This window comes from Vitis vinifera, chromosome 17 (assembly GCF_030704535.1).
Source record: "Vitis vinifera cultivar Pinot Noir 40024 chromosome 17, ASM3070453v1".
NCBI classification, from domain to species: Eukaryota; Viridiplantae; Streptophyta; class Magnoliopsida; order Vitales; family Vitaceae; genus Vitis; species Vitis vinifera.
In genome coordinates, this window is record NC_081821.1 from 19639093 (window position 1) to 19711181 (window position 72089).

Consider the following 72089-nt stretch of genomic DNA (forward strand, 5'->3'; position numbering starts at 1 on the left):
AAAGAATTTCAAAGTGATAGAGTTGAACATAATAAGTGGAAAAGATCATAACATGGGAGAGCAGGTTTTTTCTTTTAGAAGGTTATGGAGATACTATCCATCACATTTTGGACCTTTTTATACAAATTTTCCATAATTGAGGTAATTTCGTTGAATGGAAATAATAATTTAAGGATTTTTTTTCTATAGTTATTAATAAAACTTAATATCTTTGGCATCAAATGTGGGGATTAGGTGTCATTAGCATGGTAGTCACTAGACCTCTTGTGCTTTGCCCCAATAATCACATCAAAGTAATCCACAATCCTTACATCTTGTCCATCCAGCTTTTGAACAAAGTTGAATAGCTTCGGGAACTTGTAAATATATAAATATTATCAAAAGTTGAGAGTCTAGAAAGTTGGGTTGAGATAATCCTTCTTACTCCACTCCATCTCCATCAATGTTGAGAATGGTAATTGTGGGGACCTTCTTCCACGTGTTAGTTCACATGTTAATCCCCTCGATACTATTCGGATAACTTTCGAAGTGCACAGATCATTCTGCCTGGATCACACGAGCACCCTTCAAGCAGCACCGGACTCCCGAAGCGCACGACGACTTCCAACCGACCTTGAAGTCCTCCTTTCTACGTGAAATGATTTCCATCTGAAATGGGAATGACTTATGGGACCTTCTCCCATCCTCGCGTTTACATTAGTGGATTGTTACACACTATCCCATACCCTCAGTAGGTTGAAAAGACGAGCAACTACATCATGATGCACCATCTGACTGCACTCCCAGCCACCCTAAATTGTAATGATTGCCCTACCATCTATAGAACAACCATCATTGCAGTAAAATTCAAAGTGCCAGCTCAGCACTACAGTGCCTCTCCCCTTGAGCACTATAAAAAGCCCTCCTGAAGCATAACCTAGGTAGGCACTTTTAAGCTGGTTACCTCACTCTCCTCTAAATAGGGTTTTAACCCATCTGTGTCTAACTTAAGCTTTGGAGGGGCTTGCCCGAACATCCTTTGTGCAGGGAAGAGGTTCACTTAGTTTGTTGTTGCTAGGTCGAGGTTCTGAGTGGCACAACATAAGGTGGATTTGACTCTAGTTGACCTCGCATCAACATTGGCGCCGTTTGTTGGAAGAAGTTAAGGATGTCAACACCCTCGAGAAGCCGATCGTCAACTATGGGTAGCGAAGGATACTACGACTAGAATAAAAACATGGAAAGACGCCAGCAAGAGAGTGAACGACAAGTGCAGGCCCTGCTTCACAAGACAAGGAGACTTTGAGAAGAGAATGACATGTTGCGTATCCAGGTATCTTCATCAGGCCCCTCTCATAGTCGACAGCCTAAAAGCCAGCAAATGAACTTTAAACAAAACAAAGAGGTGTCCTTTCCCGTAAATGAAAAGTTCTCCCCTGATAGTCAAGAGGTGCGGCCTGAAGAGAAGTTTCCACCAACTAGTCCAACACTGCTAGATGAAAGCTCTGACTCCACCTGCATCTCAATGTAAAGGAGACATGACAAGAGGTCGCAACTATCTGACGCAATGCGCACATGGTTAGGGCCTCAAACACTTGACATGAAGGGAAGACAACGTGTAGCAATGGGCCAGGAGGTTTGCCCTAGTCCCTCAGTTGCAGTGGTCATGCCAGACTGGCTTCCCTAGCCACCAACACAACCATATACAAGGCCTTTGACAGAGCGAGGTCCACCTGGCTCTATTAGTAGACGGCTGGATGACATGCTCTCCACACCCTTTCAGCCCTTACATCATCGACTATGAGCCCCCGAGAGGGTTCATGGTGCCAAAATTCATGACATACAACGAAACAAGTGATCTGTTTGATCACATCATGCATTACAAGCAGATCATGACCCTTGATATAGGGAATGACACACTATTATGTAAAGTCTTTCCAGCTAACCTGCCGACCAGGCTCTATCATGGTTCCACCACCTCCCAAAGAACTTTGTGAGTAATTTCCAGGATCTATCAGAAGCCTTTGTGGGACATTAGCTATGTTCAACATGACACAAGCAGAACATAAGTACCCTGCAAAACATAAAGATGTATGAAAATGAATCCCTAAGAGAGTTTGTGAAATGGTTCAAACAAGTCGTGCTCTAAGTAGAATTGTGCAACATGGATGCCATCCTGCCAATCTTTAAAAGAAGCATCTGTCCTAGTACACCTTTATTTGAATCTCCTGTTAAAAAAACACCTGTAATGATGGACGACCTGTTCAAACTAGCAAACAAATACTCAATGCTCGAAGATGACGTTCGTGCGACCACACAACGGTGTTGGTTACCAGTTGACCTACTAGAAATGACCATGCCGAAAGCTCTAAGCCCTTAAACCAACTGAGGCCAGCTGGCAAAGGGAGGGACAGACAACAGAAACCAAGCCAAGATAGCTTAACCCCCCTTAACATTTCATATGAAAAACTCTTCCCCATGATCCTTGAGCTGTTTGATTTTAGATGGCCAGAGCCAATTAAGATGGATCCAACCAAATAGGACTAGAACTGAAAGTGTACCTATCACAAAGATCATGGCCACACTACTGAATAATGTAGAAGTCTCCACTACTTAGTGGAAAGATTAGTCAGGGTTGGGCACTTAAAGTAGTACATCCGCTTAGATGGAGGACGAAGGGAAACAACTCGGGATTTAACCATCCAAGCACCCACGACTGCAACAGCTCTTAGAGCTATCATCAACTACATCCATGGGGGCCCCGTTGATGAGAAATACAATTCCAAATGGAAAAGACAAAGATTACTCTGAGCAGCCTCCGTAAGAGAACAAGTCAGTTCCATCCAACACGACCTGCCAAGTGAGGATACACGCCCAGTGGATGGGATAATTACCTTCCCTCCAATAGACCCCAACCGAGTACTTCAACCACATGAAGATGCCCTGATCCTAACACTAAGGATAAGCGATTTTGATGTAAGAAGAATTTTAATCGATCTGGGCAACTCAGTTGACCTTTTGCAGATGTCGACATATAGGAAAATGGGGCTACCACCATCTACCCTGGAGAATCTCGGGCGGATATTGTCCGGATTCAACGGAGCATCGATAACTTTCCTAGGGGACATTGTGTTACTTGTCCAGACTGGCCCAATCACCCAAAATGTGCAGTTCTCATTAGTGAAGGATTTGTCCCCTTTCAACGCCATCATGGGATGCACATGGCTCCATAGCATGAAGGTCATCCCCTTCATGTATTATTAGATGTTAAGCTATCTCACCAAGAATGGATAGATCAATCTTTTTGGCAGTTAGCTGGCCATGCGCCAGTGCTATCAAGTGGCACTCGGGTCCGGATCCCCAAACAGCAGCAAGCAATGCACGGAACCAATGAATGCAGAGAAGCAATAGAAATTACATAATCTGGTGGACAAAGATCTATCAGTAGTTGATCCACTCCAACCCTTATGTCTCTCAAGTAGTAGTGATCATGTCACCTACACCAGTTCCCTCTTATCACCGGAAGAGTTAAAAATACTAGAAGGAGTGCTTTAGTAGAACAAGGATGTCTTCGCATGGACTCACTCTAATATGCCCGAAATCCATCCATCTGTAGCCTCACATTGGCTTAATGTTATACCTTCTTCATGACCCATCCGCCAAAAGGTCCGATGCATCCACCCGGATAGGCAAAAGATCATCCAGTCCGAGGTAGACAAGTTGCTAGTAGCCAGATTTATCAGGAAAGTGGAGTATCAGGATTGGTTGGCGAATATTGTGGTTGTTCCAAAAAATGGAGGAAAGTGGCGAGTCTGTGTTGATTACACCAACTAGAACAACGTTTTCCCAAAGCATAACTTCACATTGCCTCGAATAGATCAGATAGTTGACTCCACTGTCGGACATGGGATGCTCTCTTTCATAGACGCATTCTCCGGATACCATCAAATCCCTATGTTTTAGCCGGATGAGGAGAATACCGCTTTCGTAACACTGCACGGGTTATACTGCTACAAAGTCATATCGTTTGGGCTTAAGAATGCTGGAGCCACCTACCAAAGGTTAATGACAAAAAATTTTAAACCTCTAATAAGCCAGATCGTGGAAGTCTACATTGACGATATTGTGGTAAAAAGCAAAACTAAGAGCGAACATGCCCTACACTTAGAAGAAACATTTCGGCTAATGAGATCGTATAGCATGAAGCTCTACCTATCCAAATGTGCCTTTTGTATCAGCATGGGCAAATTTATGGGGTTTATGGTAACACAAATAGGAATAGAAGTCAATCCAGATCAAATAAGAGTTGTCATGGAGATGTCTGCCCTAAGTAATAAGGAGTTACAACGCCTCATGGGCCGCTTAGTTGCTCTAGGGCGTTTCATAGCCCGATTTATAGATAAGTTGTGGCCCTTCTTCCTTGCACTAAAGGGGGAAAACACAACCAGATGGACAAATGATTGCAAACAAGCTCTAGAAAAAATCAAACGCTACCTCACCCAGCCACCCATCCTGAGCTGCCTTGAACCCGGTGAACAACTCTACATGTATTTAGCAACGTCTGACTGTGTAGTCAGTGTTGTTCTAATTCGCCACATGAAGGATAAAGAACAAAGGTCTATCTATTACGTAAGCAAGGCAATGGTTGGCGTTGAAACCCGATACTTTAAGATGGAGCAAACAACCTTGGCCTTGAAAAGCGCCACTCAAAAGCTTCGCTCATACTTCCAAGCCCATCAAGTGACCATGCTCACAAACCAACCACTCAGAAGCATTTTGCATAGACTAGACCTATCCAAAAGAATGTTAAAGTGAGCCATAGAATTAAGTGAGTACGAAATCAAATATTAACCTAGACTGGCACTGAAGAGACATGTCATGGCTGACTTTATAACTGAGGTCCCCTAAAGACCATTCCACCACATAGATTCCCCCGAAGAAAAATGGTGGATACTTCATGTGAATGGAGCATCCAAGGCCTCAGGCTCTGAGATAGGCCTTGTTTTGCAATCATTAACTAGGGAGCAGCTAGAACAGGCTATCCAACTTGGTTTTCCTGCCTCCAACAATGAAGTTGAATATGAAGCAACCTTGGTCGGGTTGGATCTCGCCCTTACTTTAGCAGCAACTAAATTGAGGATATATAACGATTCCCAACTGGTCATTGGGCAAATCCAGGGAGAATACGAAGCCAAGGACAAGTGTATGGTTCGCTACCTTGTACAGGTACAAGCTAACTTAGCAAAACTAAGCGAGTGGGCCGTTGAGAGAGTGACCTGAACAAAAAATAAAAAGGCTGACACCTTGGCCAGGATAGCTACTACTCTCCTTATAAAGGAGGCAGTGTTACTTCCCATCTACCTCCAAACCACATCCTCAATCACAACGACATTAGTGTGTAGCACCAGTGAGGAAAACACCAACTAGATGCGCGAAATTGAGACATACCTTAAGACGGGAGAGCTACCTGAAGAAGAAAAGTAGGCCCATAAGATCCTGGTACAGGCTACCTGCTTCACTCTAATCGGGGACAACCTCTATAGGTGTCGGAGGACCATACCTCAAGTGTTTGAACAATTCGAAAGCATAGTATGTCCTTGTTGAGCTCCATGAAGGTGTGTGCAACAATCATGTAGGCGGACATACCTTAGCACATTGTGCTCACTCACAGAGGTAATATTGGCCCACCATGAGACAAGACACTGAAGAATATGTCAAAAGGTGTGATCGGTGCCAGAGGTGCGCTCCCATTCCTCGAATGCCATTCGAGGTTCTCAATCTGGTCATGAGCCCTTGGTCGTTTATGCTAAGGGGAATGGACATAGTTGGCCCATTACTCGTCGCAGCTGCATAGAAAGAGTTTCTACTCGTAGCTACCGATTACTTCAGCAAATGGGTAGAGGCTGAGGCCTATGCCAACATCAAAGACAGAGATGTCTTCAAGTTTGTCTGGAAAAACATCGTCTACCGGTTCAGGATCCCATAAGCGATTGTAGTAGACAACGGGCTATAGTTTGATAACATTCTCTTCAGAACCTTTTTTTCGAGTTTAAAGATCAAAAACCTATATTCCATGTCTCGCTATACTCAAAGCAATGGGCAAACAGAAGCCACAAATAAAACCCTACTCACTACACTGAAGAAAAGGTTGGAGGAGGCCAAAGGAAAGTGGGTGGATGAGTTGCCTAGGGTCCTATGGGCTTACCGGATGACCCCTGGATGACCTATTGGAACCACCCCTTTTGCTCTTACCTATGGAATTGAGGCAATCATCCCAACCAAGATAGGCATGCCTATAGCTAAGACAGTCGTCCAAGGTCAAAGAGATGAAAATCAAGAGCTTGAAAGACATTTGGATTAGACAAACGAAGAAAAAGGAAATACAGCAATCCAAATGGCATCCTATCAACAAAGGGCCATCACCCACTACAATAAAAAGGCACGACCACAAACGTTCAAAGCTGGGACCTTAGTCCTCAGAAGAGTCTTTGAAAACACGACTGAAAAAGGAGTTAGGAAACTCCAAGAGAATTGGAAAGGACCCTATGTTGTGGCTAAGGCTGGAGACTCAGGGGCATACCACCTGCAAACACCGAATGGAGTGCCCCTACTCCGCCCCTGAAATGTGTCTAACTTGAAGCAATACTATCAGTAAATTTGGGTTGAGGAAGGAAAAGTGTGCACAAAAACAAAGGAAGAAAGAAACAAGTATTCATTAAAAGTAAAATTGTTCCTTACAAAGCTAAATCTAGTTAGAATGATTGAAGAAAAGAAAAATACAAGCATAAGTCATTGCCCATCATAGGGGTCAGTTGTAGAAGGAACTCCATCTCCTTGGTTAGGGTCGTTGGGTGCTACGAACTCGTCATTAGAAGGATAACTGGGGGTATCTTGGGTGATGTCGTTCTTCTTTATACAACATTGGTAGTTGAAGAAGAACATGTCATCGACTTGCTTTTGGTATTCACCCTCCAATTCCTTCTTCTAAGCAACGAACCCTGCTCAGAGATCCTCCAGATCTTTCCTTAACCATTCATTCTCTTGTTCGACTTTTCTACACTTGGCCTCTACAGTCTCCCCCTCCTCTTTCAACCGACGTGCCTCAGCTTTGGTTGCCTCCCTTTCCTCTTCCGCCTTCCTCAGCCACTCGGCTCAGTCTGTAGTAGCCTTTTGAGCAGTAGAGAGATTGCCCTATGTCCGTGCCATCTTAGAGTGCAGTTCTTTACTACCACCCATCTACTGGTTAATGAACGTTCTCATAACTTCAACGACCTCCAGTCGTTTAAAAAGTGAGGCATGTTGCCTCATTAGATTGCGGACGTCGACCACTATCCGTAAGCGACATTAAAACAAGTGTAAAAAATCAAAGACTAAGGAAACTCAAACTATGGAGGAGTAGAACTTACCATTTCCGTCGTCTCGTGAGCTTAATAATCCTACATTGGTTGGACGCGAGAGACGATAGATTTTGAAGTATTGTATGGAAGTCGAACAATGATAATGATGGAGGGATTGTCATCCAAGTCCACTAAAACCCACTTGGTGAGAGGAAAAAAATTCACCATGTTGGTCGAAAGAGGCTCAGCCTCAGTAAAGCAGGGAACCTGCTTCAGTAATGTTGCCATCTCCTCCAGCTTAGGAGCGCGAGGAGGCACTGGGGCACCTTTTTCATCAAGGTCGTCGTAGGCAAGGGCCGGACCAATAAAAGCCTCATCTCGTTCTAGGCAAACATCTTTCCCTGTAGAGGGCCTTGGATCTGGCACGCTACTAAGCCCCGCAACATCAGCATGGGGCATAGGCGCTAGGAGAGCATCTGAAATAGGCTCCATACAGGGTTCCTCCACACAGGACCTCTTGGCAAGAGGGAGAGCGACTGCAATGGATTCAAAGAGGCACTTACGCTGCCTTTCTTTGAATCCATCTCAAAGGTTTGTCGCCATGTCTTCCTCCTTTTCCTCCGCCTCACAGATGATATAAGGCACTATGGACTCGACCTTAGTTTCTGAATTAGCCCCTGCATAATGCAAGTCAGCCTCTAAGTCCTGCTCAGTACTAGCCGCAGATGAAGGGGCAGAAGTAGAAGTAGACGGAGAAGCGGGAGTTGGATCTAGTGCCTTCTTAGCATCCTGAGCGGCATGTTTCTTCTTCTTGATCGGGGGGCGGATAGTGGAACTTGTGGCCGTACGATTTCTACCCAGGGCTTGTCTTAGCATCACCTTCTGACGCTTCTTCTTCCTTTGAACAAGCCGGTCTTGGTGGGCCTTTGCGTCAACCATACGTGCAACCTTGTAGAAGGGAAGATCCTTTAGAATGTGGTGTTCACCAAGCATCAGGACCTTTGGAATTGATCAAAGGATGATGGGAAGGATGTACGACAGAGGATCCCGAACAACTGCCAACATATTCCGATTCGTCAAAAGGGTTTGGTAATTTATTTCACTTATAGAAATTATGAATAACTTATTGAGGTGATCGAAGGAAGCCTTCTCCACCCACTCCACTAGCCAACCTCTTTTTTCCATGCCTGTATCACATAAAACAAAAATGTTAGTACCAGAACTACAACTAGTAAACTACAAAGGGCATGCAAAAGAAGATGAAGCCAATTCTACCCAAAATACTTAATGTGCGGCGTGGGTAAAAGCCCTAATCTGGATGCTCAAGTAAACCAGCCCACGGGCTCTAAACAAGGACGTGCCCCCTAGTCCCGCCCTTGTTGAAGTCTAGAAGCCCAGTCACCAATTGGAGAGAAGGGATCTGAGCGGACAGGTTGAATATACCCTTTTGGCTCATCTTGATTCTGTAAATGAAGAGGACCTCTAGCAGGGAAAGGTCCGGATGAAAAAGCATGTCTAGGATGCTGTATCCCATCAACACCCTGATAGTATTCAAATGAATGAAAGTTGGAGGAATTTTGCTATAATGGAAGAACTGTTTGAAGAGCGAAGGAAAGGAAAGGCAAAGCCTTGCATTGAATTGCTCCTTGCTAAAGAAGATGACGTTGGGAAACTCCTTCTCAGTAGACGTAGGAGCATCATCCACTAAATCTACGAAGATGTCGTTCGGAATATGGAAACACTCCCAAAACTCCCGTTCAATAAGGAGTTCAATAGGTTTTTATGAACAGGCACTACAAGAAATTTGACCTTCAGCCACAAATTTTTTGGCCATGAATATAATTTCATCTCTAAAGATGATATTAGGAGACGAAATTTGAGTTTGTTACGAAAATTTGTGTCTAAAGTTTTAATTGAATGTAAAATGAGGCCAAATTATTTGTGACGACATCATAATTTTTAACAACAAAATATTTCATGGCGCAAAATATATTGGGAGACAAAAAGCTAGTGTCGTCCCAAAAGGTAAATAATGGGTAACAAAATTATGTTGTTGTAAAATAATTTTGGAGAGAAAAATCCTAATAATGGGAGACAAAAATATTGTCCTAATACCACTAGATGAATGAACAAAGAGAATTATTGGAGAAGAAATTGTTTTATTGTAAAAACTCAATATTGGAGACAAAACTATTTCATCCCCATTAAAATGCATTTTCCATTTTCAAAATAAATTTATCACTTTTAAATTTATTTATACTATTGAATACTTAACATGATTTATTTGTTTTTTGAGAAAGTTTCATGGTACTTTAATATTCATGAAACAACACAATTATTATTAAAGAAAGTAAATATTATTTAGAAATAATGTGATAATGTTATTATTAATATATATATATTAGAATCAAGAATGAAATTATCGGTAATTACAGATATATCGGTACTTCCATTTCACGGATATATTGGAAATATCAGAGAAATATTGGTGGAGCAAAAATTATTTAAAATTCATAGGAATGCTTGGAAAAACTCCAAAAAATTATCAAATTAATAAGCAAGAATACACATTTTAGAGTTATTTTGTAAGTGTAATTGACATAGATATGATCAAGAAGAAAAACATTGGTAGATTGAGATATATCGATAGATTCAATATTTGAATTTTAAGAATAATAAATATGAATTTTGGAAGTGTATAAAGTTAGAATTGAATTAAGAAATATTTGATTTATTGAATAAAAACAATTTATACATAAATATAATACATATGACATTGTAATAATCTTTGATATGAAAAATGAAAATTAATGTGGTTTTATTATATTTTTAGATGAAAGGAACCCATTTTGTTGAAGACAATATTTATTTTAAAATTTTTAAAATACTTTTATTAAAATATGTTTTATTACATTTTAAATGAAAAATTAAATTAATTTATATAAAGTATTTTATTTGAGATTTAATTTCTAAAATTTAAAAAAAAATATATAGTAACAACTTTTTCCATTAACATTAATTAATTTAAATAATTAAAATATTTAATAATTTATCTTATTGAATTAATTTTAATTTATAAAATATTTTCTAAAAAAACCGAAATTTGAATGGTAGTTATTTAATCAAAATAAAGATGATAATTAATAATTATTTATATTTGTTCTCATGATTTGTCCTTTTTTTCTTTTTTTTTTTCTTTCTACTAAATTTAAAAATAAAAAAGGCCACCCAACCACTTTTTTCACTCGGGCATCAAGAACCCCTTTTTAGAAGTTGCCCTCCAGACCAACGAATCCCTAAAAAGGCCCTATTTTCCTCTTCCACGCTCAATCCTCGCAGGTACTAATCTTATTCCTTCTATTTTCTTTTTTTTGCAACCTCCGTTTGATTCCAAGAAAATCCATCCCTCATTCAATTTTCGGGAAAATTCATTCTCGTTTTTTTTTTTTTTTTTTGCTTCCTGTGTATTCTGGATCTGTTCTTTGATTCCAAGAAAATCCATCCCTCATTCAATTTTCGGGAAAATTCATTCTCGTTTTTTTTTTTTTTTTTTTGCTTCCTATGTATTCTGGATCTGTTCTAGGGATTGCTTTGATTTTGTACCATTGGATTTAAATTTCAGGACCTTTGCCTGCAAATCATGATCTGAAAAACACAACCTTATGTTTTACATCCACAATCTCGGAGCCCTTGAGTCCTGGGAGGTCGCTGATTTGGACGAGAGCATGAGCAGATTGATGCTCTCCTCTTCATCATCCAAGAAAGATTCCTCTTCCTCTTCCTTTCTCGATGCCTCGGTACCAGCTTCAAATTTTTCTTCTGCTCCGGCTTTGTCGTCTTTGTTGGTTCTGGTTGGTTCCGGGATGATTTCTGAGGACTCTATCAACCAAATGGATCAGTTTCTTCGGGAGGCTCTGCAGAATCCGCGTGAGCGGCTGTCAAGTGAGTTGCCACGCTCCAGGTATTGTTTTTCTTGGGTTTAACTAAAAAAAATTGTGTTGAAGGCCTTTTTTTCTTGGTAATATGTCGTTTTTTTTTTTTTTTGGTAGTATGTTGCTTCTGGTGATAATTTAGGTTTTTGGTTTGGTTTTATTGTGTGTTTGTTGGGTATAATAGAGCAATTTGGTTTGCTATGTTCTCGTTGGTTATAAAAAAACTATCCTAAAATTTTTTACTTCAAAATTGGAAAATATTTAAAGAATTGGTAAGTAATATTGTAAAATATTAAATTGCCTATAAAAAAAATTGTAAAATATTAAATGGAAACAAAAATAAGAAAAAGAAATCAGAATAAAAAGCTTTCCTAAACTCTTCACAAAAATCCTCCATCCTGCTTCTCCTTAAATAACATCTCCATTATTTCAAACCCATCACCATATTCATTGTCCATCACCACGGACTGCCATCAACTACTTCTGTTGCTCACCATAGGCTGCTGCTGTTGCTGATCTTGGTGTTCTACAACATTGAAAAAAAAGAGCAAATCAGGTATGTTATCACTACTTTATATTTTTAGGTATGTTATTAGTTACATAAATAGTCTTTTTATTAATTAAATTTTCATCTCTTTTAATAGTTCTAATAAAATGTTATTAATCTGATTTTATTTACTATAGACATTCAATTAATCACTTAAATATCTATATTTGTATTATTGTTGTTATTAAGGTTAATATTGCTTTAATATTATATTTTATATGCTTTTACAATTTAAAAAATAATTGAATAAGATTAAATATCTATATTTGTATTATTGTTGTTATTAAGGCTAATATTGCTTTAATATTATATTTTATATGCTTTTACAATTTAAAAAATAATTGAATAAGATTAAATATCTATATTTGTATTATTGTTGTTATTAAGGTTAATATTGCTTTAATATTATATTTTATATGCTTTTACAATTTAAAAAATAATTGAATAAGAGTAAATATCTATATTTGTATTATTTTTGTTATTAAGGTTAATATTGCTTTAATATTATATTTTATATGCTTTTACAATTTAAAAAATAATTGAATAAGATTAAATATCTATATTTGTATTATTGTTGTTATTATGATTAATATTGCTTTAATATTATATTTTATATTCTTTTACAATTTAAAAATTAATTGAATAAGATTATATATCTATATTTGTATTATTGTTGTTATTAAGGTTAATATTGCTTTAATATTATATTTTATATGCTTTTACAATTTAAAAAATAATTGAATAAGATTAAATATCTATATTTGTATTATTGTTGTTATTAAGGTTAATATTGCTTTAATATTATATTTTATATGCTTTTACAATTTAAAAAATAATTGAATAAGATTAAATATCTATATTTGTATTATTGTTGTTATTAAGGTTAATATTGCTTTGATATTATATTTTATATGCTTTTACAATTTAAAAAATAATTGAATAAGAGTTGCATCATACAGGTTTGACTAATGGATAAAAGTTGGATGAATCTTTGCGATAGATTGTCAGATGAATATGCAACTGGTGTTAAAACATTTCTTCAAGTTGCAAAAAATCATGTGGATCAAAATGGAAAGACTCGTTGTCCATGTAAACATTGTCAGAATGCATTTTGGAAATCCATATATGACATTGAAACCCACTTATATAAATACGGAATAGCCACAACATATCAAAGATGGATTTTCCATGGAGAAAAAGTTAGTGTTGATTACAATGAAAGAAATGATATGAGTGGTCCTAATAGGTTAAATCATCATGAAACTTTTGATGTTAATGATGATGTTGACGACGATGATGAAATGATTGAACTTTTGAGTGATGTTTGTGGCCCAATACCAAATAGAGATGCTACATCTGAGACAACTAATGTAGAGACCAAACATTTTGATGAGTTGTTAGGTGAAGCTGGAAAAAAGTTGTTTACAGGGTCTAAATTTTCATCTTTGACTTTCATTGTTAAATTGATGCATCTAAAGGTTCTTAACCATTGGAGTAATAAATCATTTGATATGTTACTTGAATTGTTAAGTGAGATATTTCCTGAAGGTACAAATCTTCCATCATGTACGTATGATGCTAAGAAGATGTTACGGGATTTGGGTTTAGGGTATGAAAAAATTCATGCTTGCAAGTTTGATTGTGCATTGTTTTGGAAAGAAAATGAATTTTTAGATAAATGTCCTATATGTGATGAGGATCGATATAAGATTAATGATGGTAAGGGCAAGAAAATCCCACATAAAAGCTTGCGATTTTTTCCTCTTAAACCAAGATTACAAAGACTATTTATGTCAAGGCATACAGCAAGTGATATGAGGTGGCATAAAGAAAAGCGAGTAGATGATGGTGTGCTAAGGCATCCGGCTGATGCTGAAGCATGGAAGTCGTTTGATAGAATGTACCCCTCTTTTAGTAGTGAATCAAGAAATGTGAGGTTAGGTCTTTCATCAGATGGTTTTAATCCATTTGGTAACATGAGTCACTCATATAGTATGTGGCCTGTTATACTAGTGCCATATAACTTGCCTCCTTGGAAATGCATGAAAGAACCATTCTTAATGATGTCACTTTTGATTCCAGGTCCACATTCTCCTGGAAAAGAAATCGATGTTTACTTACGCCCATTAATTGATGAACTCAAAGAGTTATGGCATGATGGCATAGAGACTTATGATGTCTCTATTGGTCAATATTTTAAAATGAATGCAGCAATTTTATGGACAATAAATGATTTTCCTGCGTATGGCATGTTATCCGGTTGGAGTACCAAAGGTTACATGGCTTGCCCTGTTTGCAATGTTGACACATCATCTCAATCATTGAGAAGCAAAATATGTTATATGGGTCATCGTCGTTATATGCCGACTAATCATCCTTGGCGTAAAAGTAGATTGCATGATGGTAAGTTGGAAATGAATCCAGCACCCCAAAGTTTTTCTGGTGATGACATATTGAAGCAATTAGAAAATGTTGATCATGTTATTTTGGGTAAGAATCCAAACAAAAAAGATAAGAAAAGGAAGCGAATACCTAGTGAATTAAATTGGACCAAGAGAAGTATATTTTTTGAATTGGAATATTGGTCAAAATTAAGTATAAGACATATTCTTGATGTTATGCATATTGAGAAAAATGTATGTGACAATGTGATGGGGACACTATTGAATATTGAAGGGAAGACAAAGGACACATATAAAGCTCGATTAGATTTACAAGACATGAAAATAAGAAAGGAGTTGCATTTAGTGTTGCATGGTAACAAATACTTGAAGCCTCATGCATGCTACACATTAACATCAATGGAAAGAAGAGAATTTTGTGCTTTTTTGAAATCAATCAAGTTTCCTGATGGATATGCCGCAAATATTTCAAAGCGTGTGAACATAGAAGATGGAAAGATATTAGGTCTCAAAAGTCATGATTGCCACGTGTTGCTCCAACGACTTCTCCCAATTGGAATCCGTAAATTTCTAAGGAAGGATATTAGTACAACACTTACAGAACTCTCATGTTTTTTCCAAAAGTTATGTGCAAAATCATTGAGGATACAAGATTTGGAAATATTAGAACATGATATTGTGTTGATTCTTTGTAAGCTTGAGAGGATCTTTCCACCTGCTTTTTTTGATGTTATGGTACATTTACTTGTACATTTACCACATGAGGCAAAACTTGCTGGACCTGTTGGACTTAGATGGATGTATCCTATTGAAAGGTAATATTTATAAACTTTATATTCAATTTTAAAAATTAATTTCTTTAACAATTTGAATAATGTTTCAATGACCTTTGTTTTTATTCAGGATTTTATCGACTTATAAGAGTTATGTAAGAAATAAGGCTTACCCAGAAGGTTCAATAGCAGAGGCTTATATTGTGAATGAATCATTAACATTTTGTTCTCAATATCTTCTTGGAATTGAGACTAAATTTAATCGACCAGATCGAAATGTTGATGATTTGAATGATCAGTCAAATGGGTTTTCTGTTTTTTCTCAAAGAGCTCGCCCATTTGGAAGTTACCAGCAGCTTGAGTTCTCTCGTGCCGAAATAGAGAAAACTCACTGGTATATCTTGAACAACTGTAAAGAACTACAATCATATTTATGGTAAGACATAAAATTATTTTTGCAACCATTTATAATTATTTATGACTCAATAGCTAATTAATGCAGTGTACTAACAAAAATGTGTACAACTAGTGAACACATGGAGCAGTTGGAAAAGGAAACCGATGATAATTTATTTCAAAGGCAAAAACAGCTATTCCCAAAATGGTTTGCGAATCATGTATGTATATCTAAAGACATTTTTTCTCTTAAACAAATTTAATTAGAATGATATTCTTAATTACATATCTTCTCAATTATGCAGATGAAAATATTACGCCATCAAGGATCACCAGAAGCTACTGATGAGTTGTATTCATTAGCCTCTGGACCTGATCGTAGAGTATCTTTATATCATAGTTGTGTGGTAAATGGAATTCGATTTCACACTAAAGATCGAGATGATCGACACATAACTCAAAATAGTGGTGTTCTTGTATTGGGTGACCATTATGAGGATATGATTGATTTCTATGGTGTGTTGCTGAATGTTGTTGTGTTAGATTATATCTTCAACAACCAAGTTGTTCTATTCAAGTGTGAATGGTTTGATACTGATCCCAATAAAAAGAGATTGCTAGATGATGGTGTCCTTAGGTGCATTAATGTGGATAATAAGTGGTATGAAGAAGATCCTTATGTTCTTGCAAGCCAAGCACAACAAATCTTTTACGTAAATGATCCAAAGTTAGGATCAAGTTGGAAAGTGGTGCAAAAAGTACTTCATAGACACATATTTGATGTCCCAGAGCAAACTACAACAAATGATAGTGAAAATGATAATGAAGATCCAACAATAGAAGAAGCATATCAAGAAAATGATTCAACTGATATTGTTTGGTCAGTAAACCAAGATTGTAATGTTCTACAATATCAAAGGGCAGATGGTGATCCAAGCTATATTGATATTGAAAATGTGGTTGATCATGGGAGAAGATTTGAAAATGATGATTTAACTGCTTTCATAAATGACCAAGATGAAGAAGATGACACACTTGTAGACTATTGTAGTGAGGATAATGAAAATAGTGATGAAGAAGATCATGATAGTGATAGTGATAGTGATAGTTAGTTTTATTATTTTAATGTCAATTTCAGTTAGACTTTTCTTGTTTATCATCTTATTGTTTTTATGTCATTACAATTTGATAGAGTTGCATAAAATAATTCAATTATGATGTTCATATGAGTTTTGAATTTCATTTAGTTTAATAATATAGTATTATGTTTATATTTCATATCAAATTTACATTTTTTGTGCTATTTTGAGTTATTTATTTAATGCATATACATGATGTATCCCCTAAACTAATTTTTTTTTTAAAATCTCATTTATTACATCTTATGTGGAATTGAAGAACATAAATGAAAATATTTTATGTAACTATGTATTTGTCTAACTGAATTTAGTGCAGGAAGTATTATCATAGATGGAGCGTGGAAATCGACGTCGCCTTAAATATACTTCTAACACTAAGTCTCGAGCTCCCCCCAAGAATATGAATAATCATACTAAAACCACTATTAGGGTTGTCTCTCCTCCTCCTCCTCCTCCTCCACCACCACCACCACCACCACCTCTTCCTTCTCCTCCAATTTCTTCAACTCCTACTCCTACTAATAGTAATATGCCATCATCAATGCAGACAATAGTTAGGAATAGCACTGGTAAGAATACATTTTTTAAGTTTTTGTATTTATTTTTATCATTAACTATGCATTCTAACTTTGTTTTTAAATTGTAGATTCATATCCACCATTAAAGAAGGGTCGTGGACCTACAAGAGGTAAGGGCACAGATACTATTGTACAAATGTCAGGGAAAATCAAGTTAGATTTCAACACAGAGAGTGGAAGACCAAAAGATAGTGATAAATCTGCAAAGTTTTCTAATGAGTGTAGCTATCTCATTAGAAAATTTGCTCCACTACAATTCGAGAAATGGTCAGCTATTCCAGCTATGGATACACAACCATTAGTTGATCGCCTTTTAGTAAGAGTTCTTATTAGTTAAAAATGTTTTAATTAATTAGTTAATTTATAATTATACTAACACATTATAATGCTTTTTATTTTATTTTTATTTTAAATTTCAGTCAAAATTTGATCTAGATATGTCAAAAACATACATTACAAAGTATGTGCATGAGATTATGGGACAACGTTATCGAACATATAGATATGATCTTCACCAGCATTTCAAGCAGTTTGAGACAGTGGAGGAGGCACGTTTGCACCCACCAGATGATGTCACACAAGAAGATTGGGATTACTTGTGCAATCTTTTTTCTCTTGAAAAATTTAAGGTATTGTGCATATTTAACATAATTACATATGAAATAGTAAACATATTTGATGTTGTGTGGGTATACTAGAGCATCTTGATCATTGGTATTTGGTATATTTTGAAGTAAAAAAGTAGGAATTTGTCACTTGAAACAAGTTGAAAATTGAAATGTTGTGTTGGATTGTTGGTTCCTTATGAATAATTAAAATATTATATTAGAATGTTTGTTTACCATGAATTATTGAAATGTTATATGTATTAGAATGTTGGTTTATTACCAAAAATTAAAATTTTGTATATGAGAATATATATATATATATATAGTATAAATAATGGAGAAGATTTTACTAAAATCTTGGTAGAAAGACTACATTTTATTACATGTTTCATTGTTTGTAAGGTTTTTATTTAACATATTTTCTTAATTCTTAGGTTACTATAATTTGTTTCATTTTCTTTTACTTACTCTTTTAGTAATATTATTGTGTAGAAAAGGGCTACTATAAATAGTGAAAATCGTGAAAAGCTTCCATTCAATCATCGTGGTGGATCTAAACCATTTGCATTTCATCGTCAGCATAACTCAATGGTATGACATATTTTTCTAAATTATATCTTTAAAATAATAGTTTTATTTTATTCTATTTATTTAAAAGACATGTTCCACCTAGAAAGTTGAAAAAGGAGTTTATTATTTATCTTTAAAAATAACTAAATTATTTTTTTATGTGCATGTAAAAGAGTGTTGCCACTGGAGAGTTGCAAGGGGAAGTGGAGTTATTTCGTGCCACTCACTACAATGAAAGTAAGGGATGGATCAATGACACAGCTAAATCTCGATATGTAAGAGTCATGTTACTTGTAGTTGCAAAAATTAAAATTTTCTTTTCATTATATGTTATGTAACATGTTCACTAATTGAAAACTATATTTCTTAGGAAGAGATGCGTAAGCTTCAAGAGCAGAGTACCCAAGATGGAGATACTCCTATCTCTGACTTGGAGATAACTCAAAGAGTACTAGGGAAGCGATCAGGTTATATTCGAGGTTTGGGATATGGGTCACGACTTAAGCGTTCGACTACAACTGAATTTCCTGATGAAGAAACAGAGAGGTTACGACAACAAATCACAAAGTTAGAGGAGTTTAAAACAACAGCTACCACTCAATTAGAGGAGTTAAAGGCAATGATCCAGACTTTGATGCCATAACAAACCAACACTTCTAACCAACCACCACCTCATTCTAGCTCAACTTCCCAACCACCACCGTCACCATCGAGTTGATATTATTATGTGGTTTGCTATTATTTATTGGTCACTTTTATTTTAGACAATATTCGAATGGTACTTGGACAATGTTATTTGCACGTATGTTTTGCATTGATGAAACAAATGTTTTAATGTTTACTTATTTTCTATATATTATTCTATTTTTACATTATTAAATGTTTTATTTATATAATATCATTGTATATTTGAAATCGTTCAATATCATATAGGTTTATGTAGGTTTCAATAGGATTATTTAAAATTTTAAAAATTAACAATAATATTATATTTAGAGAGGAAATTATTTCATCCGAAAATAATACAAAGAGGAACTTCGTTTCATTATTTCATCTCCTATATGAATTCGAGATAAAATTATTTTATTGCCTAAACATTATTAGTTTTTTAAGATGAAATCATTTTGTCTCCAATTGTAATTGAAACATTTAGAGACAAAATTTGTTTGTTACTCAAACTATCTGTCAACATTTTGGGACAAAAATAGTTTCTCCCCAAATGTAAGTGGAAGTATATGGAGATAAAATTATTTCGTTGTAGAAACTATGGGTTAACATGATGGAGATGAAAAAATTGTCTCCTAATATATGAAGTAACATTTAGAGACAAAATTTGTTTGTTACCCAAACTAATTGTCAACAATTTGAGACGAAAATATTTCCTCCCCAAATGTAAGTCGAAATATATGGAGATAAAATTATTTCGTTGTAGAAACCATGTGTCAACATAATGGAGATGAAAATAGTTTGTCTCCTAATGTACAAGGTAACATGTAGTGACAAAATTTTTTTGTTGCCAAATGAAATATTTTGTTACCAAATAGTTTACTCGATATTTGAAAATCTAATTCCAAACGAAACATTTTATCTTAGGCCACAAAAAAAACTCGTTTCCAAATAGTGTCGGCCACAAAATTTTGTTTTGTCATAAATATATTTTCGTAACAAACGTTAATTATTCGTCTCCAAAAACATAGGGTGACACAAATATCGAGACAATGAACGAGACGAAACTTTTCGTTAGGAAAGCCTTTTGGCTACAAAAGGCATATTGTTGGAGACAAAACATTTCATCCATGATCATGTACTTTGTTGTAGTGAGGTACGACTGGCACCTACTCCTATCCAACCATCTTTTTGGCCCTTACCAATCGCGTGAGACCTGCATGACACAACGCTGAATGTTAGAAAACAGTCACCCGACCCTTCCGCCAACAGGCATTACCCCAAATATGCAGCAAGCAGCTATGACGGATCTTAAGTCCACACCTAGGCAAGATACCTAGTCATGTTTGCTAGGAAAGCCCCAACCGTGGACTTCCCCGCCATAACACTACAATGAACACAAACCATAAGGCCTGGAGATATCCCTAAAGGGACCGACAAATAGGAGACATGGAAAAAAACCCTAATTCTAACAAAGACTCCCAATCCTACCACTAACGGCGACTGCCCTCCCCAAAAAATACCAAAACCCCACACTATGGACTCCACAACATCCATTTCATACCCAGAAAGCCCTAAAATGTAGAAACAATCCCAAAATAACAAGCGGACCAACCAAGTAAACAAAAACGAAAAAAAAAGCTAATACAAAGGAAAAATGGGCTTATTAGAACCTAGAAAGGAGTCCGCTAGCAAAGGATGAGGCTCGCCTGAAGTAGGACAGGAAAGAACAATGGATTTGAAAAAAAAAATGAATTGCGACCGGAGTTTCAAGCAAGAGAGTACAAAAGGATAGAAGAAGAAAAAGGGCTCCAAAAGCGAAAAATGTTCAAAAGGTGACCCAAGGGGTCTAGAATCCCTTATTTATAGGGGACCAAAACCCTAGGGATCTTAAAAGACACATTACTTGAAAGCACATCTCGAGGTGATGTGCCTCCTGACAATGACCTCGGCAAAAACAACCCTCATTAAAACCTCCAAGCAAGATGTGTCCCACAAACATTGGGGGAATTTGAAGAGACATTTTAACTTGCCACCTCTGTCTGGACATAGGTGCACGTGTTAAAGGGGCATTGTGAGGACCTTCCTCCACGTGTTAGTCCACGTGTCAGTCCCCTCGATACTATCTAGATAACACGAGCACCTTTCAAGCAGCATCGGACTCCCTAAGCGCACAATGACTTCCAATCGACCTTCAAGTCCTCCTTGCTACGTGAAATGATTTCCATCTGAAATGGGAATGATTGATGAGAACTTCTCCCATCCTCACGTCTACATTAGTGGATTGTCACACACTATCCCATACCCTCAGTAGGTTGAAATGATGGGCAGCTACATCATGACGCACCATCTGACTACACTGCCAGCTGCTCTAAATTGCAATGATTGCCCTGCCACTTACATAACAACCATCATTGTAGTAAAATTCAAAGTGCCAGCTCAGCACTACAGTGCCTCCCCCCTTGAGCATTATAAAAAGCCCTCCTGAAGCATAACCTAGGTGGGCACTTTTAAGCTAGTTACCTCACTTTCCTCTAAAGAGGGTTTCAATCCACCTGTGTCTAACTTAAGCTTTGGAGGGGCTTGCCCAGAGACCCTGTCCGAATATCCTTTGTGCAGGGAAGAGGTTCACTCAGTCTACTGTTGTTGGGTAGAGGTTCTAAGTGGCACAACATAAGGAGGATCTGACTCTAGTTGACCTTGCATCATCAGTAATCATATAACGTAGGATTGTGTTTAGACTTGGGAATGGTAGGTAAGAGCACTTGGAAAGGAATTAGTTGGTTTGAATTGTTATTTGGTTTCTATATTAAAGAATTGAATTTGGAAAGGGATTTTTAAACATTCAAATGGAGAAAACATGACTCAAATTTTATTATTTCTTTTCATACTGATTTTTATATTATTTTAAAAATCCAATTAAAATCTTAAGGCTTTTTTTAAGACATAAAGTAGAATTTTGTTGAAAAAAAAACCAAATTTACAATATTGTTATATTTGATTAATTCCACAGATTTTTTAAGACATAAAGTAGATTTTTATTGAAAAAACATAAAATTTAAAATATTATTACATTTGATTAAAATTAATTAATCAAATTTCACAATTTTTTTTTTTTTATAGTTTTAAGACATAAAAAAAGAGTAAAGATTGTTTAAAAAAAATCTACTTTATGTCTAAAAAAGGCAAAATGCTACACTCACTCCCTAATATTTTTCATTGAATTTCAAAAAATAATAAAAAATATTATGAAAAGAAATAATGTAAATGAAAAAAATGGGAAACTTGTGTTTTAAAGCCCTTATTTATAAAATATATGGTATTCAGACCCCAAGTTTATGAAATATGAAAAGTAATCATTAATGGGCAAAATAATATGAGAAGTGTGCACTCTATGCTGAGTCAATTTTGTCTGCCCAAATTGCCCTAGATGTTTGCTACATCAGCAGCCAAATAGCCTCTACGTCATACTTAAATAAATAAAAAAAATGAAACTTGACAATTACAAAAAAAAAAAAAAAAAACCACCTAACTGGACTTTGGTTGTCCCCTTCTCTCTCTCTCATTTTAGCAAAAAAAAAAACCTTGAGTCGATCAACATTTAACTTTCTTCTCAGAAACTCCCGTAACCCTAAATCTGCATTTTAGTTTGTCAGCAACCAAATCGGAGATTTTCCCTAAGCTGGAATCTTAAAAACTTGCCATTTTAGAAGGTCATTTGAAATCTGAATCGGCTAAAACCTTCATGTCTAACAAACCAAACTGATACCCTTCTTCCCGGATTCTCAGACTTCTTTGTTTGTCTCTTAATATCCTAATTAGCCAAACCTGTTTTTCTCTTAACATCCTAAATAGCTGAAGTTGATGCCCATCTTCCAAATACCTTGAAATAAACCAAACAGAGGCATATCTTGTTGTTGCATCATCAAAGTTGGAATTTTGTTAAGGTTTCTCGAAATGGAACTGAAGCTTTCCCTTTTGTGCGTGTTTTTCGATTAATCAATCACATGTGAGTTTTCATTTATGGGTTTGTTTGAATGGTGCAAACATCTTAGGGTTTCAAGTGTTTTATTTTGGGTTTTCTTGTATTTAGCTTCATTTTCGGTAGAATGAAATATAAGATATTTTTTTTTGGTTAAAGATATGTTCTTATTTAGAGAAAAAAGTATTATTATTATTATTATTATTATTATTATTAATTTTTTATTATTATTAAAGATATGTTCGTATTTAGAGAAAAAAAAGTATTATTATTATTATTATTATTATAATTATTATTTTTATTTTTTATTTTTTATTTTTTTTGTTTTCCAGGAATTGTGGTATCATAAGATTTTTAGGGAAATTGGTTCGTCTATATTACTACTAGTCAATGGAAATTTTCTTTCAATTTTAATGGTATATATGAGAGTTACTACTAGCAACTAAACGAATTCTTTGCTTGGTCATTTGTCATTGTTATTGTTTTACTAATTTTGAATACCGGTTTCATTGTGTGTATGTTGTTATTGTTTTGCCCTTTGTCTTTACCTGATAGACTTGAATGTATGTTGTTATTGTTATTGTTATTGTTTTATGAATTTGATTTGAGACCTGATAAAATGATAGCAGTAAGCATCTAAAAGATGAATGTTGACTACAAATTTGGGATGAAAAATAAGTGACAACTTTGTGAAGTGCTGGTCACGCCTTAGTTTATTTTCAGAATTTATTTATTTTTGAATTATTTTTATTTATATTTAAATTGTTATTTAGATGATTATTTAATGCATTGTTGAGTTGAGAATTGGTATGCATTTTTTCTGAGTTATGTTTTTAGGACCATATTACATTTCTAAGTCTTTAAATTTGAGATGAGTATAGTTCTGTATTTGTCTTTTTATGAGTGGAAAATTGTATTGTATCAGTGACTTAAAAGAAACTCCATTAGTCATGTATGTAAAGAATTATGGTGATAGTGTTGTGAAAAGTTTGTGTAACAGAAAATTAAGTGTTGAAAATTGAAGGAGAGAATGAATAAAGTAGACAACACCCCATATGGTAGAAACACATGAAGAACATGATAATCCGTGGTATTGCAGCATATATTCGAAGACATCATAAATCAAATGGGTTAACTGCTTTGTAGGTCAATTTTTTTTTGTTTTTTTTTTGTTTTGTATTTTGGTGAGAAGAGAGAAGGAAAGAAAATAAACTCATAAGGGAAATTTTTTTAGAAAAAGAAAGGAATGCATAAGATGAATCAATTGAGAGTGATAATTAGAGATGAGATGTGATTGAAACTGAGAAGTAGAGAGTACCAGCCTAATATGAGACTCATAGAGACATAAGTGTGCATGACATACTAGTCTCATTGATGAACTGAGAAAGAGTTCTAATATTGCAATGATGGATGTGCCATTAATGTTAAAAGAGAAGGAATAAGTAAGAAAAACATACCTGGAAGCGGAAAATAATAGATTTTTTATCTTGGAGACAAAAGGATGAGGACAACCTTAGTATCACAGAGTTTCCCTCTTGTAGAGAGTGTTCTTCCACTTAGAAAAGGTTTGTTACTGACTTGTGGCGTTTTCTTTATGGCACATTTTAGTCTTTCTTGTCAACATGTCTAGAAACCCAGTTTAAAGTTGAAACTGTCCAATTGCAAAAAGGCACATACATAGCACACAATGAACTTGTAGGTATGAGGATACAATAAAAGGGATTGAAGAGAATGAAGAGAATCAAATTGAGATAATAAGATGTGACAAAAATATGCAAAATCTTGAAAATCTTGACAATCATGAAGAGACAAAAGAAACAAATGAGGAAAAATTATAATGACAGTGAGCATACTAAATATGACCTATATAGAGGAAGTGTTGTTTGTGTTTGATTCATTCTTAATAGAAAACACCCTTGTTTTGTATTGCTTTTTATTACATTTTTTCTGTTTTTTCTTTCCTTCGTGCCCTTTGTTTTGTACTGTCCAATGGCCAAACACATACCCCTTTCGTGATTCATGTGAAGTTGGTCAAAGGCCATCTACAAACACAAGTTACAAATAATTAATAAAATTCATATGATAACCACATTCTTTGGTTACATTGGTAAAAGGCACAACAACCACCAAAATGAGAAAATTGGGTTTGAAGCTTGCACATAGAAAGCTTCAATAAGTTGTTTCACCTTAAACAATAAGTTGTATGCTTTTACATTGACAGATTGGAATAAAATGCTTTCTTTGGTTTTGGATATGTGGGAAGGTTCACCAACTACTTCAATGATTTAATTGAATTTGAAAGAATGACTTAACTTAATGTTGTGTGGTTGATACGCATGATTACTACCCAAAAAGTGCTATTTTGCGCTTTTAATTCATTATGTTTTAAGCACTTTTGTGTAGTAGTTCTCCATTTTTATTCCAATTGGCATGTTAAGGACCTAGCAATGACTTCTAATCATATTTTTGGCTAGTTTTAGTGTTTTGACAGCTTTTTGGATCATTAAGACAAGCCAAGTAAAGGAGAAAAGTAAAGAGGAAAACAGAGTGAAGAAAATAGAGGACAACAGCTGCAGTCTTCTTTTGCACTTTTGGAGCACTTCCCGAAGTCCATTTTCTACATACTATATACCATTTCAAAGGTCAGGAAGTCAAGAATCCAACTCTTCAAACCGTGTATGATTTGGAGCTAAAATGAGGAAGATATGGCCTTCGGAAGACAACTGCACCAAGCAAGTGCGAATTTCGCACAGCAGCCCAAACAAGTGCGAATTTCGCACAGCAGCCCAAACAAGTGCGAATTTCGCACAGCAGCCCAAGCAAGTGCGAATTTCGCACCACCAGCCATGCAAGTGTGAATTTTGCACCAGCCCATGCGTCTTTGGTGCGAAATCTCCTCTGTTTTTCCGACTCCACATGAGATCTTTTCTTTTGTATTTTTTGATGTAAATTCCTTTCTTATCCTTGTAATTAGCCAATCACAGGCTTTGCTTTTGTAAAGACTATAAGAGGGGTGGAAATCATCTCTCAAAAGGCACTAACATATTGTATATTTTACATGGAGTAAAATACAGGGCTCTCTTTGCTTTCCTTTTCTCTCTACTATTTTCTTTTTCTTGGAAGCCAAACAACCTCTGAGGATGTTTTCCCAGAGGATGAGAGGCTAAACCTTTGGTTTCTTGGAGTGAAGGAAGCTAGGTGAAAAGTCCAGATGCTAAAGTGGAAAACTCTCGTGCATTAAATACAGGTATTTGGAGTTCATAAATGGCTTCTAAATCTAAAGTTTTGCTTTAAATCCCTTAGAATCACTTTGAATGGCCAATACATGATAAGGTTTAGGTCTCTGTGGATACTTATTGCTAGATCCACATCAGACCATTAGTTATCATGTACGAGCCATTGGAAAGTGACTCAAGGTGAAGACCCATAGTGTCTAAAGCCATTAATGGAACTTGACTACCATTTCTATTGAATTTTTATGGATTAAATCTTCATTGTTAAATCTATACCGGTTCGGGAAACAACCATCCTTTATGTTGTTGTCCCCAATACGAGATGAGAAATCCGGAATTTCCACTTTGCATTCTGAATTTGATCCTAGCAACTTTTAGCTCCGGGAGACTTTCTTTCTTCCATTTTTACCTAGTCTATGTTAGTTTAGTTCCAAACACCACTTTCAAAACAAATTTTATTTTCTTTTAAACTTTAAGTTTTTGACAAAGGAAATCATCAGATTCAATTTCTAATCTTGAGTCTATCACTGGTAGAATGAAAACCCATCCTAGAGTTCAACCCTAGAACTGCTATACTATAGTAGCTTTGCTACGCTAGTATGAGGTCATAGGATTTATAAATATTTTTTATTAAAATACCCGACTGGGCACGAATCAAAATGGCGCCGTTGCCGGGGATGGTGCCACTTTACAGTGATATGACCTTTTCAGAGTACTTGTGATCTTCATCACAAGTTTGGTGATTTTTCTTTTCCTTTTACTAACTCTTTTTATTTATTTATTTTTCTTTGTTCATATTTTAGTATATCTTTTATTTAGTTTTTAGTTAATCTTAATAATTTTCTTTTTTCATAGAATTATTTTTCTTTTATTTTCTTTTGTTTTCTCTGTTTTTAATTCACAAATTGCTAGTTATGCATGTCATTTCTAAAACACTAGTGCAAGCTATGTCGTGTGCCATTTGTCAATCTTTTGAGCACTTGGTGGAGGAGTGTCCTATCCTTCTAGCGGCGAGGGAGATGTTTGGTATGCCATGTGGCATTTGTCAGTCTTTTGAGCACTTGGTGGAGGAGTGTCCTATCATTCCAGTGACGAGAGAGATATTTGGTGATTATAACACCTACAATTCAAATTGTAGGAATCATCCAAATTTCTTTTGGGAACCACAACCACGTCAATACATGCAACCCGCTCAAACACCACATCAAGCCTTGAAACTTGAACAAGCAATTGTGAACCTTACCAAGGTTGTGGAAGACTTTGTAGCACACCATAAATCCATCATTGATCAATTCAAGCAAGATAATGCTCAAGTAAGGCAAGAAATTGATAGCCAAGAAAAAAAGATGGATGGGAGGTTGAATGATCTGTCTCAGAAGATAGACAATCTCGAATACTCAAGCTCAAGGCTTATCAACCTCAACACGGAGCGAGAAAAAGAAAACTCTCCTTCTCAACCTCATCAAAATCAAAAGGGTATCCATGAAATGGAGGCTAAGGAGAGTGATAAAGAGGTTGATCTGCCCACATGCAAGCTAGAGCACAAGGAAGAAAGTGAAATAGAGAAAGAAAAGAGGGAGGAAATCAAAGGAAAGAAAAAGGGGAAAAGTACAGAGGAAGATGACTATGATGTTAATGTACAAGGATCACCACAAAGGATAGTCATCAAGGAAGAAATGATGAAGAATCACATCCCTGCACCTTTCCCCCAAGCTTTGTATGGCAAGATCATACAGAGCAAGTCTCAAGTGAGGGATGCAAACTTCATATGGGATCCGAGCAAGCTAAATCAGAATCCAATTTTTTGATGGACTTAGTTTTTTTTAAAGACTAGCTAGTCCATATCTTTTTGTTTTATTTATTACTTGTTTTAATTTTGATTTCAATGCTTTAATTTTAATTTGTTTTGATGTAACATAGGTTTTTGGATGATCAAAATCACGATGAATGTGCAAAGCTGAACGGAAATGTTGCAGCCGCACCCCCATTTCGCTACTATTGGACACATTTTTGGAGCACTTCTTGGAGCTCAAATTATGCATACCATATGTCAATTTGAAGCTTGGGAAGTCAGGAGACCATAGCTTTAAATGATGCTCGATTTGGAGTTAAAACAAAAGAGTTATGACTGTTTGAAGACTGTGCAAACAATGAGCTGAAATGCCAATAGAGCCCCGTGACCATGCATCTAAAGAGGAGAGTCCTCTCACTGAGATCACACACATGAAGCCTCTCACTCCATTTCTTACCTCCTAAAACCATCAAAGACCATAGCTCCAGCTGAGAGCTCCAACTAAGGAGATTATGCCATATAAGGAGACTACCAAATCAGAGGTCAAATTCTTGATCCAACCCACTCAGGAGGCCACCACAGATGCATCAGCTCCACAGGATCCTACCATTACTTGATCATCTCTTTACTTTTTGTCTTTACATATTATATAAATAATTCCGTATTTTGATGTCTTATATTCTGGGATTGGATGTATTCCATGTTTATCTTCTATATTGTACTATCTCAGTTTTTATAGACATCTTCCTTTTTGTGTATATTAGCTATTCCTTTTTTTTATTTCCTCTAATCATCACTCTTATGATTTTTCTTTTCTTATGCAACATGTGGTTTCTCCTGTTCATTCAGAGTCCCTTACTATCAGGAGGGATCACTTTCTCCCTTTTATTATCACTTGCTTTTGGAACATTGAGGACAATGTTCATCCTAGTTGGGGGGAGAGTTGAGGAAGTAATTTGTTGGATTTTTGGTTAAGTTATTTTGCTAACAAATTTTTGCAAACTCTCTTTGTTTCTCAGAAAGATAAATTCTCAAAAGTAAATGGGAGAAATTAAATTCTTATCTTATTGCCATAGTCTCAGAGTTTGTATTATGCTTATTAAAGTTGATAAATTGTTGAAGCTCCTTTTGATTTCAATCTTAAGTCTTCCACTCTAATCTTTTCACACACTGAACACATTAGATTCCAATTATAAGATGTAAAACTTTCTCACCCCCTTAACTTAGGAAATTTTCGACTTGGTGCCTTTGACCTCATTCTATTAGTGTTGGGACACCTTATAAAAGGCCAATGTGTCTTACAAAAAAAAAAAAAAAAATTGCTTCACTTGCTTTGAAACCCGAGCAAGGTCCGAGGGGTATATGGTGAAAATCTTTGAAGCCTGGCGCCCTAAGCCTTTATTGGTTGGGAGTCACCGACCTCACTGCTCGTTACATGGGTGGATGGGTGGAGTTTTGAAGAGGTGCGTTCTTAGCCTTTTATATGGGGGTTAATGTTGCTAAAGTTAGAGAAAAACCTTAGTTGGGGGGAGAATATAGTTTGACATACTATAACTGGAAACTAAGCACCTTAACACTTAGATTTTTGTGGAAGATTAAGAGTTGGTCCTTTGGAAGTGGAAATTATTGTGATACTCAAATTTGCATAATGCCCACTCTTTGTATGTTGTGATAGGTAAGTTATTTGATGACTCTTGTTGATGATTGAGTTTTATATCCTTGACTTGCCATGTGAGAGTTTGATCCAATCATGCCACTTGATTATTTTTTGGAGTGATCAGCATGATTTTGTAAATTATTATATTATCTATTTTTATTTCTTTTTCTCCCTTTCATTGCTAAGGGACTAGCAATGTGTCAGTTGGGGGGAGTGATTACTACCCAAAAAGTGCTATTTTGTGCTTTTAATTCATTATGTTTTAAGCACTTTTGTGTAGTAGTTCTCCATTTTTATTCCAATTGGCATGTTAAGGACCTAGCAATGACTTCTAATCATATTTGTGGCTATTTTTAGTGTTTTGACAGGTTTTTGTATCATTAAGACAAGCCAAGTAAAGGAGAAAAGAAAAGAGGAAAATAGAGTGAAGAAAACAGAGGACAACAGCTTCAGTCTTCCTTCACACTTTTGGAGCATTTTCCGAAGTCCATTTTCTATATGCTATATACCATTTCAAAGGTCAGGAAGTCAAGAATCCAACGCTTCAAACCGTGTACGATTTGGAGCTAAAATGAGGAAGATATGGCCTTCGGAAGACAACTGCACCAAGCAAGTGCGAATTTCGCACAGCAGCCCAAGCAAGTGCGAATTTCGCACAACAGCCCAAGAAAGTGCGAATTTCGCACCAGCCCATGCGTCTTTGGTGCGAAATCTTCTCTGTTCTGCCGACTCCACATGAGATCTTTTCTTTTATATTTTTTTATGTAAATTCCTTTCTTATCCCTATAATTAGCCAATCACAGGCTTTGCTTTTGTAAAGACTATAAGAGGGGTGGAAATCATCTCTCGAAAGGCACTAACATATTGTATATTTTACACGGAGTAAAATACAAGGCTCTCTTTGCTTTCCTTTTCTCTCTACTATTTTCTTTTTCTTGGAAGCCAAACAACCTCTGAGGATGTTTTCCCAGAGGATGAGAGGCTAAACCTTTGGTTTCTTGGAGTGAAGGAAGCTAGGTGAAAAGTCCAGATGCTAAAGTGGAAAACTCTCGTGCATTAAATACAGGTAGTTGGAGTTCATAAATGGCTTCTAAATCTAAAGTTTTGCTTTAAATCCCTTAGAATCACTTTGAATGGCCAATACATGATAAGGTTTAGGTCTCTGTGGATACTTATTGCTAGATCCACATCAGACCATTAGTTATCATGTACGAGCTATTGGAAAGTGACTCAAGGTGAAGACCCATAGTGTCTAAAGCCATTAATGGAACTTGACTACCATTTCTATTGACTTTTTATGGATTAAATCTTCATTGTTAAACCTATATCGGTTCGGGAAACAACCATCCTTTATGTTGTTGTCCCCAATACGAGATGAGAAATCCGGAATTTCCACTTTGCATTCTGAATTTGATCCTAGCAACCTTTAGCTTTGGGAGACTTTCTTTCTTCCATTTTTACCTAGTCTATGTTAGTTTAGTTCCAAACACCACTTTCAAAACAAATTTTATTTTCTTTTAAACTTTAAGTTTTTGACAAAGGAAATCATCAGATTCAATTTCTAATCTTGAGTCTATCACTAGTAGAATGAAAACCCATCCCAGAGTTCGACCCTAGAACTGCTATACTATAGTAGCTTTGCTACGCTAGTATGAGGTCATAGGATTTATAAATATTTTTTATTAAAATACCCGACTGGGCACGAATCAACGCAATAGACAAAATTTCCTTGTTATGATTTATTAATTTCTGTTTTGATCTTGTTTAAGAAATGAAAAGGTAGTTTGAGTAGATTTGGCTTTTTAAGTCTATGTAATGGTAGGTTTATAGCTACTTTCTGAATAAATGTTGTTTAACTACTTTCTAGATTTGTGTTTTTAGGATTATGTAATGGTAACTTTATAAATGTTTTGAGGTGAATAAATTTGTTAGATTAAAACGGTTTTATGAGGTCCTTTATCTTTTCTCATAAAACAAACATAAATTTGAATAAGGTTGTACATCTTGGGTATAAAAGAAGGGTTAAGCATACAGTTGAATGATATAAATTTGGTTTTGGTTACAATTGTTAATTTTGTGAGGAGTTGTCTTAATTAGTAGTTACTGTCAACTATAAGTTGAACAGTTTTGTTGAGAATCATTTGAGGTTGGTTTATTTGCTCGTATCCATATGACCTTGTTTTTATGCATGTTGTTTTACTGGATTTTTAAGTTCCATTTTGTGCTTAATGGTTTGCTGTATCTTGCTGTTACTTTTGTCAATCACTAAGGTTTATAGATGTTTATGAGAACCATTATGTTCATTATGGCAATATGGAATGGTAAATATTGAAATGGGTCCCAAAAGTAATCTTCTAATTTTATTTTTTCTATTATTTCCATCAACGTAAGTTTGTCTGAAGTAACGCTTATTAAATGTATATAACCTAAGTTTTTAGAATGTTATGGCTACAAATTACATCATTTTAGGAAGTTGTGTTTTGAAAAAATAATTTGAATCTTTACTTTGAATTTTTTTTCTAACTTTTCCAATCTATGATTTGAAGGACCATCAAATGTATAATAGGATCTTCTCCATAGTAAATCTAATTTGGAAAGTGAGAGTGATTGACAATCGAAATCTCGTTGTTGACAACTAGAATGGTCACTGCTTACTTTCATAATAACATGATAATTAACAAGTTGTTCATTCCATATGTTGGTTGCAATTCTTTAGTGGTAGAGGCTTTGGGAAAAAAAAAGTTGAAATTCTTGCAAATTATGCAACTTATTGTGGTGTAGAGAATTTTTGCACTCCAAACTACGTCATGTTTGAAATAACTTCCCTTTAGTTATTTATGCTCAAATCAGACATGCACGGGAAAGTCTTCTGATAAAGCAACCTCATGTATAATTTCGTCATTTTTTAAGAATTCTGGAAGTTTGCAGTATCAATTATTTGGCAAACTTCTTTTTGTTCAACAGAGGTTACCCGGTCAAAGGTTATACTTGAAATCTGAATCTATATTATTAGTCCATTACTAAACCACTGAAGGTTTGTTAAGGAATGTGTGGCCATGATGTTGACCTATGCTACTGTTGTTATTGCACTTTAGGTACTACCTTAACCAGGCTTAGGTACTACCTTAATCAAGCTCAGATACTACCTTAGTGCAGCTTAGGTACTACCTCATCACACCTTGGCTTACCATGTATGTGACCTTTAGTTACTTATTCAACACTACTTACTACTTTATTGTTCTTGTTGTATTGTTTGTAACCCATTTTTCTATTATTAAGGGAATGGAAGGGGACATTTTTTGTTACATCCATGAAGGCGGTAAGGTTGTTAAGTCTGCTGATGGGTTCGTACACTATAAAGGTGGTTGGACCGAATCCATTATCGTTAGTGGAAATATCACACATGCAAAATTGGTTCCAAAAGTTTGTGGTGAATTGAACATTGACCCAAACTCAATAAAATTGGAGTTTACGTTGAAGTTTGACCCATCATGTTTACTACCATTGCATGATGAGGCTTCTGTACTAAAGATGTTCAGATTCAATGACATGTTTTGTCGTGTTTATGTCTCCCCATGTACAAAATTTGGTGAAGGGTTGAACGCACAAACTAGGTACATATGGCCTTAGCACCATCATATTAACTTTGTTGAATCATTTTACAAACATTTGGTTACAAATGGTTAGCAAATTTGTTTGGATGTCTTTTTTGAAGTGGGCCAACACCTATTGTTGCTTCTAATTCAGCACAAGTAATTTCCTCCCATGCCGATCCACCTATGGAAATTTATACTCACTCCCCTACAATTGAGTCATTTGGGTTTTCCCAAAGATGTGCAGAATCAAATGTAGTTCAACTTGAATCAAGGTGGTTTGAAAATGCCATTATGGGTAGTGGACAAACGTTCCCTAATGTTGTTGAGTTTCACGATGTAGTCTATTTGATGTCCATGGCTTGTAGATTCCGATGTTCGTTCAATAGGAATAGCCCAAAACACATGACAGTAGTTTGCACAGTAGACCAATGTCCTTGGAAAGTCACTACTCGTGCAATAGGGGATTCTAAGATCGTTCAGGTTCACACATTTCATAATGTCCACAACCATAGTTTGGAGGATGTCTCCTCATCCCAACCTTTAATCAGATCCAATCGTGCCTCATTGATGATTGATGATGTCATAAGTTGTACTCCTAATTACCTATCAAGCCAAATTTGTAAGGACTTCATAAGGCAACATGGGATGCAATTGACTTATCTTCAAGCATGGCAAATGAAAGAGAAGGAAAAAGAGCGCATTTATGGACAACCCAAATGTTATTATAAATTATTTCCTTGGATGTGTGACAAAATGGTTACAACTCATCCAGGAACCGTTGTTGAGTTGCGTCATTCGAGTGATGGCAATTTTGAGCAACTCATTGTTGCTCATGCAGTGTCTATCCAAGGGTTTGCAATGGGGTGTCGACCTATCATTGCTATTGAATCATCCCATATGAGTGGCCCATATGGGGGTACATTATTTTCAGCCACTGCATACGATGCTAATGACTATATGTTCCCGTTAGCCTTTAACATTATGAGCTCAGAAAATTATGAGGATTGGTGTTGGTTTTTGCAAAACTTGAAGAAATTTGTTGGAGAAAAGGAAGTTATTATCATCTCTGATAGAGATCTTGCCCTACTTTGTAGTGTTCCCAAGGTGTTTGGCCTTGAAAATCATGCCTACTGTTACCGTCACTTGAAGGATAACTTTAGTAGTTTTTTGAGCAAGCAAAAGATAAAAGGGAACAAGGGTAAATAAAATGCGCTTCAATTCCTAGATAGTATTGTCTATGCAAGGTTAGAGCATGATTATAATGTTTCCATGTATGAACTATGGAAATACAATGATGCTTTAGCCACATGAGTAGAAGATAATTCACCCGAACATTGGGCCATGTCAAAATTCCTAAAACAAAGATGGGATAAAATGACCACCAACCTTGCCGAGTCGTTTAATGCTTAGTTAAGGCATGAAAGACATCACTTGATTTGTAACTTTTTAATGGAGCACATGGCTAAGTTGGGTTCTATGCTTGTGAAGCATAAAGAACAGTCCAACAATTGGAAATGGTCTTTAGGGCCACAAATTGAAGAAAAGGTGTTGTAGAATATTGCCAAGGGTGAAGTGTATCCAATCACTCCTTTCATGAATGACATTTTTAGGGTTTGTATATGGAGGGCATTCTTGAATGTGGACATTATGAAGCGTACTTGCACATGTAGGGGTTGGAAAATGTTCAAAATCCCTTATAAACATGCGAAAATCATTATTCTTTCCATTGGCCATAATGTTGTTGATTTTTTTATGACTGCTACAAATTCCCAATGCCAGAGTTGATCTACATGGGCTCCTTCTCCAATATAGAGACCCATGATATGACAATTGTGGATGACAATGGTGTGGTACAATCTATCACAGGTTAGGTTTTCTTCTCTCTAAAGCCTTCTCATACAAAACGTCCTCCCGGAAGACCAAGGAAGAAGCGCATCGAGTCCCAATTTCAAGATAAACAGACTGTCTATTGCTCTTGTTGTCATATGTATGGACACAACATGAAAACATGCAAGAATCCTGTCTTAAGTGCATTGTTGTGACCTTCTTCTATTATTGAACCTTTATATTACTGTACTTTCATAAGTTTTTTTGGAACAACTGAATATAGGTTGTTACTGAGTCTATAACCTTAATCATGTTTGTTACTTAACTGTTCTTGTGATAGATTATGTTCCTTTTCCTGTAACTAGGTGTCTTTTATGTGAAATTGCCAATCAACTGTTACTAAGGTTGTACAAGTGTCCTAATTGTGTATTACAATTGGGGTTTGTTTGAAAAATGTTGTTGTTTTATTCCACAAATATCTATGACTGTAGTTGTTGTATTCTACAAAAACCCATCACTGCAGTTGTTGTATTCCACAAAAATCCATAATTGCAGTTGTTGTATTCCATAAAAATCCATAAGTGGTGAAATGCACTATTGGTGGCCATTAATTACTATAAACTTCCTGCTCTGAACTGGATGATAGGGGAATTGACTCATGATGGTTAGGGCCAACCACCTACTTTTCTCTTTTGATACATACCTTTGCTAAGTGATGTGTCTAGTTAGTTCTTATATATCAATTCATTACCAATACCAAGTTACTTTTAATATATCATGTTAATCCTTAGTGCCAAAGATATGTTTTGCATTTCATGCCTTCATTATTCATTTATTGTCCTATTTCAGTTTCCAATTTTCTAATTACACAATTAGCTAAATGAGTGAATTTCAAGTCCATGACTATACCTTGTGCTAACCAGAAAGTTTCTTATACTTATATGTCAATGAGTTGTTCATAGATTGGGAATCCAATGAATTGTTTTGAGTAATCTGCAGCTTTTGCTTTCTTTCATTTTCATAGCTGTCAAATGTAATAGCAAATTTAATCGTTTAATTGTACATAGTATGTGGAAGAAGTGCATTCCTATAATCTCATTAGATGGAAATTCATCTTTATTCTAACGCTCAGGATGACAAGATGAGAAATTTATACATTAATATTGTAATTTTTCTTTTGTCATGCAATTCGTTGTCTCACAACCTACCTGAACCACCTAATTTTTGGTTATAAGGGACTGTCTTGGCCTTTTTATATGAAGTGATAGGTATCGTTCTTTACATTTACAATATCAACCTTCTATTTACATACTCTTGCTCCATTTCTTGTTACAATAATTGAGTTTGTCATAAGGTACTGTTCCTTTTTCCCACTGTTTGATGTCAGGTATCAACTACTTTGGTTCATAAACAATATTTATGAGCCAATTCTTCACAACATACTCCCACAATGACATGACAAGAAGTGGGCTCAATCAATTTTATTGGAAGAACTCATTCAGTCAATTGAATTTTATTATCTTGCTGTAGTATTTTGAACAACTTTCAAGCTTTATGTTTTTTAGATTGTTTTTAACTCTCAATAATTGATGATTTAGGAGGTCCTTATAGTGAACTTGTCTGCTTAAAAAGAGAGTACATACAAAAGTGGTTGGATCATTAACCACTAGAGTTTGACTAGTAACACAACTAAATTGAATACTCCAAAGGACTAGGCCACTCAGATACATGTAATTGATTGAAACAAAATTAGTTAATTTTACACCCTGGTTACATTCAGCAACAAAAATTTATGGTTTCATTTGTCGTGCTTTTTTCTTTTAATACTTAACAAATTTTCATGAATTAACATCATAATTTTTATCTACTACGACTTTTCTTTCTTGGGACTTTCCAATAACCTTCACATTGAGGGCCTTCTGGCCCCATTGTTTTCCTAAAAGCAATTTAAGGGCATACTGGTTTTGGTACATCCTTATATCTATATTTTGTTAGTCCTCCATGATTTATAAATCAACTATGACCCTAAATTTTCCATTTTTCTAACCAAATTGATGGTATGAAAAAACCATCTTCATTATTTCCTTTCATTCCCTATTGTATCAAATGCACCTGCGCAAAAGTGGTATAACCATATTGATAATTTTTTGCCTGCATATATTTGAGCCATTTTTTCTACCTACTTGTTATAGAACAATAGAAACTTATGAACTGAAGCCTTTAACTTATTAATAAAAAGTGATGACCATGTTACCTCCAGAATGCATATCAATTACTGAGATCAATATTACACATTTTCCCTATTACTAATATCCACTTTTCCAACCATTCCAATTACCTTTGTTTCTTCTATACAATTGAATGCCTATTCAGTGAAACAAATAATAGATTGAGATTCTTGCCTCAACACAAAATTGCATAATTTGAAGTAACTTTCCTACAGTTCATGTTCATGCCTTATGCATTACTGTACAAGCCATGTACTTCATTGTATTAACTTTTTAAAATTTGAACAGTGCTAGTGGGAAATTGAATACCGTTAGCACATCCCAAAGTGATAGATAGATGGCCATTGTTCGACGCAAAAGAAAAGAACATGTTCCAACTACATGCAGCCAGGTTGCCAACACAAGACCTTTTATGAACTGCATGGAAGCTTTAATTTTTTGGTTTTTTTTCCCCTTACATTGCCATGTTTTGATACTGATACAAATTGATTGCTTACTATAGGTAAAGCTGCCAAAATCTAGTTGTTCGGGGAAAAAAGTTATTTCAGTTATTAGGAGGCTACCTGATGATAAACAAGATGCCATTAAGGAAATGGGATTTGGGGGACTTCTCGACTTGGCATGTCGGGAATTGCGCTATGAGTTGTGCGCATGGATCATTTCCAATTATGACATTACATACTATTAGCTCAATATGGCTACCAACATTGTTGTCCCGATAATTGAAGAAGATGTTAGTAAGGTTATGGGCATCCCATCTAATTGTGTGAAGATTGTTGTACATACTAGGAGAGGCACCTCCAATCGCACCTACACCATCAGTTTGTTGGAGCAAAATCTATATAACTTGCCCAATGGTGATGAGTTTAGGAAGACATTCTTAATCTTCCCATGTGCCACCATACTGGCACCGAACTCCAAGCTTGAAGGGATGCATGACCTATGGGACACCATTTGGGATGGTGATGTTGGTGACTAAAAGAATTGGTCGCAGTTTGTCCTCCACTACATAGAGGACGAAATCTAAGAATACCGGAAAAACCAGCCCACTTACATATGTGACTGCCTTATTTTTCTCCAGGTATAGTTAATACCTAATGAATGTGTAGTTTTATTTTTCTCCATTACATTTTTCCACTTTTAATGTAATTTCATTGAAATTATAATTACTTTTAAACCGTATTCCAAGATGTTATTGAATGTGTTTCAACTAATACATCTTACTCTCCTTTCCTAGCTCTTCTACATGACAAAATTCTATATGCCCTCTGTCACGGTTGATGGTATTATGTTGTTACTTGTTGCTTGGAGTGATGACTTAATCAAAAGACGGTTATCATCCAAAATTTCCACATTTGGTGGTTACGGTCATGTCCATGTAAGCTCCAACTCTGCACTTCTTTCCTTATTCAAAATTTCTTATCCAAGTTAACTCTGTATAAAATTTAATCTTCTCATTTATGTGTATCAACCCCTTGCAGGCTCAACAACTACTAGAATTCACTGGCCACTCGCATGCACCGGTAGCAGGTGGGACATCCTCGGCTTGTGATGATGCTACTGAGGTTGTAGATGTCTTCATTCATAGCAAAGCTCACATATGATTGGAGCCAAAATATGTGCTCTAATGACACATATTCTATATGATTTATGCACCAAAAGATATTTAAATCACCCATATTGGCCTAAATCAATGCTAAAGACCTAGCCATGAGTTTAATTTATACTTTGGAGACTCATCTCAGGTTCAAGGGAAGAAAAGGGTGCAAGTTGAATCACTTTAGATTTTGAAAGATCAAGAAAGGGCTAAATGAGGAAATAAGTGAGTCAAGACTCATGGACCGTAAGGAAAAGCAAGACGAGGATATCATGAGTTTTTAGGATGAGAAATAACCATTATAGAGTAAGAAATAAAGCAAGAAAACATGGAAAATGAGGCATGAAGCAAGATTCAGCTACATGGAAATTTAGAACTCAAAAATCTAATGGGATTATATACTCTGAATTTGAGGACAAATTTAAAGAACTTTATAAAGTCCATTATATACATACTATATATCGTTTCGAAGCTCAGGAAGTCAGAAGTTCAGTGCTTTAAATAGTGTGCAAATCAGAGCTAAAATGAAGAAGTTATGGCCATTTTAAGACAACTGCACCAAGCTAGAGGGTCATTTCGAAATGATTTCGAAATTCAACTTATGATTTCGAAATTCAACTTATGAATTCGAAATCCACTTCGAAATGACACCAATTTTGAATTCACCCACTGCCACTTTGATGTTTCACCTCCTCTACCTTGGGAATTGCATCTATTCAACTTATGAATTCGGAATCCACTTCGAAATGAAACCAATTTCAAATTCACCCATTACCACTTTGATGTTTCGCCTCCTCTACCTTGGGAATTGCATCTAAGGCACTTCATCAGCCCTAAGTGGATCCCACATGACTAGAAATCACCATTTTATTATTTTTTAATCATTTTTAGGAAATTATTTTGTAATAATTGGCCAATGAGAGTGTGCCACATGTTAGGTAATTGATGGTATTATATAAACTCTCTCAATTCTAGGTTTTAGGGATCTTGGATCTTTTTCCGGAGAGTTTGACATTGAAGGTGGAAGAAGACGAGAACTTTGGTATGTTTTCTTTTTCTTCTTTATTAAATATATTGTTTTTAGTTTCTTTTGATTCAAATTATGGATTTTTACCTTGTTATGGATTGTGAATGTGACATCACCCCCATGAGAGGCTAAGAGCCAACTTGGGGCTTGAAGCATGAAAACCTAAGGGCTAGGAAACCTATAGGGACAATGAGTAAATTATTATAACAATGAGATTAATTATTGGTTGGGTGACAATTTATCAAATTTTTTTTATCTTATCCTTGTGAGTTAGTTTAGGGAATGATACAATAGGTTATTACCCGATACTAGTGATTCTTGGTAGTTCTTGATCATTAGTTATCCTCATCTTCCCTATCATTATTTGCCTCAAAACAAAGCTATAAGGAGTAGGAAGGGTTGAAAAGAAAAAATCTTAAACTAGTAATCAATCTCATTCATTTGATGGTTTTAGGAATCTGTTTTAAAAAGGAAAAATTAAGTTTCAGATGCAATTTTGAGTTATAGAACTCAACTTGATTGCGAGCGGCCAAGGATCCCAAAACCCTAAGATCATATTACTTTAATGACCCTTTTTTTCTCTAATTGCTATACCCTAGGTTGGGTTGTGGAAAGCCCCAAACTTTAATCAATTGAATTTAAAATCGATATCCATTTTGTTATTAATTTAATTTCTTTTACTTAGTTTCACATTATTCTCATTTTTTTTTTCACTTTAGGATTTAAATGAAAGAAATTCATTTATTCTAGTATTGACAGTTTCCATAAGCCAGTCCTTGAGGACGATACCCGGAATACTACAAAAGCCATAGTGACTCTTTCTCTAGTTTTTCTTGACCACAGTTGCTATGTAAAAAGGCTAAAAAGGCTAAGTATTTTTGTACAATAGAGAATTTCACAGTTATGTACTTTTTTTTCCCCTCATTGTAGACATTTAGTTTTTGTTTATAAATTTTTCCATCCTCTCTTAGGTAATTCAAGCACGTATGATAGAAACGTTAGAAACTATGTTGAGATTAGCATTGTCACTACCCCAAGATGTTGTTGCATTGCATTCCCGCTAGTTTGGATCACAATGATGTTGTTCAGCTACTCCACCTTAGCCATTAGACCAAGTTAAAGAAGAATCAACTGCTATGACAGGTGACACTCAACGTTCAACTGAAGAATTCATTAAACAACCTAGCCTACCATCATCACCATGTTTTCCAGCTAAAATGTAGGCTTCTATAGTTGACTATGGTCCCCCATCACTGCCCCCAGAGTCCCATGAACAATCTTATCCTTACCCTAACTTGAAGGTTGTAGAAGAGGTCCAAATTGTTGGCACAGTAGTTAGTCGCAACCATTCAAACATACTAACGTCTAGTCACAGATATAAATGGACTGGTAGGTGGATGGTGAAGAGGCTTGCCATTTGTAAATCTCCCTTTGTTGCACAATGCCTTAAACTATTCCCAAAAATATCACATCAGGATAGGCTTGTCGCTAATTTTGCTTTGGTCGAAGATGTTGATCCTAGGTAGTTTTTATATTTCATTTCCAACCCTAGTTAATGTGCACAAATATAGCTCTACTGCATGGTTTAACAGAATCCTTTATGACATTACAACGAGGTTTTATGTGATATGCATGGGATGTTCATTACGAGGTCTGAGTTCTCTTCTCTAAATGGAGGTCGTTGGGTGAACAACATTGTAAGTTACTAATTCTCCAGCTTCCTCAATAACCAATTTACATTTCATGTCAATAATGGATGCATTAAAGTTGGCTAGTAATTGAGTAACATTTTTTATATATATATTTTAGATTATTACTGTTATGTCCCGCATGTTGAATGCTTACCAACCACATCCACCGCACTACCACTACTTCGATCATTCTTTCTCTGTGCACACTCTACGAGACTTATGTATTACATGTTAGAAAAGAAAATTGTATTCATTTTTGTTATTATTGACTAATCCCAAACTTGACCAGGTGGTTCTTAGAAACCTTCAACCAAAATCCAGAAAAGAAGAAATAATTGACAGATCTCACATGTTTCTTCATGCCGACATAGTGGGACGCGATGTAGCGGCATGTGAAATGGTACATTAACATACTTTTTTCATGGCTACCTGATAGTATGGCTTATATCTATGAACATAGAACCTAACAATTCAAAAGTGATAATTTAATTGTTCATTCCCGTATGCGAGAACAACCATTGGCACCTCCATGTGCTTAACATTCCTTCTGGACATGTCAAGATCCTATCAAGTCTGCCACTACGAAAAGGGAACTACATCAATGCTTCGAGTAGGCAATTGTCACTGGCTTTGGAGAGAGCATTGCATGCACATGGAATTCATATGAATGTGGAGGTTTCAAATTTTGTCCATGTACTACTAGATCTAGTCCAACAAAAAAATGGGGAAATTTTTTTGTTCCTCATAATTTTCGTTGTAATAAAGTTGTAGTAACAGTGTGTTAGACAATTGATGTATGTCTATGATAATCCAAATGTTATGCTTTTTTAGGTATGACTGTGGTATCTTTGGGTTGAAGTACATGGAATATTGGAATGGGGCTACCTTAACACAAGCAGTTGTACAGGTTAAAGCTGGTTTACACCCTGATTTAATCTTCTCTTCCAATTTTTCCAACACTTGAAAATCAATTGTTATGTTTTGTGTAGGACAAAATGCATGTTTACAAATTGAAATTGGTTGTGACATTTCTCCTTAATGAATCCAACAATGTTAGAGAGAATATTATGTAGGCGTGTGGATTGTGATTGCTTAACAAACCTCAAAATGTCAAATTCGGGTATTTCATAGAATGACCTGTAGTTTTTCATTTGTAACTAGTAAAGTTAGTTGTGTTATTCCTTTAATTTCCTCATCCTATCCTTTTGATGAATTTGGGCCATGTCAAACTACTTATTTATGACTCTAAATTTATGTTGGTCAGTTTTGTTTTTAGACTAGAAGGGACAATATTTTGCATATTTACAAATTGGGCAAAGTTGAAGGTTTTATTTAACATCACTGTTTATTTGCAAAACTATTATGTTATGTCTATTATGATTTGGCTGGTAACTATGTCATATTATTACCCTATTGCTCCTTCATTAGAGGACCAACCAAATGCACAACTCTCCACTAAGTTTTTTATAGTATGAAATTCCCTTTGAGAGAGTTGTGGCTTTATTTTTATTGCAAAATAAACCCATTAAATTATTTACTGAATGACCTGGACTTTGACACTATTTCCAGGAATTTTGGCATGTAAGATAGTATGAATGTTGGCTATAGGTTAGGGCCTTGATTAAGTGACTTATTTTAAAGTTGATATGTGGAGTTTAAATTTTGATTTTTTTTGGTTGTTAGTTCAGTTCTTTTGAGCTTAGTTATGAACTTATATTTTCTTTTCCTATGAATTGAACTATGAAAAATGAATTGAAAAAGATTTGGTTACAAAGGATTCCACTTTAAAAGACAAACAAATTTGTATTCCACATTGACTTGCATTTCAAGCATGATTTTATAACCTTGGCAATTTTGTGTTTGATTAAAAAATAAAAGTTTGAAATACCTTTAATTTTATACAAAATTAACTGTATTTCACATGAAATTGTACTTTGATTTGATATGAGAGCTGTGGATTTAAAGACCATGCTCCTAATTGCTCTTGCTTATGGGCCTGTAGTTCAATTCGCCTTAGTTTCCATTTCAAATTTATTTTAGCTTTTACTCGGTGGCCCTATTGCACTTTTTGATAGCTCAAGTGAAACTAATCATAGGAGATTCAACGTTAGGTTTTTGATTTTGGGTTGGTTTCCATTCCCTTTTTTAGGTACACAATGAAGAAAATTCCGGAGATGAGCCACAAAATGTTGGAAATGGAGAATTGAATTAAGAAACTAGAGAAACACAACCTGAAAGTGTTAAAAAAAATGAGGCAGAGCAGGCAGTATTTGAGGAGAGGACAGATAAAAATAAATTAGACTATTTATGACGATGACAAAAAATCAGAACAAATTCAATTAATATAGAATTGGAAAGTATGAATTTTGCCATGTAAGCATGTATATGCCATATGTAGTGAACAAATATTTTCATCTTCATTTCCCCTGTGTTTGATGAATGGTATGTGGGGCGTTGCCTATGCCATTTGTTTGAAGATATTAGGACACGTTTGATGAATTATTGTCCACATATGCAAACGACCAGTCAAAGTAGTAACTTTTTTTCATAATATTACTGAAATTTAATTTATACTCACTTGAGTAGGATATCGTTGCTTCTCTTCCAGGTACTTTGATTTTATTGGAATAAGGTCACTATGTTATGCAGAACATAGAAGCATAAGATATATTGGAAGGATGACATTTTTTTTTCTTCTATTCAGCTTAACAGAATTACAAGCAGCTCTTAGGAGAACAACAATGATAATTTGAGTCTAGCCATGATAGCAATTTAATGTGCTTCTGGATATTTTCCAACTATTTGTAAAGTGAAGCCCAAAGGGGCTAAACCTAATACAAGCTCTATGAAGCAATAGTAGAAAGAGCGCACGCTTGTGCTTCCCTGCATTGTATTATCTCAACTTCTTTGAAAATTTATATATGCTTGTTTGATTCGGACGGTTGTGAACCATTATGAATGTCATAGAGATAGCAAATTATGTGTAATGCAATTATGATGTACCAAAAATTAATACTAGGACAGGACAAGTAGCTATTAATGGTCATAAATATCTTTATATAATAATTCAATTGGTGCATTGGAAATATGCATATGCATGTATATTGACGTACACAAATTAAATGTAAAGCACAAATAGTTTCTTGAGGATGGACGATGTTCATAGACAACTGGAGTAACAAAACTAAGAGAAATTGCTTCATTTTTTTTGTTATTCACATATAACACGTTTCGGTTAGAAAAAGCTTCCATTATTTCCTATCTTATTGTTATTATTTATCGACTAATTGATGACTTACTTACCAAAGCATTTTAGTTAGATGATAATTTACTAGGTTGAAAACTAAAAATGAGTTAAACATAGATGAATGATTGAAAAATAAAACTGGAATGTAGAACTGAATGTGTGAACGTGGTATCACTTTTGTAAATCAATAGAACAATTCTAACCGCTTAGTTTTAAAATTATACTTAGAGCTCGTTTGACAATGATTCTAATGGAAGGGTTTTTATTAGCAGTGTTTCCTTATGCAGTGTTGATGTGAATAACACTTTTATGAGAATCAGAAAAATGATTCTAATAGTGTTTTAGAGAATATGTTGTATAAATATAAAAACACTTTTAATATTAATAAATTACCACAAATGACATACAATTGTAATTACAAAAACGAAAATAGTACAATAAACAAAAAACTTTTCATTATAACACAATATATAAACATCTATCTTTAAAAATTATATATATATATATCTTTCTGTTTGTACATTTATGTCTTCATCAAGGTGAAGAGCAGGAGTTTCTGATGTTGATTGAAGAAGGGGTTCTAAATAACTAGAAGTTTAATGCTAGATTTTTTTAATAGCCGTCTAAGGATCCAAGATTGTGAATAGAGAGAATTTGCGAGGAGACAGCAATTCAAGGCTACACTTCAATAGAAACAAACTTATTCTCTATTGTAGATAAGAAATTCAACTAGATCAGACATGGTCATTTTGGACTTCATTAAATTAATTCAAATTCGAAGATAGGCAAAGAATGATCAACAATATAATATCAAAAACTGGTTGAGAGTATCCAGTGGTAGAGCTTTAACATTGGTCCAATGATGCAGAAATGTAAGCATATCAGGAGCAGAATATGATAGGAGTGGCAACAAGAATTGGAAGCCACTATAAAGGTTCATGGAGAAGATGTCTTTGCATTCAATCTATAATAATGATATGGAGATGACTTGGTTGGTGTATACTTATTAAAAATGTAATTAACATTGGTTAAGGAAAATTTCAAATATAACAAGGGTACAAAAAATGATGAAAGGAAACCCAACAAATGTGGAGTTCAAACCAAAATTTGCATATCTAGAAAAAATGTTCAAATTTTTTATACTACATATATGTGTTATCGTATAAAATTATGTCATCATTAGAGTACTAAATAATTATATACATATCTTTATAGTAATATAGAGATGTGGATGAAAATCTGTATACAAGGACTATAGGGCATCAACATTGGTTAGTCTATAATACTTGGCCATATATAGTGCATTGAAGGCAGGTATAACATGAAAGGAAAATATGAAATGACTAATAGGTGACATAGATCAAGAGTTCATTTCGTTGTTCTTATGTTCGGTGCACGATGGAAAAAAAATTGTTGCCTTAATTTCTCATAACATGGAAAACAAAAATTAATGTGCATAATCATGGAAATCCTTATCATTAACCTATGTATGATAACAATTGAATACCAAAAATGACCAAAGGGACATTAAGGTAGTACCTAGGGTACATTAAGATAGTATCTACGATATATTAAGGTAGTACCTTCACACTATTATGATTAGATAAGGTACGAAGTGACTAACCAATTAAGACAGAGTAATGCCATTATCGAATATGTAATAGAATGAAAGAAATGTGTCTTTAGTACAAAAGTGAAACATTTCTCCAACGTGCATTAAGGATAATAACCAATTGGACCTTACTACATAAGGAGTAGTGAGATTGCACCTACGATGCATTAACGTTGAACCTAAAGTGCATGACAATAGTAAGTGAAGTGCATTAGGGTAGTACCTAAGGAGAACATTCTAAAAAATAAATTATTTTTAAATAATGCCATGGACAATTCAGGACATTGTGTAGTGAGGGAAGATGTTGGACATATATCGATTCATCATCAAATTAGGATGGAACTGAATGTCAAGTGTAGGTCCTATGGTTAAGGAAGGTGCTACCTAGGATTGATAAATAACCCAAGGTTCACGAACTCACTACCTAAGCTCCATTAAGTTAATAACTAAGGTTCACAATGGTAGTCCCTAAGTTGCGGTAAGGTAGTACTCCTAAGGTTCATTAGGATAGTCCCTAAGCTCCAGTAAGGAAGTACTCCTAAGGTTCACTAAGATAGTACCTTAGACACATTAAGTTAGTACCTTAGCCACATTAAGGTAGTTAATCAGGTGCAATAAGGTATGACCTAAGGTGAATGGGATGCCTAACCTATTACAACATAACAATGCCATGCTCAATTAAATAAATTGTCATTTTCAACCAAATGGCTTGGTTTTGTATCAAACTAGGATCAAATTGAATGATAAAGATACATCCTATGATTGACCATGGTAGTACCTAGGATTCACAAAGTAACTATAGAGTGTTTACAAAGCTAGTAGCCAAGTTGTGCTCGGGTGCATTGTTAAGGTTCCCAAATATGGAGACAATGTGGTTCAGTCAAGTAGTACTTGAGGGACATTAAGGTAGTACCTAAAGCACATAAAGGTGGTATAGTAGGTACGTTAAGGTAGTACCTAAGGGACATTAAAGTTGTACCTAGGGTACGTTAAGGTAGTATTTAATGTACATTCAGGTAGTACCTTTACACTATTATGATTACATAAGGTACCAATTGACTAACCATTGATAACAGAATAATGCCATGCTCCAATCTAGCATGCAATTTTTATAAATTGTGTCTTCAGTACAAAAGTGGAACATTTATCCAACGTGCATTAAGGGGAGCAACCAAATAGACCTTACTACTTAAGAAGTAGTAAGATAGTAACTACGATGCATTAAGTTACATAGGTAAAGTACATGACGATAATACCTAAAGTGCATTAAGGTAGTACCTAAGGAGAACATTCTAGAAATCATTTTAAAACATAATAATCCCATCTACAATTTAGGAAATTGTGTACTGAGTTCAGAAGTTCGACATATAGCAAATAATTATTAAATTACGATGGAATTCAATGCCAAAAATACGTCCTATGCTCGAGGAAGCTCCTACGTAGGATTGATAAAGTAAGTACCCAACGTTCACAAACCAACTACCCAAGCTCCATAAGGTAATGCCTAAGGTTCACATAGGTAGTCCCCAAGCTATAGTAGGGTAGTACCGTAGGTACATTTATGTACTATCTTAGGTACATTAAGGTAGCCACATGGCTAATCTGCCCTTTCCCTAAGGTCAAAGGTTCACCTATGCCATTACAACATAACAATGGCATGCTCAATTAAGGAAATTGTGTATTATCTACTCGTTTCTTGATTCATCTTAAAACTAGGATGGAATTGAATGCAAAAGGTACATCCTATGATTGAACACGGGCAGTACATAGTATTGATAAAGTAGCTACAGTTAGTTCACAAATGTAGTACCTAAGGTGTGTTAGGGTAGGGCTATAGGTTTCACAATGGTAATATGTATAGGGCATTAAGGTAGTACCTAAGTTTCATTACAATAGTACCTAAGGGTAACTAAGGTAGTACCTAAGGTTCAGTCGGGCAGTGCTTACACCTAAAGTGAACAAACTCACTAAAATTGCAAGACATGATGCCCACACACGTCGCAAAGGATCACAAAGGCTACAAGCCAAGGTGTGCTAAGGTATAAGACCATAAATAGCCTCATGACTTCACATAAAGCATGTAGGATGTGTTTCCCATATGGGAATTGGAATGGAAATGGAACTTAATCATAATATTATGTAGAAGAGAGGAATCAAAATTCTAGTAGGGGTGAGAGTAGGTTCCCATCAAAATGAATACATCATTCATATTCTCATATTATAAAACAATCTAAACAAATTAATAAATGGAAAATGCCATTACTTCCCATTTCTCATTCTCTATTCTACCTTTACAAATATTACCTTATAGTGTTACTTAAGCATTATCGGATTCATATTTCACGACATTCATGCCACAACAAAAACAAAAGGGTATCATATTTTCTTCATTCTATCTAACAATAACCATTGTAACACATCATGGAAGTTCCCCTTGGTGCAACATTCACATTTCCAAATACACCAATGTCCAAATACTTAAAAAGACAGGGATCGAGCCTATAATCATGCGGTCCAAAATCCACCTGCGCGTGAAGCTATCGCCTGACCACTGTACACATATTTCGGAGTCCAACAACCACTCCACAATTGCTTATGTGCTCCATTTAAAAAAAACAAATAGACAAAACAACACTAAATAAAAATTAATTACCTTGAGATTTTCGGTGGGGGTTAGGCCAAAATGCAATCCAATTAGACGAATAAGAGATTTCTTCTTCACAAAGCCAATATTTCACACTTGTCGTTTTCATTCAAGTTCACTCTGTTGAACCAGAATTTGAATCACAGTGTTACCTCCTCAAGCCCTCTTTTTAATTGGATGTTGTTACCATGAAGTGTTTCATTTGCTTCTTCAGAAATTGCACAACAAAGAAAAATGTAGATTGAGGTTTTCAGTTCATGGTTTTTTCTCCGAAATGTGTGAAATTTTGCAAATTTAAACACAGTCTCCACTCTGACTGGCTACGGACATGAAGACGAAGGAAAGGAATGTTCCCAAACTTTGAGAGGACGGAGGAAAGGAAATTTCATTATGGGTATCAGTTCGGTTTGTTGGACGTGAAGGTTTTGATCGATTCAGATTTCAAATGATCTTCTGAAATGGCAAGTTTTTGGGATTCCGGCATAGGGAAAAACTCGGATTTGAGAGCTGACAAACCAAAATGCAGATTTAGGGCTACGAAAGTTTATGAGAAGAAAGTTAGATGTTGATCAACTCAAGGGTTTTTTTTTGCTAATATGAAAAAAAAAAAAAAAAAGAAAGGGACAACCAAAGTCAGGTCAGGTGGTTTTTTCTACAATTGTCAAGTTTCACAAATTTTTTTTATTTATTTAAGTATGATGTGGAGGCTATTTGGCTGCTGATGCAGCAAACATCGGGGGCAATTTGGGCAGATAAAATTGACTTAGCACAAAGTGCACAATTCTCACATTATTTTGCCTATTAATGATTACTTTCCATATTTCATAAACTTGGGATCTGAATACCATATAGTTTATAAATAAGGGCCCTAAAACACAAGTTTCCCTAAAAAAAATTTAGTTATGTTTTTCTTTTTTAAATTATTTTCCATAATAAAGGGTGTTTGGTAAATTTTTTAAGAAATTAAAAACTTTTAAAAAAAAATTGTTTAGAGAAAAGAATCAATATTTAAAAAAAAAAAAAGTTGTGTGGCTTTGGTTTGGAGAGTGGTCCTTCCAATGTGATAGTTAAATTAAATATGCATTGTAGATTGGGAATAGAAGAATGGATCTTCGGGTTATTAGCCCTACTACTCTCACGCCCCTATCGTTTCATCAAAAATAAAATCAATTTGTAGAAAATATTTGTGAAAAATACAATGCTTGCGGGATATAATTTTATTCATTAATTATAGAAGAAGGAAATGTTACTAAAAATTATAAGATTGGATTAATTCTCATTTGACCAAGTTACTATTTAATTTTCTCCACATTTATATCTCACTTTTCATTCCTAGCTCAAACATAGTTTAAATATTATTGATTATTTCCAATTACACCAACATACCCTCCTGAAAGTAAACAAACACTTTCCATAAACAACCATCAAAGAATCAAATTTAAATCGATCAAAAGCCACAGACATATTTTCCAAAATAATAATAAAAAAATATATCATCTATGTGTGGAATCTAATTATTATCTAAGGGTATTTTAAGTTGGGGTATTTTTGGGATTTTACACATGTGCTTTGGTTACCCTATTTATATTATGTTTAGGATAGCAAATGTTTTGCAATTCTCTTGTACTCTTTTTTCATCATAGTGAAAATTTACAATGACTACAAGTAAACGTAATTCTCACATTGAGAGTGAACCACTATAAATTTAATGTGTTCTTGTACTTCAATTTTTCGTGTTGGTTTATTGTCACTTTTGGAAAATAGGATTAAGGTGTTTTAATCATAACAATTGGTATCAAAGCTTTTGGTTGTGAATTGAGAGTGATGGCTGGCAAAAATGGTTCGACACATGGAATCAGGAAGTTTGATAATACAATTTTGCTTTTTTGGAAAATGCAAATCCAAGATTATTTCTACGGGAGAAACTTCATCTACCTCTTCTGGGAACAAAACCAGAAAAGATGTTGGATGGTGATTAAGATCCCCTTAATAGGCAAGTGTTGGGAGTTATTTGGTTGACATTGTCAAAGAATGTTGCTCATAATGTGGCAAAGGAGAAATCAACCATGGGATTAATGAAAGGATTATCCGATATGTATGAGATGCCATCTGTGAATAATAAGGTATTTCTTATGAAGAAATTGTTTCATTTAAAAATGAGAGAAGGTGTTTCAATGGCAACACATTTTAATGAGTTCAACACGATTGTTAATCAATTGTCATATGTTGAAATTGATTTTGATGATGAGGTTTGTGATCTGATTCTTTGGACATCTCTACCAAACAGTTGGGAGCCCATGAGGACAGTAGTTAGTAACTTTGTAAGTTGTGCTAAGTTGAAGTTTAATGATGCTAGAGACTGGATTCTTGCTATGGAGGTTTACAAATTTGATTCGGGTGAAGCGTCAACATCAAGTTTTACCCTAAATCTCGAAAGTAGGGGTAGAGAGAATGAAAAAAATTCTAACCAAAATAAAGGTAGATCAAAATCGAGGAATGAAAGAAGTAATTCTAGATTTGGGAAAAATGTGGAGTGTAGGAATTGTAGGAAAATAGGTCATATAAAGAAGTATTATAGACCATTGAGAAAGAATGAAGAAAACAAAGATGATATTGTGAGTGTAGTCATTGAGGACATACATGATGTGTTACTTCTGTCAGTCAAAAGTTCTATTGATTCTTGGGTTTTGGACTTAGGGGCATCTTCTACACTATTGCACATTGAGAATTTATAGAGAACCATGTTTCTAGGAATTATGGGAAGGTGTATTTGGCTTAGAGAAATATTGGAGAAAGGTGTATTGCGGCTTGGAGAAAGGTTGGCCAAGAATGGGTCTAGGTGTCGTCCTTATGCAAAAACTAGAAACTTAGAATCATGTGTGTTGCTGAATCATAGTGCCTAGAAACTAGAAATAATTAGCAGTTGGTATTAGAGCCTATGGCTACGAAGAGTAGTGCCTTGGAGTTACTATGTGAGCAAGTTGCATGATTGGAAGCAGTTGCTAGTGGCTGCAATGTAGGCTTCACTCTATTTACAAGAGTGGCAAAAGACATTGAGGAACTCAGAGTACATCATGGACTCATAGAAAGCTAGGATAAATATGGAGAAACAGATAGATTCCTTCACAACCATGATAAAATAGGCAATAGAGAAATTTCAGGGATAGGTTGGATCTCTTGAGGATGAGATCGTGTTGTTGAAGCGGGCATTGTTGCAAGGCACATCATCAACTTTAGAACCAATCCCTACAAAGGTACGAGTGCTTAAGCCCAAACCCTTTGGTGGTGCTCGGAATGCCAAGGATTTAGAGAACTTCCTTTAGGACATGGAGTAATATTTTAGTGTTGTTCGTATCCCTGCGAATGAACAAGTAACGATCACGTTTATGTATCTCTTTGGAAATGCAAAACTTTGGAGGTGTGATGATGCTACGGTTGAGAGACCAAGGATTAACACTTAAGAGACATTGAAAAAGGAATTGAAGGATCAATTCTTTCCCATGAATATGGTGTGGGTAGCCCGAGAGTCTCTGAAGAAACTAAAGTGGACAAGTTTTTTCATAGACTACGTTAAGGAGTTTAGTTCGTTGATCCTTGACATTAAAGAAATGTCTAAAGTTGACAAGCTCTTCAACTTCATGTTTGGATTGCAGGGGTGGGCTCAGATGGAACTGAGAAGGTAAGGTGTGCAAGACTTGCCTACAGCCATGATAGCTGTTGATTGTTTGGTGGAGTGCAAGCTAAGTTCTTCCTCTACTATGACTTAGGAAGGAAAGAACCAACTGCATAATCGAGTAAAAAGAGGGAATCCAAGCCCTCTAAGAAAATAGGTGACAAATTGAACAAAAAGTTTAAGTCTTATTAGGCTAAAGTGGGGGATAAGACAAATTCTTCACAAACAACCAATCCATTTGGTTGTTTTATATGCAATAGACCACTAATTGGAGCTAAAATATGTGCTCTAATGGCACATATATATTCGATATGATTTTTGCACCAAAGGACACTCAAAGCACCCAACTCGACCTAAATCGATGGTAACGCCCTAGTTATGAGTTTACTTGTATTTTGGAGATTTATCTCAGGTTTAAGGGGAAAAAAGGTGCAAGTTGAATCACTTTATATTTTGAAAGATCAAGAAAGGGTTAAATGAGAAAAATAAGCAATTCAAGACTCATGGACCATGAGGAAAGGCAAGATGAGGATATCATGAGTTTGGAAGATGAGAAATGACCATTATGGAATAAGAAAGAAGGCAAAAAAACATGGAAAATTAGGCATGAAGCAAGATTCAGCCGCATGGAAATTTAGAACTCAAAATCTGGTGGCAACATATACTTAGATTTGGAGAAAAAAATTGGAGCACTTCTTGGAGTCCATTTTAGATATACTATATATTGTTTTGAACTCGGGAAGTCAGGAGTTCAAAGCTTCAAATAGTGTGCAAATCAGAACTGAAATGAAGAAGTTATGGCCATTTGAAGACAATTGTGCAAAGTTGAAGGACTATTTTGAAATTCAACTTATGAATTCGAAATCCAAATTATGAATTCCAAATCCAATTCGAAATGACCCCAATTTCAAATTCACCCACTACCACTTTAATGTTTCACCTCCTCAACCCAAAGAATTGCTTCTAGGGCACTTCATCCGCCCTAAGTGGACCCTACACAACTAGAAATGAGCATTTTATTATTTTTTTAATCATTTTTAGGTAATTATTTTGTAATAAGTGGACAATGAGAGTGTACCACATGTTTGGTTATTGATGATATTATAAAAACTCTCTTAGTTCTAGGGTTTAGATACCTTGGATTTTTTTCCGAAAAGTTTGACATTGAATGTGAAAATTGATGAGAACTTTGGTTTGTTTTATTTTTTTCTTTTTTAAATATATTGTTTTTACTTTCTTTTTTATTCAAATTATGGATTTTTACCCTATTATGGATTGTGAATGTGACATAACCCCCATGAGAGGCTAAAATGCCAACTTGGGGCATGAAGCATGAAAACCTAAGGGCTAGGAAACCTATAGGGACAATGGGTAAAGTATTATAACAATAAGATTAATTATTGGTTGGGTGAAAATTTATCAATTTTTATTAATCTATCCTTGTGAGTTAGTTTAGGGAATGGTATGGTAGGTTATTACCCGATGCTAGTGATTCTTAGTAACTCTTGATCATTAGTTATTCTCATCTTCCCTATTGTTATTTGCCTCAAAACAAAGCTATAAGGAGTAGGAATGGTTAAAAAGACAAATCTTAAATCGATAATCAATATCATTCATTTGATGGTTTTAGGAATTTGTTTTAAAAAGGAAAAATTAGGCTTCGAATGCAATTTTGAGTTATAGAATTCAAGTTGATCGTGAGCGGCCAAGGATCCTAAAATCCTAAGATCATATTACTTAAAAGACCCTTGTTTTCTCTAATTTCTTTACCTTAAGTTGGATTGTGGAAAGCCCCAAACTTGAATCAATCAAATTTAAAGTCAATATTCATTTTGTTATTAATTTATTTTCTTTTACTTAGTTTCACATTATTCACATATCGTTTTCCCCTTTAAGATTCAAACAAAAGCAATCCATTTACCATAGTATTGACAAATCCCATAAGCCAGTCCCTGAGGATGATACTTGGAATACAACAAAAGTTGTAGTAGTTTTTTCTCTGATATTTCTTGGCCAGAGCTACTACATATTAGGCTTAAGTATTTTGGTACAATAGAGAATTTTAGTCAAGAAATTGGCGCTCTTGTCGAGGATTGGCAACCATCATAACTAGGATATAGTGCACTACTTTGTTTTAGTTCTTTTAATTTTGTTTTTCTTTATATATATTTTTCTTCTATTTTATGCTTGGTTGGGAAAGAGATCTTTCAGGTAGACTTCAAAGAACAACTAAGGAATCTCAACCAAATATGGAGGACATTGAAGAGTCCAACAACAACAACAACAACAAGAAGCCACGACCACCTATGTAGGACCAAAGAACTATGAGAGAGTTTCTAAATCCTCCCAGGTTGAGCATACCATTGTGTTTTATGCTACCTCCAAATCATGATCATGCTACCATTCAACCTCGAGTGGTATCTCAACTACCTATTTTTAGGGGGACAAAAAATGAAAAACCATACTCATATTAAGGAATTTGAGAACATCGTTTCAATTTTTCAAGAAGCCAACACTCCTTTGGAGATCTTCCGCATGAAGCTATTCCCTTCATCATTGAAGGATAAAACTAAGACTTAGTTAAACAGTCTTAAATCTCATATCATCATAAATTGCGGTGATTTACAATTAGTGTTTCTATAAGAATTCTTTCCAACACATAAGACTAGTGCATTGAAAAATGAGATCTTGAATTTCAAGGCTATGGAGGATAAGAAATTTTTTGCATGCAGGAAAAGATTCAGGGAGATGGTCATAGCATGCTCCCATCATGGATTTGAAAAATGGATGCTAGTGTTGTATTTCTAGGAAGGCGTGTCACCACCAATGAAACAACTTCTCAAGACTATGTGTGGAGGAGATTTCATGAATAAAAACCCTAATGAAGTATTTCAATTCCTTGATTATGTTGCCGAGGTATCTAGAAGTTGGGAAGAACCAATTGTTAAGGAACCACCTAGAGATAGAACAGTGAACAGGGCAAGAGCTAGTGGTGTGTATGCATTACTAGAGGGTTTAGATGTCCAAGCAAAGATTGCCACTATTATAAGGAGGTTAGATAATTTGGAAGCTAAGAAAGTTCAAAAGGTTCATATAGCCAATGAGGAAATAATGCAACTGTGCTTAATATGTAAGTCCATGGAACATGATACACATTCCTGCCCTACACTACCTGTAGTACAAGACATGTTCTCTAAGTAGGCTAATGCTACTGGAACCTATAAACAACCAATGAATAGCCTTCCATACTCTAACACTTATAATCCGGTTTGGAAAAATCATTCAAATATATCATGGTGAGGTGACAATAATGATCAGTTTCAACATCAAGGCAATCAATATCAAGGTTATCAAGGTAATGAACAACAAGGATTCACAACTCAATTTATTCCATCTCAAGGTTTTCAACAACAAGGACATATTTTATCATCTATATCAAGCTTGGAAAACATGATGAAGCAGTTCATCCAACACTAAGGAAAGATCAGTGAGGATCAAGAAAGGACTAATGCTCAAACATCACAAGCAATCTCAAACAGTCAAGCCACTCTCAATCAAATCACTGTAAGCATATCGCAAGAGAAAGGTAAGTTCTCTACTTAGCCATAACAAAATTCGAGAGATGTAGGTGGAATTTCATAAGTAAGGGATGAAGAATGCAAGGCATTGATCACACTTAGAAGTGGAAAATGATATGAAGGGCTTAAGAATCCAATGGTTGAGGACAATGGCACCAAAGAGAATGGTCTAAATTTGGGAAGAAAGATGGAACTTGAAAAAGAATCAGAGACACTTGAAGAAATCACTATAAAGAAAATGATAAATTTGCTAATCCTTTGTCATTTCCTTCAACTCTACAAAATTAGAGCAAAATAGACAAGACCTCATAAATATTGGAAGTGTTGAAGCAAGTTAAGATAAATATCCCTCTCCTAGATATGATCAAGCAAGTTCCCATTTATGCAAAGTTCCTTAAGGACTTATGCACAGTAAAGAGAAGGATTAAGTTTAGTAAGAAGACATTCCTCATCAAAAAAGTAAGTGCAAGAACTGAGAATAAAACTCCAGTGAAATACAAAGATCTAGGGTGCCCTATTATTTCAGTGCAAATAGGGGATACATATATGGAGAAAGCTTTACTTGATTTGGGAGCTAGTGTGAATCTCCTATCATACTCTATCTATAAGAAACTAGGGTTAGGATGACTCAAGGACACTACTATGACTTTGTCTTTGGCTGATCGATCTATCAAAGTACCTAGAAGAATTGTAGAGGATGTGTTGGTATGATTTGATAAGTTCTACTATTCCGTAGATTTAGTGGTACTAGACACTAAGCCATTATGTAAGGAAGTAACTTTTGTGCCTATCATTCTTTGAAAACCCTTTCTAACAATAGTAAATGCCCTTATCAATTGTCGAAATAGGGTAATGCAACTTTTTTTTGGCAATATGACATTGAAGCTAAATGTATTTAACTTAAGTCATCAACAAATTAACCATGAGGAAGAAGAGAGTGAAGAAGCATGTTGAATAAAAACTCTCATTCAAAGGCCCACTAACCAAATGTTGCAAAATATGGAACCAATGGTTGATTCAATTTCATCAATTGAAGGAGTACAAAGAAGAAAGTAGTTCAAAATTCCTAAGGAATGTAAAAAATATGGAATGAATGGGAAGCTTAACTTAGGTGTTTTGGAAGAAGAACTATATGAAAATTTGATGAAAGCAAGAGATAAGTTGAAATCTCATCATGGTAAAGGGAATAAGAGGAGAAATTTCAATCAAAATAAGAGACAAGTTCTTATTTTTGGCCCCATCACCCTACTCAATCCCAAAATTGGTCATAAGTTTAAGGTGAAAGACCATTGCCTCAAGTCCCTTAAAGAGCAAGTGTGGCCACAGGAGGAAACTTTCCATCTTGTTGATGGAGAGATTCCAAATGGATGATGCATTTTCCTTTATCCAGTAGATAAAATTAGGTTTAGATTGCTTTTTGGTTATTGTTTTTGCTTTCATTTCTTTTTAATTTATTCATGTTTAGGTATTTCTAGTTTATTTCTCCTTTAAGACTTTTAGGATTTGAATTGTTATGCTTTGTTTTCTTGTCCTTTCTTTTCTTATTTAGGTTATTTTAATAATTTTTATTTCTTGGTAGTTTTCTAATATTGTTTCCCAAATGATTGCTTGATGTAAAATATGGTTTTCTAACTTGACATTCCGATTCTATGATCATGTGGTAACACTTCCACCCTATTCTTTTCACTTGTTCTACAGATTGGGGACATTATGTAATTTAGATTGAGGGGGAAAAGTACATTAGCCCTGATTTTTTTTCAAAAGTTTGCATGCTATCTTTGGTTTGTTAATGGGATTCTTAGTCCACCTTAGTGACTCATGGTTTATTTTACATTAGAATGCTTTAAGTAGCATTATTTCTTTAGAATTTGAGAAGAGATACAATTAGAGCAAGAGTATTAGTCCGCTTACCTTTTCTTCATATACCTTCAAGTGCAAAAATAGTTGGGTTGAATCCTTGGGATACCTTCAATTTTTCTTTGATGGCTATTCTCTATTTAAGACTCAAAGCACACACAAAGCACATGTAGCCTTATGGTATCTTGATTAATATAATTTCTTTAGCTTAAAAGCAACAAAAGGAGATATATATATATATATATATAATAAAAAAAAATAAGACTGAAAAAATATTGAAAATAATTGATTTAAGCTTGAACAATTATCTAAGAGGGTAATGGCCTTGTGTCTTCAAGCCTTGATGCTCAAAACCAACGAGTTAGGAGTCATCAATATCTTGCTCGTTACACAAGCTAAACTCAGTTTTGAAAAAAAAAAAAAGAATAAATGTTTAGGAAATTCAACCTTGTTCTACCTTGAATTAGAGTGATACCTAAGGGGTAAGTGACTTATAAAGGTCCTCAATACCTGGTACCTTGGGTGAAAACTCAAGAGTTGTCAGTGGATCCCTATTGAGCCATATAGAAGGAGATTTCCTAAACTAAGAAAGAAAAACCAAAATAAAATTTCTTCCCTCTTTAACTTAAAGAATGATGAAATGTGTATTTGAGAAGAATACTATGAGGGAACACCAAAATTAAGCACATGAGGCTTAGGTGGAAAGAACTAATCAAAGGAAAATCAAGAGACACTAAGGGGAATGCTAAGCATGGATGCACATTTATGTATATGAAGATAAGGTGAGAAAACTAAGAAATTGCATATCTTGTGTCCTCTTGCTCAATTCTAAAAAATTTGAATACTTGGGTATTTTGTGTGTGAAACATGTTATGTTGAGTCACTATGGTTTCATGAATCTCATTACATATTTTTCATTCTTTTTTATTCTTCTCATTTGTTAGGGACTAGCAAAGTTTAGTTTGAGGAGGATGATTGGAGCCAAAATATGTGCTTTAATGGCACATATTCGATATGATTTATGCACCAAAGGACACTCAAATCACCTAACTTGACCAAAATCAATGGTAAGGCCCTAGCCATGAGTTTAACTTGTATTTTGGAGATTTATCTCAGGTTAAAGGGAAAAAAGGGGTGCAAATTGAATCACTTTAAATTTTAAAAGATCAAGAAAGGGTTAAATGAGGAAATAAGCGAGTCGACTCATGGACCATGAGGAAAGGCAAGAAGAGGATATCATGAGTTTGGAAGATGAGAAATGACCATTATGGAGTAAGAAAGAAGGTAAGAAAACATGGGAAATGAGACATGAAGCAAGATTCAACTGCATGGAAATTTAGAACTCAAAATATGGTGGTAACATATACTCTAACTTTGAGGACAAATTTTGAGCTCTTCCTGGAGTTCATTTTAGACATAATATATATCGTATCAAAACTCAAAGGGCTAGGATTCCAAAGCTTCAAACAATGTGCAAAATTAAAGTTGAAATGAAGAAGTTATGGCCATTTAGAGACAACTGCACAAAGTTGAAATGGCCATTTCAAAATTCAACTTATGAATTCAAAATCCAACTTATGAATTTGAAATCCAATTTTAAATGACCCCAATTTCGAATTTACCCACTGCCAATTTGATGTTTTGCCTCCTCTACCATGAGAATTTCATTTAGGGCACTCCATCAGCCCTAAGTGGACCCCACACGACTAGAAATCACCATTTTATTATTTTTAATCATTTTTAGGTAATTAATTTGTAATAAATGGCCAGTGAGAGTGTACCACATGTTAAGTTATTGATTATATTATATAAACTCTCTTAGTTCTAGGGTTTGGCTATCTTAGATCTTTTTCCGAAGAGTTTGACATTGAAGGCGGAAGAATACGAGAACTTTGGTTTGTTTTCTTTTCTTATTTATTAAATATATTGTTTTTAGTTTCTTTTGATTCGAATTATGGATTTTTACCCTATTACATGAGAGGCTAAGAAGCCAACTTGGGGCTTGAAGCATGAAAACCTAAGGGTTAGGAAACCTATAGGGACAATGGATAAATTATTATAACAATGAGATTAATTATTGGTTGGGTGATAATTTATCAAATTTTTGTATCCTATCCTTGTGAGTTAGTTTAGGGAATGATATAGTAGGTTATTACTCAATACTAGTGATTCTTGGTTACTTTTGATCATTAGTTATTCTTGTCTTTCCTATCATTATTTTCCTTAAAACAAAGCTATAAAGAGTAGGAATGATTAAAAAGCCAAATCTTAAATCGGTAATCAATCTCATTCATTTAATGGTTTTAGGAATATGTTTCAAAAAGGAAAAATTAAGCTTTGAATGTAATTTTATGTTATCGAATTCAAGTTGATCATGAGCGGCCAAGGATCCCAAAACCCTAAGATCATATTACTTAAAAGACCTTTGTTTTCTCTATTTTTTTTTTACCCTAAGTTGGATTGTGGAAAGCCCCAAACTTGAATCAATTGAATTTAAATTCATTTTGTTGTTAATTTGATTTTTTTTACTTAGTTTCACATTATTCATATATCATTTTCCACTTTAGGATTCAAACAAAAGTAATTCATTTACCCTAGTATTGACAAATCTCATAAGCCTGTCCATAAGGACGATACCTGGAATATTACAAAAGTCGTAGTAACTATTTCTCTAATATTTCTTGGCCAAAGCTACTACATATTGGAATTAAGTATTTTGGTACAATAGAGAAGTTTGGTCAACCACATAGAGCGAGGGACTGCTCAAAGAAAGAAAAGTTGAATAATGCTCTTATTGTTGTTGAAGTGGACCACAACGAGTCAGAGACTCCCACAAGAGTTAACGCTCTTCAACTTCTAAATGTTATTTGAGCAAAGACCCATAAGGACTTGATGAATGTTGATTTGAAAATGGGTGGGCAGAAAGTCATGGCTCTATGGACAATGGGGCAACCCACAATTTTTTTCGTGATATGGGAAGCAGCTAAGCTAAGCTTGAACCTTAAAAAGGATGATAGCAAGCTAAAAGTTGTAAACAACAAAGCATAGAAGACCCACGTCTTAGTAAAGAATGTGGTGGTATAAATTGGGAATTGGAAAGGCAACATCAACTCTCTTAACGTGCCATTGGATTATTTTGACTTCATATTAGGCAATGACTTTTTCCAGAAAGCAAAGGTAACATTGCAGCCACATCTAAATGAAATGTTTATAATAGATGATGCATAGCCTTGCTATCTGCAGGGACTAAACAAGCCACCTAAGAAGCCATCCAAGGAAGGGACTATCTCTTCCTTGTAGGTGAAGAAAGGTCTAAGGAATGGACAACCCACTTATGTTGAAGCCTTGATAGAGATCAAGCTAAAAAATATGGTGGAAGTTCCTAATGAGATTGTTCCAGTTCTGCAAAAATATGTAGATGTGATGCCTCTAGAGTTACCTAAGAAACTTCCACCAAGGAGGCCCACTAACCATCAGATCAAACTAGTGTTAAGGGTTAAGCCACCTGTATAAGTTTTGTATATTATGACTCCATCGGAGTTGGTGGAATTGAGGAAACAATTAGCTAAGTTGTTGGATGCAATCCAACCATCAAGGGCACCATATAGGGCACTAGTGCTCTTCTAGAAGAAGCAGGATAGGCTGCTATGAATGTGTGTTGAATATCGTGTACTAATAAAGTAATTATCAAGAATAAGTATCCAAAACTGTTAGTTGTAGACTAATTCGATAGGTTGACAAAGGTTAAATACTTCACAAAGCTAGATTTGTGATTGGGATATTGGTAGGTTCATATTGCTGAAGGAGATGACTCAAAGACTACTTAGTCACTCAATATCAGAGCTAAGAGTTCTTAGTTATGCCTTTCAGGCTAACTAATGCTCCTACCATGTTTTGTAACCTCATGAATGATGTCTTATTCAATTTCTTAGACTCATTTGTGGCGGTGTACTATGATGATATTGTAATCTACAACCAAACTCTATAGGGTCACTTAGTCGATCTCAGGAAGGTATTGTAGAGACTAAGGGAGAATCAATTGTAAATGAAGAAGGAAAAATGTGAGTTTTCACAAATTGAGATCAAGTTTCTGGGGCACTTGGTGTCTAAGAAGCAAATACAAATGGATGGATCTAAGGTGGCAACCATTCGGGATTGGCCTTTCCCCATAAAGGTAATAAAACTATGTTCTTTCCTTGAGTTAGCTAACTACTATAGGCGGTTTATTAAGGACTACTCCAAGATAGCCATCCATCTCACTAACTCGTTGAAGAAAGAGAAGGAATGGAGGTGGGGATTGGAGTGTCAGACCGCCTTCCAAAGGCTCAAAGATGTAATAACCTTGGAGCATGTGCTGAGACTGGTAGACCTTGAGCTTTCTTTTGAGGTGTAGACTAATGCCTTACACAAGGCTTAGGAGGTGTGTTGGTGCAGGAAGAGTACCTAGTGGCATTTGAGGGTTAGAAATTAGATGCAGTGGAGTAAAGATACTCTACACATATGTCATCCACTACCTTGAGATTTGGAAGCATTACCTAATGGGTACCAAGTTCATGGTAGTGATAGACAGTGTGACTAACATGTTCTTTACGACTTAGAAGAAACTGACTACTAAGCAAGCTTGATGGCAAGAGTTCTTGGCAGACTTTGATTTTGCATGGGTATATTAAGCAGGTAGGCACAACTAGGTTGCAGATGCCCTGAGTTGGAAAGAGATAACAAAATTTGTGGGATCCTTATCCAGAGTTGTGGCAGATTCACTGCTTGAGTGAAGTAGGAAGCTCCACAAGATTCTGTATAAAGTGAAAGATGGAACCACTAGATGCTACTAGTTGGAAGATGAACTACAATAATATGTGAGCAAGAAGCTGTATGTTCCTTCCAACAAGTTAAGACGGGATTTTCTGAAGGAAATGCATGATACAAAGTGGGCTAGTCACCCAAGAGAAGAGAGGACATTTGCTTTGATTTCACAATCCTTTCATTATCCCAAGATAAAGGATGACGTGCAGGCTTATGTGAAATCATATCTTGTATGTTAGATAAACAAGATAGAGAGGAAGAAAGAAGCAAAACTTCTACATCCTCTACCCATCTTTGAAAGACCATGCTAATGTCTTAAAATGGATTTTATAATTGGATTCCTTAAGGTGCAGGTGTATCGATCTGTCTTCATGGTGGTTGACAGATTATTTAAATATGTAGTGTTCATCCTAGCACCACATGAATGCCCTCTTAAGGAAGCTGCAGGACTCTTCTTCAACAATGTGGTGAAACACTTTAGAGTACCTTAGGATATTGTGAGTGATAAAGGCTCACGATTCATAGGTAGGTTTTGGGTAGAGTTGTTCAAGATGATGGGAACATAATGCAAGTTCTCCATTGTCAATCACCCTCAGACAGATGGGCAGATTGAGAGAGTGAATGCTTTGCTAGAAGAATATCTAAGGCACTACGTATTAACTACACATGAGAATTGGATCAAACTCATGGATGCATCCTAGTTGTCTTACAACCTGCATCAAAGTTCTACAACCGACAAGAGCCCATTTGAGGTGGCAATTGGGTTCTAACCAGGTATGCCTTCAGATGTAGTGGCTACTTCTCAACTAAGATGAAGTGTGAGTCCTGTAGCATACCAGTTTGCTAAGGCCCGACATGAATTACTTGATGAAGTCTGGGAGAGCCTAGAGAAGGCAATTCGATGAATGAAAAAAGTTTGATGATAAAAGGAAGAGACCACTAGAATATTAGGTGGAAGATAAAGTGATGCTCAAGCTCACTCCCCAAATTTGGAAGAAGATCAAAAGTAGGCAATATCATAAGGGCCTAATTTCGAATTATGATGGTCTTTTTTAGATTGTGTAGAAGATTGGTATTGTCTCTTACAAGCTGAAACTTCTAGAGAGATTGAAACTTCACCCCTCATTCCATGTAAACTTCCTAAAACCTTATCACGAGGATCCTGATACAGACAGAGTGTGAGCAAAGTGGCCACATCCTAACATCCTGAAGGAGTTTAGCAATGACACAATGAGCATCCTATAGGATAGGAAAATGGGAAATTAGAAGATTAAGTGGACTGAGTTTTTAAGTCACTAGAAGGGGATGCTCGAGAATGAAACAAACTCGAAAAAGGGTGCCACTTTGTGGTCATTTGAAGATAAATTATAGGAGTACTTATAAACCAAGTCAACAAGGGCATCGAATGGGCTAAGTGTGTGTGTGTGTTGGGGAGGGGGAGGTTGTCAGCTCCTCAAACCGAGCATGTCTCTACTATGGTCTCATGTGGGTAGCACCTTGGCCCCTTGAGCAACCTATGAGTAATGCAAGGTGCAACATATGAGATAGACACCTTGGAATGGTGTGCAAGTTGCTAGCACACATGGGCAGCAACACAAGCAAGTTGGTGTGACAACATGCAAAGACCTGCTCACATGCAAAGGCTTAGTGCTTTCATGTGGAGCAACCTGTGGCACAACAACACGAGGACTGTGGGAACTTGTATGGGATGACTCAAATAGAGAAGTCATGCTGTAGTAGGGATAAGCAAAACCTCAGCAGTAAGGGCCTTGATGCGTGAGCCTAGCACACATAGATGCAGTAGCATGTGAGTCATGTGCAGGCAGACTTAAGTAGAGGGGTTTGTGGCAAAGCTTAAGAGGGACTGACTCAAGGTAAGCTCTAGACCCTCCATTTTGCCCTCCTAGCACATGTCCTACTAGGTTTTTGTTTGGTACTTTACAACAATTCCCTGATGGCCCATTACTATTCATGTAGCTTATCTTTTCTGAGCCACCTTGGAGAATTTGGTTGAGAGGTTTATTCGACTCCTCGTTATGACCTTGGCTGCTCTTTGAGTTTAGATTAGGCTTCACTTAGGTGCACTTTAGGTTAGACTCAATTAGGCCCACCTAGACTCACCCTAGGGCCATATAGGTATACCCAACCCATTAGGCACTACCTCGGGCCATTAAGACTCATTAGGCCCACCTAGGTCACTTAGGCCCACTTAGGCACACTTGGCTCATTAGGCACCACCTTAGGCCCATCTAGGTTCACTTAGGCCCATTTAGGTTACTTAGACCCATTTAGACACCTTAGGCTCATCTAGGTTCACTCAAGCCCACTTAGCGCACTCGGCCCATTAGGCGCCACCTAGATGCACTTAGGCCCATTTAGGTACACTTGGCCCATTAGGCACCACCTTAGGCCCACCTAGGTACACTTGGCCCATTAGACACCACCTTAGGCCCACCTAGGTCACTTAGGCCCACTTAGGCACACTTGGTCCATTAGACATTCTTAGCGTGACTCATATGACTTGCATGGTTGCATGGCTTGCATGACCTGCATGACTCATTTTTCTTATTTACTTATTTATTTAGTTATTTTTATTTTTATTATTATTATCAATCTCTTTTATTTATTCATTTATTATATATTTTTTTATTATCAATCTCCTATTTTTATTTAGTTATTTATTTATTGATTTCATTCATTCATTTATTTATTATCTTGCTATTTATTCATTTATTTATTATTATTATTTTATCATTCTTTGAAATTTTTATTCATTTATTTGATTTAATAATTTGATGTTTTTATAGGGAAATCTACTAACGGATAAGAAGAGTTGATTCTTGTAAGACTTGGAGAAGGAAAAAAACTCTTTTGAGCGTTATTGAAGATCACCTTTGGAGAGTTAAAATAGGGATGAAGAAGTTTTTCAAAAAGATGGGACTCCTTGGGTGATAGGCATGGATTGGTTTTTGAAATTAAAAAAAAAAAAAAGATTTTTTTGGTGGAGAAAACAGGGAATTTAGGGAGAGAGGGACTCCTCCAGGCGTGACGGCTGCCAATTGCTATCTTTTTTTTTGGTGGAGGAGATATGGAATTTTGAGTAAGAGGACTCTTCCAAGAAGACCAATGTTGCCATTGACTTACTTTAAGAGGAAAATACGCCGAAATTTTGAGGGACATCCATGCATTCCATATAAGGGCAGCCACATATTCCACATTAGGGGTACCATTTTGGAATAAAATAATAAGGTTGCAATGGTGAAAGATCCAGGAGCAGCACGCACCATGGATCGATAAAAAAATAAAAATAAAAATAAAAATATGACAAAGCATATTGGGAAAGGCGGGAGAACATCACACACAACAGGCTAAAAACATTCAGAATCAGATTTTTGGAGGGGACTTTTGAGAAGAAGCACTGGAATTTTTCAAGAAGGGCAAGGGAACACAACCACACAGTGTGAGGATATTTACATCTTACACAGAGCTGCACCATTGGTAGATTTTAGGATTTCCAAGACTGCTACTTTGGGGACACTCACCATGCACATTACAGCCACAAGAATCTCTTCACCGAATGCATCATAAGAGTTCTCCACATAAACTACTGTTTGGATAAAAGGCCACAACAACCATAACATGTACAAGAGAAGACCCACAACCCTACATGGGTGGATGCATAGTCCACCATTCAAAGAGAAGACGCCAACACACTGCAGGAGGACATCACACAACCATTTAGAGTACTCTCCAACAAAAGCAAGGAGCAGCAACCTACGCCACGAGGGGAACCACATGCCGCCATGAGGGTGCTTCTCCTCACACCACAATCTTGGACATGTTGGGGCTACATGAGTAGACACTCATAGTCCCTTTTAGGGAAAAATCCTCCAACGTCACCATTTTAAATCATTCTCCAAGGACACTGACCGCACCTTTGAAGATTCTACAACCCATACGCATTGTCCGAAAAGGTAAGTTGGAAATTTGTTTAACTTAATTTTGATTCATTACATTAATTCAAAAGGTTTGGTTTTATTTAGTTTTAGTTTCTAATTTGCTATATTAAATTTAAATGGTTCAAAATTAGTTTATTTTTTATTTCAATTCATTGTAATAAATAAAGAAAATTTGAATTTTGTTTAGTTTTGTTTTTTTTATTTAAATTATGAGCATGTTTGTTTTTAGAACATTAGTTTCTTAGCCTAATTAGTTCCATGTCATTGTATTTGAGTTTTCAAGTTGATAACTTTTCTTTTCTTTTCTTTTCTTTTTATTAATTACGTTTAGTTCTTGAGTGTTTAGAATTCTAGTTTCTTAGTTAAATATATTCCATGTCATTATATTTTTGTCAATGCAGTTCATTAAATAATCAATCCCATGTGATCAAATTATTTCTTTTAGTTCTATCTTAAGCTTAGTTTTAATTTATATTTTAGGTTTAGATATTTTGCACAATTTTAATTTCATAGTTTGATTAATTCCATGCCATTATTCATGTTTTCATGTTGATAACTTCAGTTTTTGATTGATCCCATATGGTTATTGAGTCTTTTATAATTTAGTTTCCTAGTTTAATTGATTTCATGTCATTATGTCCATGTTTTGAATGGTTAAGTTTATCTTTTGGTTTATCCTATTGGATTCATTTTTCATTTTCTCTCGATTGAATACACTTAGCTTATGTGCTTTTAGAATTCTAGTGAACAAATCTTGATCAATATCTTGTTATCTTGCTTGATCTAAAATTCTTCAGTTTATTAATTTGGTGATTTTGTTTCAAATTTAATCTCTAGAGGCCATCAAGGAATAATGATGATTGGCCCCCTTCTCATTGCCTTAGTTTGCTTAGTTGTCAAAAATTTTATTTGGTGATTTTGTTTTCTTTTGTTTTGTCTAATATTTTGTCTCATGCATTTTGTTGTTTTCAAATTAATTTCTTCCTTTTTAAAAGAAAAAAAAATCTTTTTCTCAAAATATCACGTTGAAAATATATTTAAAAAAATCATTTAGAATCCTTAGGGTCAAAATCTTTTTTTTTTTTTTTAAATATATGCAACTATATCTCATTCAGTTTGCACCCTTCTATTTTTTTCTTTTTATAAAAATTTGGTTTTGATTCAAACATGAATCCAAGCTTGTACTCCTAAATAGATGGGAATCCATAGGCTATGATTTACATGTATCAACTGAGGAATTGGTGAAACCCCTACATGAAAATTGCTTTTCAAAAAAAAAAAAAAAAAACCTTTTATCGTTAAGTTATACAATTTACTACATCTTTGAAAAGAAAACTCAATTTGACTCACTTATGATACTCCAAAAAAATTTCCACTAATTGTATGATATTACAGAGATATTGAACACAAATTTAGAGTTTTGTTTGAATGAAAAATCAATTATAAAAAGGAAGATATAAATGAGTCTTTTAAGGATTCTATTTTCACCCATTTTTGGACACCCAAAATTTTTTTGTAAAAAATAAATTATTAGATGGATTTTTAATTTTGATTTGATATTTTTCCTAGATTCTTGACTCATTGAAATTTTGACACATAAAATATTAAAAAAAACATGCCTTTTGAGGGAGATATGATTTTTCAAAGTCATACTTACTGTACATGATGGATTCTGGACATCTGATTATCTGGAGTGTTTTAAAAATACTTTTGACTGCTACTTGACCCTGGATTCATTTTTTCTATGATATGGACACTTTGAAAGATGTGTGTGATTTTTTTTTTTTTTTACAATTTTATATGATCTATCATTATTTTTTAAAAATTAGTTTCTACATGACATAATTTTTTTTTTTTACCTAATTTGGACCTTCTAGAACTTTTGGGTGTCTTTGCTATAATCTGTCATTTGAATGAGTGTTTGGTTTTTGGTATGTTGTTCTAGATGTGTAGGAGTTATTTCCTGAAAGTTTTTGTAATTAAATTCCACTCCAAGATATATTTTTTTTAGAAATTGTTTTGTGATGCTTCCTTTTCTAACTGCATACTTATGATCTTGTACTTTGCTTGATTTTGTTATTTATTTTTAAAGTCATTTGAATTATCTTGGCTCGATTTTGGCTCTAGTACTGTATATTAGATATAATGAAGGTGTTGTATAATTTATACTTGTCCTAACCACTCTAGTATTTTTGGAAGAACCTTATAAATTATGCATACTATCCAGGTACACTCTTTATCACCTACTTTCCGGAATTCTATGAACATACATGTTATCGTGAGCCATATCTATGTTTGATTTCATTCTTGGGTGTCTAGATATCTATTTAATTTGCTTTGATAAAATACATGTTGTGTGCTGTATTTTTGTGCTAACTTTAATGTCTTATGATAGCGCTTGAGAAGCAGTCCAGGTACACATCCTAACCTTCCTCTGCGATTGTGATTTGATTTCTTTTTTTGGCATGATAGTTTTGAAATCACCTTAGCTTACCTATGTACCTTCAATTAATTGATTAATTGCCACTTTTCCCTCAACTTAGCTAGTAAAGACCTTTTTAGGGCTTAGAGGGGTGCTACCTCATTGAGGTACCTTCTTAATAAGTAATCTGATCCTCGAACCTAGACTCGATTTTTTAAAAGGCATGCTTTTCTAAAACTATGGAGTCACTTCTTTAGGGTTTTCTTTCTTGTTTTATTTTTCCTTTTAAAATAAAATAAAATAAAATAAGTGGCGACCCTGAATTTTCTAAAAATAAATTTTCACCTTAAAAAGTGAGTCTCGTTGATTAAATGGAGACGCACATGAAAAATACTGGTCCACACAAGCATGGGTAGACTTGAGTCAAATCATTTTAGACACGTCTTAGCATCAGGATGAGCATAAGTAAGGTGTGGTCTTCTACATCAAAAGCATAGTGAGTTGATACATCGTATAAGCAAGACTCTTATCGCATGAGACTCCTATTTAGAGTAGGAGACTGAGGCCTAGAGGAGAGGGACTCTTGACACGCGAAGACTCCTAATTGGGATGGGAATCTGAGCCTTCATGCATAAGGAGATAAGAGTCATGTGGCACAAGAACTTGTGATTGAGTAGGACTTAGAGTTCTACTCAATATAACATCTGTTAAGCTTGAGTTAGAGTCAGACTAGGACTTAAACACTAGTTCCCTAGTAGGATTGGACTACTTTTTGTAACCTGTATAAAAAAGGGGTTGTGTGCCTTCAGAAAGCAAGTGAACTACCCGATGCTTATTGTGGCAGTCATTGTTAGATAACTTATTGTATTTGGTTTTGTGATCAATAAAATACAAGTTGGGGAGAGCCTTGTAACCTCTGTGTACAACCTTGTGGCTTGGAGAAAGGCTAGCCTAGAGTAGGTCTAAGCGCCACACACATGCAAAAACTAGAGACCTAGGATTATGTGTATGGTAGTTGGTATCATAGCCTATGGCTACAAAGAGTAGTGCCTTAGAGGCACTACATGAGCAAGTTGCATGGTTGGAAGCAGTTATTAGTGGTTACGAAGCAGGCTCTCCTCTATCTGTGAGAGTAACGAAAGCCATTGAAGAAATCGGAATACATGTGGACTCACGAAAGTCAAGATAAATATGTGAAAGAATGGATAGATTCCTTCACAACCGTAATGAAATCGTAAATTGAGGAATTTTTAGGATAGGTTGGATCTCTTAAGGATGAGATCACGTTGCTGAAGCGGGCAGCGTTGCAGAGCACGCCATCAACTTCATAACCAGCCCCTACAAAGGTATAAGTGTTTGAGCCCAAACCCTTTTGTGGTGCCCGAAAAGCCAAGGATTTGGAGAACTTCCTCTAAGACATGGAGCAGTATTTTAATGCTACTCGTATCCCTGTGAATGAACAAGTAACGATCATGTCTATGTATCTCTTTAGGGAGGCAAAACTTTGGTGGCATACGAGAACAAGTGATGTTGCTACGATTGGGAGACCAAGGATTAACACTTGGGAGATATTGAAAAAAGAACTAAAGGATCAGTTTCTTCCCATGAATATGACGTGGATGGCCTGAGAGTCTTTGAAGAAACTAAAGCAGATGGGTTCTATCAAAGACTATGTCAAGGAGTTTAGTTCATTGATCCTTGACATTAAAGACATGTTTGAAGTTGACAAGCTCTTCAACTTCATGTCTAGACTGTAGGAGTGGGCTTAGATGAAATTGAGAAGGCAAGGTGTGCAAGACTTGCCTACAACTATGGTAGCTGCTGATTGTTTGGTAAAATAAAAGCCAAGTTCTTCCTCTACTACAACCCAAGAAGGAAAGAACTAGCAACAACAATCAGGTAAAAAGGGGGAGTCTAAGCCCTCCAAAAAGACAAGCATCAATTTGAATAAAAAGTCTAAGTCTTCTCAGGCTAAAGTGGGGAAGAAGGCAAATTCCTCACAAACAACTAAGCCATTTGGTTGTTTTATATGCAATAGGCCATGTAGAGCGAGGGACTACCTAAAGAAAGAGAAATTGAATACTTTTAATTTATTGCTACTGAAAAGGACTACAATAAGTCAGAGACCCCAACAAGAGTTAACCTTCTTCAGCTTCTAAATGTAATTCAAGTATAGACCCATAAGGGCCTAATGTATGTTGAGTTGGTAATGGGTGGGCAGAAAGTTATGGCTCTGTGGACAGTGGGGCAGCTCCCAATTTTGTCATGACGTTGGAAGCAACCAGACTAAGCTTGAAGCTTGGAAAGGATGATAGTAAGCTAAAAGCCATAAACAACCAAACATAGGAGACCCACATCTTAGCAAATAATGTTGTGATACAATTAGGGAATTGGAAAGGCATCGTCAACTTTCTTAGCATGCCATTAGATGATTTTGACTTCATATTGGGCAATGGCTTTTTCTAGAGAGAAAATGTAGCATTGCTGCTACATCTGCATGAAATGTTTGTAATGGATGAGACATAGCCTTGCTGTGTGTAGGGACTGAACAAGCCACCTAAAAAGCCATCTAAGGAAAGGACTATCTCTGCTCTGTAGGTGGAGAAAGATACAAGGAAAGGACAACTCACTTATGTTGTTGCCTTGATAAAGACCAAGTTAGAAAAGATGTTGGAAGTTTCTGATGAGATTGTGCCAATTCTACAAGAGTATGCAGATGTGATGCCTCTAGATTTGC

General features: G+C 35.4%; 1 protein-coding gene across 1 annotated transcript; it reads left to right on the forward strand.

The window, feature by feature from the left end:
• The first annotated feature begins 17408 nt into the window (after nucleotides 1-17408).
• LOC100261419 (uncharacterized) lies at nucleotides 17409-19068 on the forward strand. The gene is made up of 4 exons (XM_019226377.2): nucleotides 17409-17712; nucleotides 18184-18282; nucleotides 18435-18536; nucleotides 18632-19068. Exons 1-4 carry the CDS (start codon nucleotides 17521-17523, stop codon nucleotides 18902-18904), a joined length of 666 nt encoding a protein of 221 aa, XP_019081922.2. The 5' UTR covers nucleotides 17409-17520; the 3' UTR covers nucleotides 18905-19068.
• Nucleotides 19069-72089: the final 53021 nt, after the last annotated feature.

Bases quoted from the DNA above. Each gene is read 5' to 3' on its own strand.
- LOC100261419 (XM_019226377.2), top strand. From the start codon at position 17,521: ATGTCAAAAACATACATTACAAAGTATGTGCATGAGATTATGGGACAA. The intron at 17,713-18,183 runs GTATTGTGCATA...ATTATTGTGTAG, and splicing joins TTTCTCTTGAAAAATTTAAG to AAAAGGGCTACTATAAATAG. The intron at 18,283-18,434 runs GTATGACATATT...TGCATGTAAAAG, and splicing joins ATCGTCAGCATAACTCAATG to AGTGTTGCCACTGGAGAGTT.